Below are 52,922 nucleotides of genomic sequence, written 5' to 3'. Positions count from 1 at the left end.
CAACTCTGAGGGTTTCAATGCTAAATGCTGGGATTAATGGAGAATTGATAGCAATTAAAGATGAGTAATGACACAACTCTTCACCTGCTTCCCCATTAATGCTGAAGGTTACAAAAACCTATATAAATACCTCAGCTTCCTAGGATCAAAGGTACACTTACTGATTCTCTACTTTTGTGCTTACAGTTTATTCTCAGAAATATTACTGACTTTGGCATCGGAGTGTCCCCGGCCGATCCCAACGGCGCCTCACAGGGAAGTGCTCCGATCAAGGATTTTTCCACAAGTTATCAATTGGTGCGGTGAGCGTGGATCTCTAACAAACAGAAGATCACAAAATCTTGATTGTATAGAGTTTCACAAAGAACAAAACAATGGAGTCAACGGAATAGAAATCACAATCTCAAACTTTGGCTCAATCAGTACAACAAATCTATCCAAATATACAGTTCTCCATATATTAGTGGGAAAGAGTTTTCTACATTGAATCTGGAATTTTATGATGAAAAAGATAAGTTTCCTCCCCTTTCTTATTCCATTTTTAATTAAAGAAAATTGAGATCCCTCACTCTTATAAAGCGCTATGAATATCATTACATGTTATTATGATAAATCTAATAAACTGTGAAAGATGAAGTCATAGACACAAATCTTTCATTAAATCTTGCATGCTTACTATGCCCTCATATTTTTATGCATGACAAGTGTAATATGATATTATCATTGAATTAGTACAAACGCATATATAAGACCCGTAATCTTGGGATTTACAAAAAAAAAATCATCCATTCAATGTGATTTTATCATTTGATATTAAAATATCATAAAAGGGCTCATGTAATTACAAATGATTTAGATCTGGTCGGTCTTTTGGATGAACATGCATATAACTATTAGAAGAAATTACAAAAAAATCATATTTGGTTTTTCCTTGTACAATTCACCATCTATATATGGCTTTTCTCCTATATAGTACTTTTAATATCAAAAATTCTTATTTTTGAATATTGTTTTGTCAAATAGTTATTTCATTCCCTTTTTTACAAGGATGTGTCTATTCATATAAAAACTGTTTATTTGACATTGTTAGAATTTCTGTTACCAACACAAGAGACTTGAAAATATTGAGTCTATTTGTAATTATCCTGTAATTGTCCCTAACTATTAAGGCCATTATGGGCTGATAAATTACCAAATTGGATAAACAAAACTTTCATGTCCTGAGCTAACTACAAAATAGTGCAAGTGTCGGTTTCGGATCAGAACATTAATTTATGCAAAATTCTTAGGATATACATGAGAATTCCTTAAAGATTGGAGGAGAATCATGGTACATGTATTTTTCTTCTAAAATTACCCTTTCTCTTCTATTTTATTCGTACAAATGAAATGATATAAGAGTAATTTTATATATAACTATATTATTAAATCATCACTTACCTTTCTTTAATTACACCTCATTCAAATGAGGCTTTAATGACCTCTGAATGCCATTAATGTATGGATGCACAATATTAATTGCAAGTAAATAGCAACTATCTAAGATATCTTACCCAATATAGAATGCCATAACTTTTATGACGTTTAAAATAAATATGCTATCTTGGATATTAATGCACATTGAAATACAAAAGGACATTATTCTTAAACCATTCTCATTATGGTTATTTATTAAGAATTCATTATGATATTCATGTGCAGTAGCAATCTTTATGGTTATGACCATTATACGTGATATTATTATTAAAACAAGCACGATTAAAATTCTATTATGAATTTGTTTGACATATAATATTTACTCGGTTTTATCCTTTGACTAAGCTCATTCTAGAGTCAGGGACTAACGTGAAGGAATTATTAAGTTGATTCCAATATGAACTAAAAATTCCATAAAGAGACATTGCATCATACATGATATTTGCCAACAAGGCAAATGCAAACATTCTTTTGCTATGAAGTATGTTCCATGGATCAAGCCATTGATCCCCAAGGTAAGTGAATATAGCTTTTATGACTTACCACAATCTTTTAATAATGGACATAGCATGCCCCACTTCTGGAGTTCTTTCAGTGCTAACCCACAGGTACAAGGGAGTTGCTAATACTACAACCAGTGCAAACACTGATATGAAAAATAAAGCTCAATCCAAAGAAGTGTATATGCAGAGTCACTTCAGAAAAATTCCTTGACTATGTCATTGGCCAAAAAGGAGTTAGAGCAAATCCAGATAAAATAAAAACCTTGCGAGGAAAAAGGTGAAAAGAGCGCCTAAATAAAAGCCATGCGAGGAAAAAGCTGAAAAGAGCGCCTAAATGAAAACCCCACAATGGGTGAGAAAGATCCAGAGGTTGAACGGGCGGATCATCATACTAGAAAGATTGTCAACAAGCATATCAAGGTATAAAACAATTCCTAGCAGAACCACCCTTGATGAGCAGACCAATCTGAAGGGGAGACCTGCATTTGTATCAATCTGTCATGGATAAAGATATGTGCACCGTGGTTATTTAAGAAGAAGAAGGTCAGCAGTTCTCCATCTATTATGTTAGCAAAATGTTGAAGGATGCGGAGACAAGATATCAGAAGTTAGATGAAATGGCTCCCACGGTTGTGACAACATCCATCCGCGTTAAACCATATCTCCAAGCATAACCTCAATATGATCGAGATCAAGATCAAGAACCGGCTTCACCATCATGATTCAACATTGAACACACGAATGATGAGATTGAAAGGCGAGTGCATGCCGCTCTATATAGACAAGAGAACAATGCAGAAAGGTACGCCATCAAGTTAATATGAATTCGCCATTCACAGCACGGATCCTGGGGTACGAAGCGGACAGAATGTTTAAAGCTTCCAACTTGCCACAATATAAAAGAAAAGATTCAATATAAGCGGGACATTACATATCCCGAACCCAAAGGAGGAGAGCATGTAACCGTTGGAAGAAACGCCAAAGCGTACTACAGGTTGGCCACCACATTGGTTGGCCACCACACTGAAGCTTGCTGGGAGCTGGCAAACTAGATAGCTTTGTCCAGAATAACAAATAACAAGATGACAAGCAGAAAACAGATCCCAAAAATAAATTCAAAAGTGTCATTAATGTCATAGCAGATGGACCAGTGTATCAGCCACCCGTGGAAAAAGCAAAAATATCCGCTCTGGATAAAACATCCCTCCATTGCTCCTTTTGCAGAAACAGGTCCGGTAATCTCTCCACATGCAGATGCATTGGTAGTAACAATGGCGATTCAAGGATGGGAGATAAAATAAAGCAAGTAAAGACACGGGAAGTTCTCGCAATGTCATCACCAAAGGTGCATTCGCCAAACTAAAGGTTGATCCGATCCAAATAGAAACAACCATTGTTGACATCATTGGAGTGACAGGTCACACTATCCAGACCAAGGGCCAGAGGTTGCAGCCCTAATTTCCATCTGTCGTTTGACAATGTACATTCTCACCAGCAAATGAGGAGTAATGATTAGCGGGAACCAAAAGGTGGCTAAAGAGACTTATACTCGGCGTCATTATCAATCCGCCCACAATCCAAAGAGGACGAAGGTGAGAAATATTAACTTGTCACTACAGCTTTGGGCGACACAGAAACGCTCCTTATTGCTGATGGAAAGCGGGTGCGGATCGCCAAAGGATTAAAACTTGAGATCAAAGAGGATGTTAAAAAAGTTCTCATTGAGTCTGAAAGCGTATTTACATAGGAGAATGAGATCCCCACAGGAGTAAGCCCAGATGTGATTACTCATAAGTTAAACATCATTGAGGATGCGGTTCTAGTTGCTTAGAAAAGACGGAACCATGTGCCTAAAAATCAGTATTTTTACATATTCTTATATGTGCATTAAACTGTTATAGTATCCTATATTTTATAATTTATTCTTTCTCGCCATACTTCTTATATTCATTTGCCTAGCTTTTAGTGCTCATATACGCCCAGTGGCTGGCGAATGAAAAGTTCCACAGGCAGATCAATTACCTCAAAGATAGGACAATTGATCCCATCACGGGCGGATCCCCTTTCCACAAAGATAAGAAGCACAGACCCTCAGGAGCTTTCAAATGAGCTCAACTCTCTCCTCAAAGACAGGAAAAGGATTGACCACCATCAAAAGCGGGTTAAAATCGTCTCAAACATGAGATCATTACACCCTCAACTTTCTCCTCAAAGATAGGAGAACACTCTCATGGGCGGATCCATCTTTAGATGATCACCATTCGAGAAAGAGTTAAAACATTCCTTGGACGCAAGGACTTTACACTCTCTCACTCCCTTCCCAAAGAAGGGTTCATAAGTCCTACGGGCGGATCGCTTCACCTCAAAGATAGGTAGCAAGTTGATCCCCTAGGCAGCTTTACTTCCTCTAGAAGGAATAGAACAGCTTCTAAACCTTCACAAAGGTTCACACAGGGTACGGCTGGCCACCTACCCTAAAAAATCGGAGAAATCCTAAACCAGATTCTAGAAAATTACTTGCTAAAAGATATAATGCATTAGTAAAAATAGTTCTGGAAAGCAAAGGGTTCATCCAAATAATGAAGCCTCGTCTTCATCTCCAAGTAATGGAGCCTCGTCTTCATCTCCAAACAATGAAGCCTCGTCTTCATCTAATTAATGAAGCCTCGTCTTCATCCAATTAATGAAGCCTCGTCTTCATCCAATCAATGAAGCCTCATCTTCATCCAATCAATGAAGCCTCGTCTTCATCCAATTAATGAAGCCTCGTCTTCATCAAAGTAATGAATCCTCATCTTCATCATAGAAATAACAAAGTCTCGCCTCCACAAAATGCACAAAAGTCCCTAAATGGCTGATCATTCTTACTGATCCCTAAGGGCAGGTCATTCTCCTCAATATGGCAGAACTGAAGAAAAGAAGTCCCTAAAGGCGAATCATAATCCTATGTCATAGGAACAAATGATCCCATAAAGGGCGGGTTATTCCCTTTCTAAAGGAAATATAACTCTCAAGAAGCCCCTAGAGGATAACAATGGATACGGTTGGCCACCTATCCACCAGGAAGCAAAAGCCCCTAAAAGTGCATCATATCCATATATGATCCCACATAGGGCGAACCTTGTTCATAAGATCCCGCATAAGGAAGCCCCAAAAGGCGCATCATTTTCATATATAATCCCCCATCTAGGGCGGGTCCACTTTCCTCCAAGATAGAAAAATAAAACACCATTTAGACAGCCCTAAAGAGCTTTTTATACCTTTAGGGGGGGCTTCTGATAACAACCCAAATTATTCTTGAATAAGGAATAAGGGAAAATAAATAGAAATAATGGCAATTAATAGCTATTAAAGGGGAATAAAGACTTGACTGTTCGAATACCTCAACTCTGAGGGTTTCAATGCTAAATGCTGGGATTAATGAAAAATTGATAGCAATTAAAGATGAGTAATGACACAACTCTTCACCTGCTTCCCCATTAATGCTGAAGGTTACAAAAACCTATATAAATACCTCAGCTTCCTAGGATTAAAGGTACACTTACTGATTCTCTACTTTTGTGCTTACAGTTTATTCTCAGAAATATTACTGACTTTGGCATCGGAGTGTCCCCGACCGATCCCAACGGCGCCTCACAGGGAAGTGCTCCGATCAAGGATTTTCCACAAGTTATCAAAAATAATATTAAATATTACTAAATAGACTTTGGACACTTGAACCCTCAAGGTCTGGATCTCTTTTCATCATGTTACTTTATCTACTCCTGCTACCACCTCCTTGTTCCTGTTGTCCTCCGCGTTTCTCCCTATTATCCACCAGTCCTTCGGGTCTCTATCAGCTGTTTCGTCTTTTCTCTTAGATCTGCACAAAAAAAAAACCTTTTTAGTCCTTATTTTATGCAATTACATTCCTTAATTCGCCCCATTTAAATCATACATGGTATGTTTATTAGGATCAAATATGAGCTTATCACCTCAAAACTAAGAAATTGAAGAATTAAAGTTGCTTAGAATATATACAATTCTTGGAATTTTCTATTTTAAGCTTCATCAACGGTCAAATTGACAATGTCAACCTAAAGGTCTTTGATTTGTAAATGGAAAAAAAAAACCAGTCCTCTATCACAAAAAAAAAAAACAAGTGCACATGCAAATTAACGAAAACCCATTTTTCTAAATCAACCCTTATTAAAATACGAAGACCCAACAATATTTTAGGTAAAAATATAGATACTAATACCCAAACTTAATTAAGGTACAAGTTCTTTTTAATAGTTTGTCTAATTTCTCGGTTTGAAACTCGTTTGACACCTTTTAGATGGGTTTTCTCCCAATTAAAACTTTCTGCATACGATATAACTCAAACTCGATCTAGTTTAAGCGACTTGAGGCCCTAATCAAGGTTGAAGTTGATAAGATATAATTGTGCTATTTCAGACATCATATATATGATAATTAACTATAATTAACTAATTAAATCATACAAGCATATATTTCTCATCACCATATAATTAGGAGGTTAATTATAACTCATTCCATTATTGGTTAAATATCTCAAAATAGAGAGAGATAGAGGGGATCTGATAATCATGAATTAATTAGTTAATTAGCGAAAAGAAAGCAAAGTTTATTGGATAAACTTATAAATAAAAGAGAGATTAGGGGGCAACCGTCAATAACAAAATTTAATTAAAATAGTTAAATTAGTTCTGATAATTAACATTTTATGTTACACAATTCTGCATCTCTTTCTACCAGTAAAAAAGTAAGAAAAATATTATGGTAAGAAAGGGTGCAGAAAAGGGTGATCAAAGTGTTGCTATTGCTATTGACAAAGATAAAGGTAGTCAACATGCTCTTAAATGGGCTGTTGATCAATTTCTCAGCAGAGGCCAGTCTGTTACTTTTCTCCATGTTAAACAAATTTCCTCAAAAGGTATTCTCTCTCTCTCTAACTTTTATATCGGGGTGTCAGAACGGGTTGTCGTGTCATAATCGTGTTGTGTTATAATTGGGTTTTCATTTGATCATATGTGATCTATGTTGCATGAACACTCCTCTTTCGCATCGTTTATTTGTTCTGTGTCCATGTTCGTATACGTTTCAATGACCATATGAAAGCTATGTTATCTTGGGGTGTCAGAACGTGTTGTCGTGTCATAATCTTGTTGTGTTATAATTGGGTTTTCATGTGATCATATGTGATCTATCTATGTTGCATGAACACTCCTCTTTTGTACGTAATTGTGTTATGTTATAATTGGGTTTTCATGTGATCATATGTGAGCTATGTTGCATGAACACTCCTCTTTCGTAGTGTTTCTGTGTTTGTGTCCATCTCATTCATTCAAAATGAGTTGTCGTGTGATAATTGTGTTATGTCAATAATTGGGTTTTCATGTGATGATATGTGGCATGAACACTTCTCTCTTCGTAGTGTTTCTGTGTTTTGTGTCTATACCCGTATCCAGGATTCATTGACATGAGGTGCTTGTGTGTCGCGTGATAATCGTGTTATGTGATAATTGGGTGTTCATGTGATCATATATGATTTATGTTGCATGGACACTCTTCTTTCGTAGTGTTTCTGTGTTTTGTGTCTGTACCCGTACCCAGGATTCACTAACAGGGATGCTTGTGTGTCATGTCATAATTGTGTTATGTGATAATTGGGTTTTCATGTGATGATATGTGATCTATGTTGCATAAACACCCCCCCCCCCCCCCTTCATAGTGTTTATGTGTTTTGTGTCCATGCCTGTATCCAGTCATAATGGACTGTCGAGTGATAATCGTGTTATGTTATAATTGGGTTTTCATGTGATCATATATGATCTATGTTGCATGAACATTCCTCTTTCGTATTGTTTCTGTGTTTTGTGTCCGTACCCCGTATCTAGGATTCATTGATAGAGGGTGCTTATGTATCGTGTGACAATCGTGTTATGTGATCATTGGGTTTTCATGTGATCATATAAGATCTATCTATCTTGCATGAACATTCCTCTTCTAGTTCGTAGTGTTTCTATGTTTGCGTCTATGCATGTATCCATTCAAAATAAGTTATCATGTGATAATCGTGTCATGTCAATAATTGGGTTTTTATGTGATGATACGTGGCATGAACACTCCTATTTTCGTAGTGATTCTACGTCTTGTGTCCATGCTGGTATCCATTCAAAACGAGTTGTCATATGATAATCGTGTTATGTCATAATTTAGTTTTCATGTCGTCATATATGATCAATGTTGCATGAACACTCCTCTTCCGTAGTATTTCTGTGTTTTGTATCCATGCTCGCATCCATCCAAAATGAGTTGTCGTTTAATAATCGTGTTATGTCATAATTGGGGATTCATGTGATCATATATGATCTATGGTGCATAAACACTCCTTTTTCGTAATGTTTATGTGTTTTGTGTCCATGCCCGTATCCATTCAAAATGAGTTATTGTGTGATAATCATGTTATGTCACAATTGGATTTTCATGTGATCATATATGATCTATGTTGCGTTAACACTCCTCTTTCGTAGTGTTTCTGTGTTTTGCATCCGTGCGAGTATCTAGTGACAGATCTAGGATTTCAGGGAGTGCTTGTGTGTCGTATGATAACCGTGTTATGTGATAATTGGGTTTTCATATGATCATATATGATCTATGTTGCATTAACACTCCTTTTTCATAGTGTTTCTCTGTTTTGTGTATGTGCCCGTATCTAATGACTGATCCGACATTCACTGACAGGAGGTGTTTTGGGTGTCGTGTGATAATCATGTTATTGATAATTGAGTTTTCATGTGATCACATATGATTTATGTTGCATGAAAACTCATCTTTCATAGCGTTTCTATTGGATCTGTTTCAGTTTCCATTTGAAAACTTGTTATAAAGCTATGTTTCGGAAATAATGTTTCATGGTATCCCTGTAACATAGTATATGATGTGAATGCATAAAAAATTATAATCGTGTCGAAAATATTATTTATGTAGATGTCTTGTTATATTATAATTGGGTTTTTATATGATCATATATATGATCTATGCTGCATAAACACTCCTCTTTCATAGCATTTCTATGTTTTGTGTCCATGCCTGTATCTAGTGTCAGATCCATGATTCAGTGGGGATACTTATAGTGATGTGTCATGATTTATAAGTGCTTGCTAAATTGATATTTTTTTTTGGTGTTTTTACATAAAAAAAAAAATTATACCCATGCATAATTTCCATAGAATTTTTAGCCTATTTCGACAACTAGTGGATGCTCAAGCCCCTTGTGACCGTATTGGTTTTCAGTGACCATTTGAAAGCTATGTTATGAAGGCTATGTTTCAGAAATTGTAGCATCCCATAGAAAAACTATTAGGTGATGTGCCACCTGGAAGCATCTGTTCCAGGTGGGGTTTTGGTGGCATGGGTGAAGGGGAGGATGTAGGGAGTCAAAGGGGCATTTTCATCCCATTAAAAAAAAATAGTCCAAAAATAAGGAATAAAGTGTAAATATACTTCTAATGTTTTGGGTCAGGAGTAATTTTATCCCTAATGTTCGATGTCAAGAGCAATTTTACCCCTAACGTTGATAAATTGGGTTAATTTGAGAAATAATTCATCAAATTGTCTTCTCGTTCATGAATAATGGTGTCTGAAATTGATCCAATTTATCAACCTTAGGGGTAAAATTGGTGCAAAATTACAAAATTGATATGCAATTGGTGCAAAATGAAGAAAAAAATGATTGTATTTTATAATAGTTCTGAAATTGATCCAATTTATCAATGTTAGGGATAAAATTACTCCAGATGTTAGGGGTAAATTGCACCATTTTAGATGTTAGGGGTAAAATGCACCTGACCCAAAACGTTAGGGATATTTGATACGTAACAATCCGAGAATCCCGGAAATGGATGATTACGAGTCGGATCATAATAATTTACGTTTTTTATCAAAAAAAATCATGAAAATAATGCATGACAATTGAACGATTTTATATTTTCGTCACCAAAAATTGAACAATTTTGCATTTTTTGTCTTAAAAAATTGAACAATTTTACATTTTTTGTCTAAAAATTTTTTACGTAGAATTTTGACCCCCTCCCTCAAATCCTGGATTCGCCACTGTATGGGTGCAATGGACTCCGAGTCACCTCTCTCTCCACCTTTGCAAATTATGGTCCCGGACCAAACAGATATGGGATCACTCTGATGGTGTCACGTTAGCTCAGATGCTGATGTGGCGACATTTGAGCAGTCCGAGACCAGTGCAGAATGTCTCCGGCCTTTGAGTTTAGGAACAAATACACATACGAATGATGATCATTTAGTACGTGTATACAAATATGAGCATCCTTGAACTTCCTAGATTAACTTTTTTGCATATTAAACTTGTTAACTCGAGACAAGTCACACTAAACAAGAAAAAGGACGGGCCATATGCTACACGTGGCGACACATGCGGTGGTTTTCACCTGGTCAGTGACTGACCAAGTGAATTTGGTCAATCACCAATAGATATCGGAGGTGTGAATCTAAGCTTCACGATGATTTTAATCTCCACCATAGGATTTTAATAAGTTTAAATCTAACGGTGAGTGACCAAATTCACTTGGTCAGTCACTGACCAAGTGAAAATTACTGGCGACACATGACATTTTTTTAATTGATTCAACGTGACTCATCTCGAGTCGACAAGTTCAATTTCTTAAAAGAAAGTTATTTTGACTCGATTTGTGCGGTTAAACGACTTATATAACAACCACTAGTTCATATATGTATCAAATATGACATTAATCAACATTTTCTTTTCATCATTCCATAGCCGATGCTAACGAGGAAATGTCGAAAAGAGTAGATGCCGAAGCTAGGGAGTTATTTCTCCCGTTTCGTTGTTTTTGCACACGAAAGGATGTGAGTTTCGACCAGTTTCACCTTCCTATAACATTTTTTCTCTCATAGAACAATTCTTTTATGTAGATACTTATCTCACCAAAAAAACATTAATGTTTGATGCAGATAAAATGCATTGAAGTTCAGGTGGAAGATGTGGATATAGCAAAAGGAATAGTAGAATTTGTGAATAAAAATTCAATAGAGAATTTGGTACTTGGTGCAGCATCAAAAGGAGGAATAATTCCTAGGTAATTAACCATGGAAAAAACATCATTAGGCCACTGGTTTTTCATTTTTTGGCTCATTAAGTTATTGATCTTTTATTTGAATACATTAGGCACCTGATTATTTATTTTTGGTCTTATCAAGCCATTGATGACCAAAAAAAGTAATTTTGAACATAAAATTCAGTTAACAAACTGTTCTTAAATGTATCTGCATTCGGAATTTGTGACTTTTCACTTTAAAAACAGTTTTGGATATGTAATGTAGAATAAGAAAACTGTAAAAACCTTGATTCAAACAGTATAAAATATATATTTTTTTAATAATTTCAAATACATGTGAAGTTAATAACGTTTTTTTAACAGAATTTGGTCATCAAGGGCTTAATAAGATCAAAAATAAAAGATCAGGGGGGCTAATATATCCAAATAAAAAATTAAGGACTTAATGAACCATAAAATAAAAGATCAGTGCTTTTTGTCATTAACCATTTATGAAGTGCATTTTCCCCGATTAAAGCGGGATATCGATATATTTGTGGTTAATCTGTAAACTATTTCTCTATTTATAGTAGATTTGAAACTATTTTCGGTTTTGTGTTGTTCTTAGTTCATTCCGCCAGTTACAACAATCACACCAAATGATGGTGAAGGAATTCTTCACCACTAGCCCCCCTTGTATTATAGGCGGACTAGCAAAGAGTATGGCTGCTTTGAATGTCTACGAAAAATGTTGGGCACGCTAGTAGGACTTGGCGAAGCGAACTAAAAACACTATAAAACCGAAAATAGTTTCGCAAATAGCAATTAAGTATGTTGAGGCATTTGAACTTTCTTATATTTTGGAGTAAATAATTTACTAGTTTCTATATTTATTTTTTATCTAACAGATTATTTAATCTTCATATTTTAATAATATATTGTCGGGTTAAGGTGTAAAAATACCCCTAACATTTTAGGTCAGGAGCAATTTTACCCCTAACGTTGATAAATTAGGTCAATTTGAGAAATAATTCATCAAAATATCTTCTCGGTCATGAATCTTATCATCTAAACTTCACACGTGTGTCATTATATCAGTAACAAATCACAAATATATGTCGGGATGTGAAAATAAAATATACTATCTTTTTGCACGAATTAGATAAAAAAAATTCAAAAAATTCACCGAATTTATAAATATTAATATCCAATTCTATTATTAAATTATAAAAAATATGAAATCTGTTTTTTAAACAAATTTTTACGCAATTGGTGAAGAATAAAGAACAAAAATATATGTGTTTTATAATAGTGTCTGAAAGTGATCTAATTTAGCAACGTTAAGGGTAAAATTGCTCTTAGCCTCCAACGTTAGGGGTAAAATTGCACCATTTTAGACGTTAGGGGTAAAATTGCTCCTGACCCAAAACGTTAGGGGTATTTTTGTACCTTAACCCTATATTGTTTAGTTCTTAACTTTTGTTCTATTCAAGAGTTCAGTCTCTCAAATATTTAAATTATTAAATAGTTTAACCCCTCTATTAGGACTAGACTAGAACAAAAGTCAAAGTCTAAGATATTATTAAAATACGAGTACTAAACAGTGTGTCATGTGAAATATATGGACTAATAAATTTATTTACCTTATCTTTTTACACATTGAGTCTCTAATCATTTATAAACCTACCAATTCAATCCTTAGAAAGGGTAACGGAGCCTATCAAAAGGCAATCTGCAAATTTATAAAAGATTAAACACTCAATGTGTAGGTTAGCGTGTCAAAATGGGTTATCATATTACCTGATCTATTTATTCCACATAATATAAATGTTAAAAAAAATGTTAACCGTTTTAAACGGGTGACGCCAAATGGATTGTGTCAGTACTCAAGATTGCTTTAATCATTGTATTCAATTTTTAAATTGTGCAAGTACGAGTTAATTACACTTATGGTCCTCCAACTATCATAAGTAGAACATAAAAGCCATAAAATTTAAATTCTTAATGAGAAAGTCATCGTTGTCTAACTTTGATTTCACCCATTGTCTTTTTATTTGGAAACCAACAAACACATCCACCAAAGATGCCATGTGGATGAAATGCCATTAAAATCTTGCCACGTGGAAATTTAAGGAATAAATACGATTTTTTCATCAAAAAATCGTTTTTTATCATTTTATTTTCCACATGGAAATGTTTGGATGACTATCATACGTGTAGCATCTCCGGTGAACGTGTTTACTAGTTTCCAAACAAAAAAGACCCCGAGTCAAACCAAATTAAGCTACGATAACTTTCTTGTTAAAAATTTAAAATTTATAGCATTTATGTTCATTTCTAATAGTTAGACGACCATAAATATAACTCGTGCAACACACTGACTTATTGATTCTTATATATGATATAAATGCAACAAAAACAATAATCGTGTGATGTCAAACGGATTGTGTCAGTAATCAAGATTGTTTTAATCATTGTATTCACTCTTCAATCTGTGCAAATACATATTAATTACACTTATGATCCTCCAACTATCAGAAATAGAACCTAAAAGCCCTAAACCTTAAATTCTTAACGAAAAAAATCATCGTCGTCCAACTTTAATTTCACCATGGTCTTTTTATCTGAAAACCAACAGATATATTCGTCAAAGAGCCACATGGATGACATGCCATCAAAATTTCACCACGTGGAAATTTAAGAAATAAAAATAAAAAATTTTATTTTTTATTTTTCACGTGTAATTTTTTTTTATGACCTATTATTCGTTTAGCATCTCCGGTAGTTTCAAACAAAAAGACCTTGAGCGAAACCAAAATTAAACAACAATAGTTATCTATCGTCTTAACATTTTAAGATTTATAACATTTCTGTTCTATTTCTAATAATCGGGACACGATAAATGTAATTAACTCGTGCGAAATACGTAATATTTTTATTTTTTGTGACAGAAAATTTAAGGGTACAGATGTTCCTACAACAGTAGTTAAAACTGCACCAGATTTTTGCACAGTATATGTAATAAACAAAACAAAGGTTTCTTCTGTAAAAACTGCTACTGCTTCTGCACCTATCAAACTGCAGCCTCAACCTCAACCTATACCTCAACAGTTACAAAGCTTAACAAGCACTGCTTCAGTTGATCTAGCTAGACCTTCCCCAACTTTTAGAGGTTTGCTTTTTCCTTTTTGCAACTAATTACGTTACAGTGACGGATCTAGAATTCACTGATAGGGGATAGGGGTGCGGCCTAAACCATATGCAGCCCCCTGAACTTGTCAATTTTGGTCATTTTTCCCCCTGAACTTACGGAACAACCTATTTACCCCATCAACTATTTAAAAGTGGTATTAGCAGCCCCCTATTTTCATTATAACGGAAACAAAATGAAATTACAATATTAATACAAGTGTTCATGGAAGTATTGGAACTAGTCTGCATATATATAACCTCATTTGGAGCTTGGTTTAGTAGTGCATAACCATATATGCAATTTTTACAAGAGAATTTGTGTATTGTCTATACTAACCTGATTTGCAGTTTATTTTAGCCATGCACAACCCTTTTTATTATGACATTGGTGCTTGCAATGAAAAATGTCATAATTGTTTCCGTTATAATGAAAATAAGGGGTTGCTAATACCATTTTTAAATAGTTGAAGGGGCAAATGGGTCGTCCCATAAGTTCAGGGGGCAAAATGACTAAAAGTGACAAGTTTAGAGGGCTGCGTATGATTTAGGCCTAGGGGTGCTTGCGGTGATGTCTCGTGATTTATGGGTGCTAAATTGATATTTTTTAGGCTTAACATATCATGTGAACTTTGAAAATGTTCTATTGATCCCCAGTACTTGCTTAAAGTGAACTGTTAACCCCTAAAATCCACATGGCCGAGTAAGGAGAGATTCTGGTACACTTTAAGCAAGTTCAGGGGTTAATAGACCACTTAAGAAAGTTCAGAGGCTAATATATACTTTTCAGAAAGTCAATTGTTCAATTTAAATAAGTTGAGGGGATACATATAACTTTTGCAAAGTACAGGGCAGTTGACTTTTTTGGACAAGTATAAGGCGCTAAGTATTTTCTGAGTGCCTTTATATAAAAAAAAAAAGCATAATACACATTTAGCTCCCGAAACTAAGGTTTCAAATTCAATTAGGACCTCAAACTATCAAAATCATCAATCAGGTCCTTGAACTAAGCAAAAATCATCAATTGACCTCATTTTAAACAAAAATCATCAATTAAACCTCAACGAAAATCATTCGGTTGAACAATTCCAAACCATCTTCCTCAAACCTATTTTGAACCAACACAGAGATTATTATAGTCTTTATTAAATAGTTACAGTTTCTAACTTTAAGATAGGATGAAGACTCAATTGATGATTTTTGCTTAGTTCAGGAACCTAATTGATGATTTTGATAGTTTAGGATCCTAATTGATTTTGAAACTTTAGTTTAGGGACTCAAATGGGTGTAGTGCCTAAAAAAATTAAAGCATTATATACAATTTTTATGGAACTTTCGACGTTTTCCAACGACCAGTGGATGCTCAACACCCTCTAGCTCCCCTGAAACCATTGCTGATACTAGGGTAAATGATTTATTAGTTCCTATATTGTTAACACAATGTTAATCCTCGTATTTTAATAATATACTGTTAAGTCTTAACTTTTGTTCTATTCAACAGAGGGACTAAACTATTGAATAGAATAAAAGTTAAAAATCAAACAGTGTAATATTAAAATACAAGGACTAAATAATGTATTAAGTAAAAATGTAAGGAATAATAAATTATTTATCCGTTATACTATGCTTATACCTACTTTTCTCGTGTGATGCACAGAAACGGATACAGGAAACGTAATTTCTAAGAAAAATTAGCTAGAAAACGGTAATAAAAACCGAAAAGAAAGGGAAACGGACACGAAAAGCGGAAACTCTAACGAAGCTCTAGTTGTTTCCATTGTTTAGTAACAAGTGTGTTTATGAATCTATGTTGCAGCATCAGATATTAGACCAAATTTTGCACAAAGTCTCCAACTTGAAGATTTAAATTCAATCAGGTAAACAATCTATTTATGGTTAATTACAAATAACTACCCTGTGGTTTGGTCGATTTGCGATGTGGTACCTGTGGTATTTTTTTTTTTGCAAACACAACTCTATGGTTGCAAAATTTTATATGTTTATTTTACTTTGCCAAATTTAGCCGATAACGACTTCGAAATGAAAATTTTCAAGAATTAAACTTGTTTGGTATCATATTTACTATGGAACCATATTCTTAATTTTTCAAAATCATCATTTTTTGGAGTTTTCTCTCTCTAAACATTTTCTTTCTCTCTCATAAAAAAACAACACCTAAATGACCTTTAAACATAAGAAGTTGAAGAATTAAAGTTGCTTAAAATATCATTTAGCTCTTGAAAATTTTTATTTCGACTTCGTTATCGGCCAAATTTGATAAAGTAAAAAAAATATGTAAAATTTTGCAACCATAGGGTTGTGTTTGCAAAAAAAAATACCACAGGTACCACATCGCAAATCGGCCAAACCACATGGTAGTTATTTGTAATTAACCCTTTATTTATTCTTAACTTACGAAAAGGTATAAATTTATCTTTAATATTTCTAAATAAGATCAATTTTTTTTTGTACTTAATGGAAAATTTTAACAAATTTCCTTAACTGTTATTTAACTCTCACGTTATGCGTTGCAATTATACGTTCCAAATATTAATTATATCAAGAATATTTGGCTTAATATATCCGTTGCTCCTGTACTTGGTCTAAAACTTCAACTGCTCCCTGAACTTTTAAAATTTCTAAAATGATCCCTATTCTTCTTATCCAATGCATATCAATTCATTAGAAAATAACCGGGTAAGGAGTAAAGTTCTACGATTGTCATCTTTTCATTAGTAAAGTCTATTGGACGAGGAACCCAGAATTTCTCGAGGGCTAGAGTCTGTTGACCTCAACTCATGGGAAATTACACGAATTATCGATATATATTATTTCCGTCCGTAATTTCACTCTATACAATAATACAAATTTGACATGTATACCGCGAAAGAAATATTTGTCGCTGATGCTTAGCCCCAACAAGAACAGAATTGACATCCGTCGCTGATGTTTAGTCCCAATAAAAACAAATTTGACATCCGTATGGAATCTGCGACAGAAATATCCGTCGCTGATGCTTAGTCCTAACAAAAGTTTATAGCCCTTTTATACTTGTTAAAAAAAAGTCAACTGTTCCTTTGTATTTTGAAAAAGTTCTATTTACTCCTGAATTTGTTTAAAGTGACCAATTGACTCTCTGAAAGGTACCTATTAGCCGTCTAAATTTTCTTAGTGTTCTGTTACACATTTCAACTTTTCTAAAATCTCTCCTTACTCCCCCATGTAGATTTTAGAAGGTTAATTGTTCACTTTAAATAAGTGTAAAGGATTAATTGAACATTCTTAAAGTTCAGGAGTCATGAGTTGGCGTTTTGGGACACATTCAGGGGCTCATGATGTATTAAGCCAAAATTTATACTTATATAAAGGATAAAAAAAAAAAAGGGCGGCCCGGTCGCATTACGCGTCCCCGCTGAGCGAGGGTCCGGGGAGGGGTCCCACCACAAGGGTGTATTGGGGGCAAGCCTTCCCTTGCCAATTTAATTGGCAAGAGGCCGCTCCTAAGACTCGAACCCGTGACCTCTGGTCACACGGCAACAACGTTTTACCGTTGCGCCAAGGCTCGCCCTCTTATACTTATAAAGGATAAAATGCAAAAATGCCTGTATAAGGAACAATTTTACCCGTAACGTCTAAAATGGTACAAATTTACCCCTAAATTTGCAAGTTAGGTCAATTTACATTATTATAAAAACACTTGATATTTTGTTGCTTATTCTGCACTAGTTGCATATCAGTTTGTTTAATTTTTTTTTTTACGTCTAATCATATGTTTATACTCTGTGACTAATATGACAAGATTCATGACCAATACTACACAATTTGATGAATTATTTCTGAAATTGACCTAACCTTCCAATTTAAGGGTTAAATGCGTCATTGGTCACTGAACTTACATGGTTGTCTCAAAATGGTCACTCAACTTCAATTTGTCTCAATAAAATCATTCAACTTTGAGCTTTGTCTCAATTAGGCCACTCTGTCGATTTTCAGTGATTGAAAAGCATCGGAATGATAAAATACGTGACACGTCTGCATGAGTAAACTCAAATGATGAGTTGACTCATGTTGACGTCTCACCTACGTCATCATTTCGATGCTTTTCAACTACTGAAAATCGTCAGAGTGGCCTAATTGAGACAAAACTCAAAGTCGAGTGATTTTATTAAGACAAATTAAAGTTGAGTGACCATTTTGAGACAATGATGTAAGTCCAGTGACCAATGGTGCATTTAACCCCAACTTTAGGGGTAAAATTGCTCTTGGCTGTTAATAAAATTGCACTGTAAAATTGCTCCTGACTATAAATTAGGGGTATTTTTGCACCTTATCCCTACTTATAATATGTTTTCGTCTAGTATTTTGTTCGTGCTCCGCCCCTTTTACGAGACTAACAACTCGAAAACAATGGGAATTACAGGTCTCCATTTTCTAGAAGAGGCAACAAATATGAACCACCTGCAACAGAATTGGACATATCATTTGTGAGCAGTGGGAGACCAAGTATGTTTGCATCTTTCCATGACTCAGAAAGTGGATTCATGACCCCTCCAAAAACAAGTTCAGTAGACTTTGATATGAGAAGCAGCTTTGCTTCAGCTTTCTCCCCTAGAATGTCAATAGATTCCTCACAATACAGTTTCCAAGACAGCGTGCACAGCGGCCAGACATCGAGATCTTCGGATATGGTAAGCGTAACTACAATCGAATTCACCGTAAATGTGACATTCTTGGTTAATTATCGAAAATTTTCGTTATTTATGAAACTATTGTTGAAAATGTTATGATTTGTGAGTCCAGTGTCATAGAAAGACCAATTTCAGCCCGCCCACGTGACAGGCGGATTGAAATTGCTTCATCTTTAGCCTTTATTTTTACAAAAAATGTTTTGAAAACGTTCTGTTTCTTCTTTAAAGTTGTTTAAAGTGATCTATTGACTTTCTGAATTTTCTTAAATTGAGCTTTACTTGCTTACAGTGATACATCCACCTGAATTCGCATAAAGTGATACGCACTGCACTTGAAAAATCTCTCATTATTTTTTCTCGTGGACGGGGAGAGCTAAATAGGCAAGTTTAAGCAAGTCAGAGCTAAATAGTTCTGACTGACCTCTTAAATTATGTAAATATTGGATTGGCTTCTTGAACTTGTTTAAAATAACATGATTATCCCCTGTAAGACCTAGATGGAAAAGTAACAGTCGTGCATCACTTTAAGCAAGTTGAAAGGGTCGATAGATCACTTTAGTGAAGTTCATGGCTAACGAGCTATATCCAAAATTATGGGCAATGCCCGCCTCTCTGACCGGAAGGGCGAGCGAAAACCTACTACCACATACATGGAAATAGTTTGAAATGTGCACCTGAATAAAGAAATTCTTCGTTAATTAACCACAATTGTATCAATTTTCCGGCTACCAACGAGTCGGAAGTGATATTTGTTGACGGAATACTAATGCATTTGCGTCGAAAATTTACAGGACGATGTGGAAGCTGAGATGAGGAGACTCAGATTAGAACTGAAGCAAACAATGGAAATGTATAATTCAGCTTGCAAAGAAGCAAGATCAGCAAAACAAAAGGTACTAATTGTTGTTGAAAGTTTATTTTTCGTTTTCATTTTCATTATTGAAGGGATTGAAGTTAAAGATCTGATACAATTTTTTAGCAGTCTAATGATTATCACCGTTGGAAGTACGAAGAACAGCAGAGATTCGAAGAATCGAGAGTGGCCGAGGAAGCAGCAATGGCGCTGGTAGAGAAAGAGAAAGCGAAGACGCGAGCAGCAATCGAGGCAGCTCAAGCAGCACAAAGGCTAGCTGAGCTAGAAGCACAGAAAAGGAAAAATGTAGAAATGAGATATTTGATGGAATCTAAGGAGGCAAATAAAGGAAGAGATTCTTGGATTCCGAGTGAACTTAGGTACCGAAGATACACGATTGAGGAGATCGAAGAAGCCACGAATTACTTCTCCGATCAACTCAAGATCGGAGAAGGCGGTTATGGACCAGTTTACAAGGCTTATCTTGATCACACTGAAGTTGCAATTAAAGTTCTTCGCCCCGACGCAGCTCAAGGGAAGTCGCAATTTCAGCAAGAGGTTCGAAACTTAACACATTCTGATATGCGGATTTTGAATTTGCAATTAAAAATCAGGTCTTTATCTCTAGGCCTGTTCTTCGTAACCGAACTGAATGCTATTGAACTGAGTTGAGATCACTGATACTGAAATTAAGAACAGGGTCTTGGTGTCTCTTAATTCATTTTTTATGGGTTAAGGTACAAAAATACCCCTAACGTCAGGAGCAATTTTACCCCTAACGTTTAAAATGGTGCAATTTTGCCTCTAAAGTTGGGAGTCAAGAGCAATTTTACCCCTAACGTTAATAAATTGGGTCAATTTCAGACACTATTATAAAACACAGATATTTTTGTTCATTATTCAGCATCAATTGCATAACAATTCGTTCTGAAAAAAAGGATTTCACATTTTTTATAATTTAATAATAGAATTTGAGATTAATATTTATAAATTTGGTGAATATTTTGAATTTATTTTGTCTAATTCGTACAAAAAGACAGTATATTTTTTTATTTTTTTTATTTTTTTCACATGCCAACATATATTTATAATTTGTTGCTGATAAAATGACACATGTATGAAGTGTAGATGACAAGATTCATGACCGAGAAGACAAATTTGATGAATTATTTCTCAAATTGACCCAATTTATTAACGTTAGGGGTAAAATTGCTCTTGACTTCCAACGTTAGGGGCAAAATTGCACCATTTTAGACATTAGGGGTAAAATTACTCCTGACCCAAAACGTTAGGGGTATTTTTGCACCTTAACCTTTTTTTATTAATAATTTTTCATTGATGAGTCTTTATTTTCACTATGGGTAAATATAACAACAATTAATAATTTTAATGATAAAATAATAAATAATGAGTGAATATGAAGAGTATTGTTGGAAATGATATGTCTTAGTCACTCTTAAATCACTTACCGTTTTTTGGAGATGCTCTAATAGTGTTAAAAATGCAGGTTGAAGTATTATCCTGCATACGACATCCGAACATGGTTCTCCTCCTCGGAGCCTGTCCCGAGTATGGTTGTTTAGTCTATGAACACATGGCTAATGGAAGTTTAGATGATTGTCTATTCGGACGAGGAAAGAGTCCACCGCTTCCTTGGCAAATAAGATTCAGAATTGCAGCGGAGATTGCTACCGGACTTCTGTTCCTTCACCAAACGAAGCCAGAAGCTCTGGTGCATCGTGACTTGAAACCGGGGAATATATTACTTGATAGAAATTTCGTGAGCAAAATTGGCGACGTTGGACTTGCAAGACTCGTCCCTCCGTCTATCGCTAATGCGGTAACTCAATACCGAATGACATCAACGGCAGGAACATTCTGTTACATTGATCCGGAATACCAACAAACCGGAATGTTAGGAACGAAATCCGATATATACTCATTTGGTATCTTGCTGCTCCAAATCATAACAGCAAAGTCACCAATGGGTTTAGCTCATTTGGTTGAAACTGCAATTGATGAAGGAACTTTTGCTTACATACTTGACCCTGCTGTTCCGGATTGGCCATACGACGAGACGTTGAAGTTCGCGAACATAGCTCTTCAATGTGCAGAGCTAAGAAAAAAAGACAGACCGGATCTCGGGAAGGTAGTATTGCCCGAGTTTAACAGGTTGAGAGATTTTGGAGAGCAAAGAATGCCTTTTGCCATGTATGGAGGTGTATTTGGCTCAAATATGCACCATGTATCCTCTATTCATGTAAGTTCTATTGCAACACTTTTCCATTCTCTTTTGAGGGTAAACTACACTAATGGTACTTGAACTTTATCTAGTTTACATTTTGGTATCCAGATTACATTTTGTTCCAAAAATATACCTGAAGTAATGATGACCGGATAATTTAGTATATTTTACCGGTTAATGACCGGTCAACGCGAGTTTCATGAGTTAATTACATCAATGGTACCTGAACTTTACCATAATTCATACTTCGGTACCTGGATTTTATTTTATCCTAAAAACATAAGACAAGTAAAGGTGACTAAAAAATTTAGTTCATTTGATCGATCAGTGACCGGGTAACGCGAACTAAATATTGAGACTCATCATACACTTAATTAACATAAAATTACAATATTGTCACATATATATGACAGTATTGTAATTTTATGTTAATTCAATGCATGATGAGTCTCAATTTTTAATTTAAATGACTGATCACTGATCGGTCAAATGTACTAAAATATTGAGTCATCTTTACTTGAGGTGTATTTTTGGACAAAATGAAATCTAGGTACCAAAGTGTGAATTAGGGTAAATTTTAGGTATCATCAGTGTAATTTATTCATCAAAATCGCATTGACGGCCATTGACCGGTAAAATATACTAAATTGTCGGGTCATCGTTACTTCAAGTATATTTTTGAGACAAAATTTAATCTAAGTACCAAAGTGTGAATTGAGGTAAACTTCAGGTACCATTGGTGTAATTTACTCTCTCTTTTGATGCATAACTTCATTCTAACAATGCAAAAATGTTCATAAAATTATTGAAGATAGAACTTTGCATATCGAGTCGGTCTCTCGATGAGGTCAAATCGATCCCCAAACGAACTTTGCATATCAAATTAGCCTTTCAATAGAGTCAAATCGGCTAAAAAATAACATCTAAATGCTTAATTTTGCCTTTTGACAAACGACAAACAAGGCCAAGTAGATTAAAGATGAATTTTGCGTCTCTAGTCGGTCTTTCGTTGGGTTCAAATCGATCCGAAACGAACTTTGCATATCAAATTAGTCTTTCAATATAGTCAAATCGGCTAAAAAATAACATCTAAATGCTCAATTTTTGCCTTTCTGCGAACGGCAAACAAGGCCAAGTAGATTGAAGATGAACTTAACATCTTTGAGTCGGTCTCCCGTTGGGGTCAAACTGATCAGAAATGAACTTTTCATATCAAATTAGTCTTTCAATAGAGTCAAATCGGCGAAAAATAAACATCAAAATGCTCAATTTTGCCTTTTAACATAGGACAAACCAAGCCAACTTAGCATCGAGTCAGTCTCTCGTTCGGGTCAAATTGATCCGAAACGAACTTTGCATATCAAATTAGTTTTTCAATAGAGTCAAATTGGTTAAAAAATAACATCTAAATGCTTAATTTTGCCTTTTGACAAACGACAAACAAGGCCAAGTAGATTAAAGATGAATTTTGCGGCTCTAGTCGGTCTTTCGTTGGGTTCAAATTGATCCGAAACGAACTTTGCATATCAAATTAGTCTTTCAATAGAGTCAAATCGGCTAAAAAAATAACATCTTAATGCTCAATTTTGCCTTTCAGCGAATGGCAAACAAGACCAAGTAGATTGAAGATGAACTTAACATCTTTGAGTCGGTCTCTCGTTGGGGTCAAACTGATCAGAAATGAACTTTGCATATCAAATTAGTCTTTCAATAGAGCCAAATTGGCGAAAAATAAACATCTAAATGCTCAATTTTGCCTATTAACGTAGGACAAACCAGGCCAACTTAGCATCGAGCCGGTCTCTCGTTCGGGTCAAATTGATCCGAAACGAACTTTGCATATCAAATTAGTCTTTCAATAGAGTCAAATCGGCTAAAAAATAACATTTAAATGCTTAATTTTGCCTTTTGACAAACGACAAACAAGGCCAAGTAGATTAAAGATGAATTTTGCGTCCCTAGTTGGTCTTTCGTTGGGTTCAAATTGATCCGAAACAAACTTTGCATATCAAATTAGTCTTTCAATAGAGTCAAATCGGCTAAAAAATAACATCTAAATGCTCAATTTTTCCGTTCAGCGAACGGCAAACAAGGCCAAGTAGATTGAAGATGAACTTCAAATCTTTGAATCGGTCTCCCGTTGGGGTCAAATTGATCAGAAATGAACTTTGCATATCAAATTAGTCTTTCAATAGAGTCAAATCGGCGAAAAATAAACATTTAAATGCTCAATTTTTCCTTTTAACGCAGGACAAACCAGGCCAACTTAGCATTGAGTCGGTCTCTCATTCGGGTCAAATTGATCCGAAACGAACTTTGCATATCAAATTAGTCTTTCAATAGAGTCGAATCGGCTAAAAAATAACATCTAAATGCTTAATTTTGTCTTTTGACAAACCACAAACAAGGCCAAGTAGATTAAAGATGAATTTTGCGGCTTTAGTCGGTCTTTCGTTGGGTTCAAATTGATCCGAAGTGAACTTTGCATATCAAATTAGTCTTTCAGTAGAGTCAAATCGGCTAAAAATGAACATATAAATGCTCAATTTTGCTTTTTAACGATAGACAAGGCCAGGTAGATTGAAGATGAACTTAGCAGCTCGAGTCGATCTCTCGTTCGGGTCAAATTGATCCAAATGAACATTACATATCAAATTAGTCTTTCACTAGAGTGAAATCGACTAAAAAGTAACATCCAATTGCTCAATTGCCTTTTAACAAACGACAAACAAGGTCAAGTAGATTAAAGATGAACTTAGCATCTCGAGTCGATGCTGAGTCGGTCTTTCATTGGGTTCAAATTGATCCGAAACAAACTTTGTATATCACATTAGTCTTTCAATAGAGTTAAATCAGCTAATAAATATCCAAATGCTCAATTTTGCCTTTCAACTAATGCCAAACAAGGCCAAGTAGATTGAATATGAACTTAACATCTTGAGTCGGTCTTTGGTTCGGGTAATTGATCCAAAACAAACTTCGCATATCAAATTAGTCCTTCTATAGAGTCAAATCGGCCAAAAAGTAACATCTAGATGCTCAATTTCGCCCTTTAATGACAAACAAGGCCAAATAGTTAAGTAAAACTTAGCATCTCGATTATGTCTTTTGTTCGGGTCAAATTGATCCAAAATGAACTCTGACATCATTGTTAGGACAAGCAATGGCTTCTACCCACTTGTTGATATATAGAGATGTAGCCGATCTTTGGTCTGCTCGAGCTCGAGCCGAGCTTCGAGCTTGGTTCGAGCTCAATTTGCTGTTCGAGCTTGACTCATTTAGCAGCTCGATTGTTAACGAGCTGCTCACGAGCCGAGCTCGTTTATGGAGCTCACGAGATTGCTCACAAACAACTCATTTTATTTGTTCGTGAGCAGCTCATTCATTGTGTTCGCGAGTTTTGCTCACGAGCAGCTCGTTTGTTTTTCTATAAAAAGCTTATTTCTTATGCTCTTGAGCTTTGATCACAAACAACTCATTTGTTTTGCTCATGAACGAGCTCGTTTATGGTGTTCACGAACAAAATAATATCAAATTCCGTACATCAAATAATATTAATTGGGTATACTTGTAATATAAATTTATACACATTACTAAACTTTATTTTTTTAAATATATAAATATTATAATTGAGTTAGCTCACGAGCTTTTATCGAGCTTGTTCTTGAACTTGTTCATGAGCCTCTAATCGAGCTTTCTCGCGAGCTTTCCAGCTGAGCTTTGGCCTGCTCAAACTCGACTCGTTTACAAACTGAGCCTGAAAATCATGCTCACAAGCGGTTCATTAAAAAATCGAGCCGAACCGAGTCGAGCCGAATGTCGAGCCGCTCGTGAGCGTCTCGGCTCATTTACATCCCTATTGATATAGTTAACATCAACTAATATATATGCTCCATAGATTAAAGATGAACTTAGCATCTCGAGTCGGTCTTTCATTGGGTTCAAATTGATCCGAAACGAACTTTGCATATCAAATTAGTCTTTCAATAGAGTCAAATCAGTTGATAAATATCGAAATGCTCAATTTTGCCTTTCAACGAATGGCAAACAAGGCCAAGTAGATTGAAGATGAACGTAACATCTTGAGTCGGTCTTTGGTTCGGGTAATTGATCCAAAACAAACTTTGCATGTCAAATTAGTCCTTCCATAGAGTTAAATCGGCCAAAAATAACATCTAAATGCTCAATTTCGCCTTTTAATGGCAAACAAGGCCAAATAATTTAGGTAAATAATTTATTAGTCCTCTAGTTTGATCTAACACACTGTTTAGTCCCTCTATTTTGAGAAACACATTTTAAGGTTCCTATCTTTTGCCAATATTAACCTTGTGGTCCTTTTATCTAATTTTTTAGATTTTTAACCGAACATATCTTAGCTTTTAGGACAACCATAGTACAATACAAGTTGACAATGTTATTCTGTTATTTTATATATATCTGTTTATGCTAAAATATAACAATTACAAGTCTAAAAAAACTAAACAAAATGACCAAAGGGTTAATATTAGTAAAAGCTATGGACCTTATAATGTGTTTTTCAAAATAGGAGGACTAAATAGTGTGTTAGGTAAAAAGTAAGGGACTAATAAATTATTTACCCAATAGTTTAAGTAAAACTTAGCATCACGATTCTGACTTTTGTTCGGGTCAAATTGATCCAAAATGAACTTTGCATATCAAATTAGTCCTTCCGTTTAGAAACCAACTAAAAAATAACAGCTAAATTCTCGATTTCTCCCTTCAACTTTGCTCGAACCTAATACGTTCCAAGTGAACTTTATGCATCAATTTCTTATAATTTGTACTCTCGGTCACTTCATTATATAGGTCATTCGGTACTGTCTATTATTATATTTATACGTTTCTCCCACATTTCAGTGTCTTATATTTTTTTGGGTTAATTTCAAATATAACTTTTATGGTTTTAAATTTTGGCAAATAAATATTCGTGGTTTGATTTCGAGCAAATAAATATATGTGGTATGTTCCGTTTTTCAAAAACGCGGAAATGGATGATGGCGCCGTCTATATGCTGATGTCGACGAGGGTAATTTAGTCAATAAGAGTTAATTTCAAATAATGTGGTTTGCGTGTTTTTGCAAATAGATACATGTGGTTTGGATATTTTTGCAAATAGATACTCGTGGTTTGGATGTTTTTACAAATAGGTATCCGTGGTATAACAAACCATAAACAAACGCTTAGTTTAGGCAAATAGGTACCCGTGGTATAACAAACCACAATATTTGCCTAAATTAAGCGTTTGTTTATGGTTTGTTATACCATGGGTACCTATTTGCCTAAATTAAGCGTTTGTTTATGGTTTGTTATACCATGGGTACCTATTTATAAAAACATCCAAACCACGGGTATCTATTTGCAAAAATATCCAAACGACAGGTACCTATTTTGCAAAAACATGCAAACCACAATAATTTATTTGAAATTAACTCTTATTGACTAAATTACCCTCCGCCACGTCAGCATATGTCTTCACCGTTCACAAGTATTTATTTGCTCGAAATCAAACCACATGTATTTATTTGCCAAAACTTGAAATCACGAGATTATATTTGAAATTAACCCTGTTTTTTCGGAGATAATGTTTCTCCTTTATCCTTGTCCGTTTCCGTTTCCGTGCAACATAGCACCTAATATTACTTATCTTTGTGTCAGGAAATGACCATGAGTGGCATTGCATCTGATGTATCAAGCGTGTCAAGTGCATAGTCTCAAGGAGGAAGAAGATGAAATGTGAATTGGACACATTATCAAGCTTGTAATTAATTTTTGTAAAATCTCCAAAATATCCTGCTCGCTATATTTTTGTTATCGGCAATGCATATATGTACAGTTAAACCTTCATAAATTAATACTCGATAAATTAATTATTAGACTATATATTTATTTGTTATTTATATGTATCATTCTGTTCTTTATCTCTAGCCTAGAATATAGGTTTAGTTGTTAACTATAGTTGTTCACCACAGAGTGAACTGTATTCTGTATTTATACTAAACTACACATCAATAACAATCACTGAGAATCATATTATTACATGGTATCAGAGACCTAACCATAAACCTAACCTTCTCTTTCTATCCCTACCTACACCGAAACACTTCGACCTCCCTCCCATTTACGGCCGCCGACTACGGCTTCCTCCCTACTCCGATCCAGAAAAACTGAACCACCACCCTGTTGGAAATAGGGCTAAGGTATAGCAGCGGAAATATAAAAATTTTAGCCTACTTCCTTTTAACCATAGGATCCGTTAATCGTTATTTCATATAAAGAGGAATAAGAAGAAATACCTTTCGTTGATCAATCTACCGTTGCAAACGAAGTGCCCACAACTTCAAAGGAGAGGTAAACTGTTTACCAATCTGCCCCTATTCGAAACAGACCTTCCAGACCACCGAACGACAATCCCTTCAGTGGAAACGTGGAAGAATATGTCTAGAAGCTACTGTCCAAAAATCGCGACGATCCGACGGTTCAATCTCCGGGAATCCTCGAAATAGTGAACTGACCTGATGTAGGTGAAGAAAAACGAATTTCTCCCTTTTGATTGTTTTTCTTCTTTCGTGAACACGGTGAGGTTAAATTAGAATCAACCCTTATGAGATGTAACCAAAATAGATTACCTCTAATTAACCAACACAAGATCAAGGAGAAAGAGGGATGAATTAGATTAATCAATCGATGGAATGCCGAATGAATTCTTGTCCACGAACTTGGGGATGGGAATTCTTTTCTCTCTCTAACTAAGCAATTTCGAAAATCACTTTAGGGGAGGGTAGAGGCTTAGGTCGAAATTCACATGTAGGAGGGGTATATATATTTGCTTGTATCTAAACCCTAGTTAGATAGGAATAGGTTACTTAATAGGAATCCAATTCAGAATAGGATTTCTAATTATTATCTTACTATATATCTAATATAATTAGGATAATAATAAATAACCTAGTTAGATAATAATAGGAGTATATTAATTTAATTAAAACTCCTAACTTGATTATCTCTTAATTAATTTAATTTCACAATCCTAATCAAATTAGGATGAATGGAATATATTAATTCCTTACTCAAATACATATAAATTTCGGCCCCTCCATGTAATTGGGCTTTACTGGGCTTAATTTTGGGCTTCCATCTATTAATCATATCCATCTCTCTTTTTGGTTTCAAGTCTTATGTGTGATCCATTAGGTCCTTACTACTTCTGGCCGTATGCAACCTATTAAATTAATTTCTTCAAGAATTATATTTAATCCCTTGCATAACGAAATGATGTACAGAGTATGTTATTGGCAAGTCCGTAATCATTCCCCCAGAGTCCGTTAAGAAGATAGGTTGATTCTGTCGTTAACCCTTCCGTATTAGTTACGGTATAATACGATCCTTTATCAACTACATCCTTAAACTGAATCTTATGACTATGGGTAATGTCAAGTCACATATAGCGAGACGTTCATTTTACTTGTTATTGGCCGAGTCAACTCAAAAGATAGGTTAAGTGAAATCTGAATTTCTACTCTTAAGCTATCACCTTGCAAGGGTTTAGAGTCGAGTCTTCCACAAGCGATCCTTGGATGTATCTCCCATTCATCGGGAGTGATAAATGCTCAATCCAATGTATAACTACCCTGACATTACCTCCTGTGACACCCAACCTTTGCAGTTCACACCCCAGAGTCATCTCTGTTAAGGATCGTGGGACCACGCGATCAAAGTCTCACATTCAGTAATTCAGGATGACCAATTAACATTCCTTTGAGTCTGAGGATTAGTTATACCTATTAATACCAATGAGATGAACAGGTGACAAGGATGAATCTACCCATCCTTTTATCTCAAGTCGGATCCCCAATCCTAATGAACAACGTTTCACCGGATCTATGTAACTGTCCAGATATCTATATATGTGAAGCTTGTGAGATCAGCTTTCTGTCGGACAGAAGACATTGTTACATACAAGTCTCAACAGTGATATATCAATCCTAAACATATCACTTGACTTGGGGTGGTTTTAAGTTTATTAGTTTATTATAAAGTTTTGTCTCACTTCATGCTTGTATGAACACTTTATAATCAATTTAAACAAACTTACGGATTTCCTTTTATTAGACTTTATTTAGTGCTTTAAAAAGGATTGCCTTTATATAGTTATAAAACATATATCTTATTAAAACAAATGATATAAAGAACAATTCATTTACAATAAGTTTGTATCCTGCAACAATTGTCTATAGGACACTAAACCCCAACATACTCCCACTTGGATTAAAGCCAATTGTTTCTAAAACTTATCCCAGTAGAAGTTAAATGACGATCATGTACTTTCTGGGCTAATGGCTTTGTCAACGGATCTGCACCGTTGTCCTCGGTAGGTACTCTTTCTATTCTCACATCTCCTCTAGCCACAATCTCTCTAATGATGTGGTATCGCTTTAGGTAGTGCTTGGATGCATTATGAGACCGTGGTTCCTTTGCTTGCGCAATGGCTCCATTGTTGTCACAGTACAGAGTAATGGGATTGACAATGTCAGGCACCACTCCTAGTTCTGTAATGAACTTTCTAATCCAAACTGCTTCCTTTGCTGCTTCCGCAGCAGCGATGTACTCTGACTCGGTCGTAGAGAAAGCTACGCTTCCCTGCTTGGAACTTTTCCAACTGACCGCGCCCCCATTCAAGATAAACAGGTATCCTGATTGGGATTTAAAATCATTCTCATCTGTGAGATGACTAGCGTCTGAAAATCCTTCAATTTTCAGATCTCCTTCTCCGTACACTAGGAACATATCTTTAGTCCTTCTCAAGTACTTAAGAATGTTCTTGACGGCAATCCAATGCTCGTCTCCCGGATTCCCTTGGTAGCGACTCGTTACAGATAACGCGAACGCTACGTCAGGTCTAGTGCATAGCATAGCATACATAATCGAACCGATCGCGCTGGCGTACGGGACAACATCCATACGTCGTTTGTCATCATCAGTTTTAGGACATTGATGATTGTTTAACTTTACTCCATGTACCATGGGTAAGTTACCTCGTTTCGATTCAAGCATGCTAAACCAATTTAGCACCTTTTCAATGTATGTAGCCTGTGAAAGACCAAGCAGTCTACGTGATCTATCTCTATAGATCTTTATACCAAGTATATAGGCTGCTTCACTAAGGTCTTTCATTGAGAAGTTACCGAATAACCATACTTTCACCGATTGTAATAGAGCAATGTCATTTCTCATTAACAGTATATCGTCCACATATAGTATGAGAAATGCTATAGAGCTCCCACTTGCTTTCTTGTAAATGCAAGCTTCTTCGCAATTTTGTTCGAAACCAAATTGTTTTAAGGTTTCGTCAAAACGCTTATTCCAGCTTCTAGATGCTTGCTTGAGTCCATAAATGGATCTCTGAAGTTTGCAAACTTTATTTGCATCCTTTGATATGAAACCTTCAGGTTGCATCATGTATACATCCTCAAGCAGGTTTCCGTTTAGGAAAGCTGTTTTCACATCCATTTGCCAAATCTCATAATCAAAATGAGCGGCAATTGCAAGCATGATTCTGATTGATTTGGATATAGCAACGGGAGAGAAGGTTTCGTCATAATCAACGCCTTGTTTTTGACGATATCCTTTCGCTACCAACCTAGCCTTGTAGGTGCTAACCTTTCCATCCATGTCAGTCTTCTTTTTGAAGATCCACCTGCACCCAATGGGTTTTATCCCCTCGGGTGGATCAACCAAAGTCCACACTTGGTTAGTATACATGGAATCCATTTCAGAATCCATGGCCTCAAGTCATGCTTTAGAATCTGGACTAGTAAGAGCCTCTTCGTAGTTTTCGGGTTCGTCGTCTAACACGAGAACCTCGTCATCATCTCCCACTAGAAAACCATATCTAACTGGGAGTTCACGAACTCTTCGTGATCTACGAATAGGTGCCACTGGAGTCTCATCTAATGGGACTTCTTCGGGTACCTCAACCGCTTCTGTTGTTTCATCCGGTGTCTCTTCCCCTTGAACTTCGTCGAGTTCAATCACGCTTCCCTTTTGCGTTTCTTCGAGAAACTCTTTCTCTAAGAAGGTTGCGTATCTGGATACTATTACTTTCTGATCATCTGGATGATAGAAGTAATACCCTATGGTCTCTTTAGGATATCCAATGAAGAAACATTTATCAGATTTAGAATGCAATTTGTCGGACGCAATGCGTTTGACATATGCTGAACAACCCCATACTCTCATAAATGAGAATACGGGTTTCCTACCAACGAACAATTCATATAGTGTGGAACTGGCGGATTTAGTTGGTACTCGATTCAGGGTGAAGAGGGCAGTTTCTAAGGCATAGCCCCAGAACATCTTTGGAAGTAAGGCCATGCTCATCATGGACCGTACCATATCTAATAGGGTACGGTTTCTCCTCTCGGATACACCATTGTGTTGTGGTGTATAGGGAGGTGTCCATTGCGAGCATATCCCACATTCAGTTAGATAATTCAGAAAATCATCTGAAAGATATTCGCCACCTCGATCGGATCGAAGCGTCTTTATTTTCTTTCCTAATTGATTTTCCACTTCATTCTTGAAGCATTTGAACTTGTCAAAAGCTTCTGATTTGTGCTTCATCAAGTAGATGTAACCATATCGAGTATGGTCATCTATGAAGCTAATAAAGTATCTGAATCCTCCTCTTGCTTGGACTGACATAGGACCGCATACATCTGAATGAATGAGTCCTAGAGTATCTGATACACGCTCACCTTTATTGCTAAAGGGTGTCTTTGTCATTTTACCTTTTAAACATGATTCGCATGTTTCCAATGATTCCGAATCAATTGAATCTATAAGCCCATCTGAATGAAGCTTTAGCATGCGTCTCTTGTTTATATGGCCTAAACGACAATGCCACAAGTAGGTTGAATTATCTAGTTTATGTCTTTTGGTATCAATTGCAAAAACAGGAGTTTTATCATCTAACACATAAACCCATTTTGTGATATTCCTGAAAAATAAAAGATCGAATCTTTATAAGAATTGCAACTATTGTTCTTTATCGAAATATAGAACATACCAGATGTTTGGAGTACCGGCTTTTCCCTTCTGGAGGGTAGCTCGGTACAAAGAACAATTTCTCTTCCAATGTCCCATGTCACCATAATAGTGGCACTCTCCTTTGGGCTTCTTAACTTCCTTTCCCTTGGACACATCTTTCTTACCTTTCTTGGGATGTTTAGGATCGGGAGAATTCCCTTTCCACTTCTTTGATCCCTATATGACAATAGCCGGTATGGCCTTGCCTTTCTGAATATTGGGCTCAACTGACTTGAGCATATTTGCAAGCTCTTCAAGAGAGGTTCGCATAGCATTCATCTGATAGTTCATGATGAACTATGAATAACTCTTTGGGAGGGATTGAAGAATTAAGTCTACACTTAGCGTTATCCATCGCAAATCCAATACTAGAAAGTTTGGTAATATAGCCAATCATCTTGACACAATGTGTCATGATTGATGTGCCCTCTTGCATCCTGCAACGATATAACCATTTGGATATCTCGTAGCGTTTGCACCTGGTTTGTTTCCCAAACAATTCCTTTAGGCGCATGATGATGGAACATGCATAGTTGTCTTTGTAATTTCGATGTCATTGATGCAAGTATGATGCATCCGGCATGATCGTCATCAGCCTTGTGCTTCTTGTAAGCATCGATTTCCTCGATTTGGAGCATCATTATTAGGGATAGGGAGTATCGATGTATCAAATACATACCCTATTTTATCGAACTTCAAAACGATTTTGAGGTTACGAAACCAGTCGGTGAAATTTGAACTATTCAACTTGTTATCGGTAAGTATATTTTGCAGATCGGTGTTTAGTCATGATTTTAAGAGTGTTTCATTAAACTAAGAGTGAGAAAGAGTAAACGTATGTTATTCATTTGCTTTAAAGTATAACAATCTAAAATTATAGGCCTTTTAATTTATTTCAGATTGCTCCCACTATTTTGCCAAATTAATAACCCTCCATATTAATTCGAAGAATTTCACAAATCCTTTAGTGAGCTAGGATCCTAACTCCTGAGATTTCGCCTTAACTTTAGCCAACAAACTAGTCTCATTCGTTAGGTAGATTCAATCAATCACATCTCGAATGCGATTCCTAGGTTATTGGGTTACTAACCACATTAGTAACTAATATGTCATTCATATTAATCCCAACCATTTTGCCCATTAGTGTATGACAACATGAGTTTGCCCATCCAATTATCATACTCTAATTTAAGTATTACCCCATATTCATGAAAGAACGATTTTCGATAATCCAGGTGTTACCATAAGACCCCGAGCTTGACTTTGGCCAACAACCCAAAGGCCCCCAGTACTGCCGGCTGAATTATAATATTAGGGAGGGGCAACCGATTTTAATAACTTATTTATTTACTTAACTTTTTAATGAGGGATTTTTATTTAAGTCTCATAATCTAACTTAGTCTTGATTTGCTTTAGCATACATCAGACACACATTCACACATACATTGGCGTTATGGACATATCATCTAAATTATTCCGTCGAGCCAGAGACGGAATAAAAGGCCAAACCTAAGGAAATACTAACTATTATATATTTCTCTTTAGGTCCTCCGTCTTCTCCTTGGCGCCTTGAAAATTACATATTAATTTTCTATACTACTAAAAGAAAACTTCAATTAAATTGAAGGGAATCAGATGAGAAGAGAAATTACAATAGATAGTAGAAAGGCAGGACGCGCATGCCCTATTACCAAAAGAATAAAAGAGGGTCCAAATATGTCCACAACTCCAAACATGCAAAGACTCAATTAAATAAATTTAATTGGTTGATTACATAACTGATTTATGTAATATTTATGTTAATCACATTAACTTATCAAATTAATTTCATCCAATTTTACTTCTAATCGTTTTGTATCTTTATATTAATTCTTAGATTAATATAACCATATAAAACGTTGATTATGCATGTCCCAATTATTTTTTATTTCAATTCATTTAACGCTTTGATTTACAACTTGGTAAAACAAACTTTTAAACGAATTTTCATTCGATAATCAAAACAGAAAACTATTAATTTCCGAAACATGTATATATATATATATTTTTTTTTTTTATATTCAAAACTAATTTTAAAGTACATATATATATCAGATTTTCAAAACGGTTGAAAAGCGATTTTCAGAAATAGGAAAAACTACAATAGATTTCCGTTTTATCTTTAGAATCAATAAAACTAATTTTATTAATCTAACCATAAAACTAATAGATTTTGTTATAATGATTATCAACCGAAATAATTAGGAACATAAGCATAATCAGTTTTAATTAACAATTAATCAAAACTTTATTTATCTTTAGAATTAATCAATCAATACTATTTGTCAATTAATCCTAACCATAAATATTTATTCAATCCTATTGAAAACTTCTATATTTTCATATATGAAATAACGGATTTAACGATGTCTCTGATACCACTGTTGGAAATAGGGCTAAGGTATAGCAGCGGAAATATAAAAATTTTAGCCTACTTCCTTTTAACCATAGGATCCGTTAATCGTTATTTCATATAAAGAGGAATAAGAAGAAATACCTTTCGTTGATCAATCTACCGTTGCAAACGAAGTGCCCACAATTTCAAAAGAGAGGTAAACTGTTTACCAATCTGCCCCTATTCGAAACAGACCTTCCAGACCTCCGAACGACAATCCCTTCGGTGGAAACGTGGAAGAATATGTCTAGAAGCTACTGTCCAAAAATTGCGACGATCCGACGGTTCAATCTCCGGGAATCCTCGAAATAGTGAACTGACCTGATGTAGGCGAAGAAAAACGAATTTCTCCCTTTTGATTGTTTTTCTTCTTTCGTGAACACGGTGAGGTTAAATTAGAATCAACCCTTATGAGATGTAACCAAAATAGATTACCTCTAATTAACCAACACAAGATCAAGGAGAAAGAGGGATGAATTAGATTAATCAATCGATGGAATGCCGAATGAATTCTTGTCCACGAACTTGGGGATGGGAATTCTTTTCTCTCTCTAACTAAGCAATTTCGAAAATCACTTTAGGGGAGGGTAGAGGCTTAGGTCGAAATTCACATGTAGGAGGGGTATATATATTTGCTTGTATCTAAACCCTAGTTAGATAGGAATAGGTTACTTAATATGAATCCGAATTGGAATAGGATTTCTAATTATTATCTTACTATATATCTAATATAATTAGGATAATAATAAATAACCTAGTTAGATAATAATAGGAGTATATTAATCTAATTAAAACTTCTAACTTGATTATCTCTTAATTAATTTAATTTCACAATCCTAATCAAATTAGGATGAATGGAATAAATTAATTCATTACTCAAATACATATAAATTTCGGCCCCTCCATGTAATTGGGCCTTACTGGGCTTAATTTTGGGCTTCCATCTATTAATCATATCCATCTCTCTTTTTGGTTCCAAGTCTTATGTGTGATCCATTAGGTCCTTACTACTTCTGGCCGTATGCAACCTATTAAATTAATTTCTTCAAGAATTATATTTAATCTCTTGCATAACGGAATGATGTACAGAGTATGTTATTGGCAAGTCCGTAATCATTCCCCCAGAGTCCGTTAAGAAGACAGATTGATTCTGTCGTTAACCGTTCCGTATTAATTACGGTATAATACGATCCTTTATCAACTACATCCTTGAACTGAATCTTATGACTATGGATAATGTCAAGTCACATATAGCGAGACGTTCATTTTACTTGTTATTGGCCGAGTCAACTCAAAAGATAGGTTAAGTGAAATCCGAATTTCTACTCTTAAGCTATCACCTTGCAAGGGTTTAGAGTCGAGTCTTCCACAAGCGATCCTTGGATGTATCTCCCATTCATCGGGAGTGATAAATGCTCAATCCAATGTATAACTACCCTGACATTACCTCCTATGACACCCAACCTTTGCAGTTCACACCCCAGAGTCATCTCTGTTAAGGATCGTGTGACCACGCGATCAAAGTCTCACATTCAGTAATTCAGGATGACCAATTAACATTCCTTTGAGTCTGAGGATTAGTTATACCTATTAATACCAATGAGATGAACAGGTGACAAGGATGAATCTACCCATCCTGTTATCTCAAGTCGGATCCCCAATCCTAATGAACAACGTTTCACCGGATCTATGTAACTGTCTAGATATCTATATATGTGAAGCTTGTGAGATCAGCTTTCTATCGGACAGAAGACATTGTTACATACAAGTCTCAACAGTGATATATCAATCCTAAACATATCACTTGACTTGGGGTGGTTTTAAGTTTATTAGTTTATTATAAAGTTTTGTCTCACTTCATGCTTGTATGAACACTTTATAATCACTTTAAACAAACTTACGGATTTCCTTTTATTAGACTTTATTTAGTGCTTTAAAAGGGATTGCCTTTATCTAGTTATAAAACATATATCTTATTAAAACAAATGATATAAAGAACAATTCATTTACAATAAGTTTGTATCCTGCAACAATTGTCTATAGGACACTAAACCCCAACACACCCTTCTCCTCCCGTCGCCGCTATGAGCACTAACACAGAAAATTCCACCACCGGAACACCGCCCAACTCCAATTCGAACATCAATACCACAGACACAGCCCTAATCACCATCCTTCCCTCACCGTATCCAATATATCTACCTTCATCAAAATAACCCTCGACATAGAAAAAGGGCATTACCCTACTTGGGCCGCTCTATTCAAGCTACATGCCAAGGCATTCCAAGTCCTTGACCATATCCTTCCTCCCTCGCCCACAAACCTTTCCACCAATGCTCTACAGCAATCAAACCCCGACCTCTGGTCTCGTATTGATGCAGTTGGCAAAAGTATATACGATACGAAATCGATACGGAATTTTAGTGTTTGGATTAGCTTAGTAGGTAATGTGTCATTTTTGGATTGACACGAAACTGACACGTAAATTTTTGGATTGGGTTGGGTTATGGTTGATATGCTAACGTGAAAACGACACGGGTATTTAAAATTATTGTTATATTCTCTCGTGTTTTTATGTCATTTTATTAATAAATATGATAAAATTATAATTATTACTTGCAAATATGAATCGAACCTCCTAAATTGTTATAAACACATTATATGACCATCTCACATGATATTAGTAGATTTTTCGATGATTAGTGTCAACATGTTAATCTAAAAATGAAATAAAGTATTTAAAAATAGTACCATATCTTCTTATATTTTTATAAGTTACACGATACGAAATTGATACTAACATGAACAAATTAACACGATTGTGATACGAACATAAAATGACACGATACGAACACGATAATTGTTAGGTCACTTAGAGATGGTGTCAATATGGGTCATGACCCGCTAACACGACCTGCATAACCCGCAACTTAAACGAATTAGGGTTGAGCTTTAATGGGTTTGAGTGATAAACGTGTCAAATGGATCGACTCACTTAACTCGTTTATGAAACGGGTCAGATTTTGGGTTGACCTGCGAATTAATTGCAACACGTGTAATTTTAAGCGTGTTGGTGGGTCATGTCGACCCAACCCAAAAACCCATTTAACTTGACCTATATAAGAGCATCTCCAACAGCCTCTTAAGTTGGCTCTTAAGTTAGAGTTTGAGGAGGATCTCCAACAGCCTCTTAGTGGCTCCTCAAATCACTAAGAGCCTCTCCATCCTCTCTATTAATAGAGAGCCTCTCTCCATCTCTTAGTGCCTCCTAACTTTATTTTTTATTAATAATTTATTATTGATGTGTCTCTCTCCTCACACTATTGCTAATGTAACAACAACAACAACAACAAAGCCTTAGTCCCGAAATGATTCGGGGTCGGCTAACATGAACCATCATATAAAACCGTGAAATCAAGTCATGTCAGCGACATAAATTCGCTCCCTCCACTCCGTCCTATCCACTACCATATTTTCCCCAGTAAACTCATATCACTCTCAATCACCCTCGTCCAAGTTTGCTTAGGTCTTCCCCTACCCCTCACCACTACATCCCGTTGCCACTCTTCGGTTCTCCTAACCGATGCATCAAGCGCTCTACGTCTCACATGGCCAAACCTCTTTAGTCGGTTTTCTCTCATTTTATTCTCAATAGATGTGACCCCTACTTTTGTCCTAATTATTTCATTACGCACTTGGTCCTTTCTCGTATGACCACACATCCATCTCAACATACGCATCTCCGCCACCGACATCTTATGGATGTGGCAGTGTTTCACTGCCCAACACTCCGTACCATATAACAATGCTGGTCTAATTGCCATCCGATAGAATTTTCCCTTCAATCTATTAGGCATGCCGGGATCACAAAGGAAGCCCGTAGCACTCTTCCACTTCGACCAACCAGCTTTAATCCTATGAGAAACATCTCCATCTTCTTCTCCATCCGTTTGGATAATAGATCCTAAATACCGAAAGCAATCCGAGGCCTGAACAACTCTCCCATCTAGGGTGATTGTCCCTGCCTCCCTACTCCTATGGCCGCTAAACTTACACTCCAAATATTCTGTCTTACTTCGACTCAACATAAAGCCTCTAGATTCTAGAGTTTGTCTCCATAGTTCCAACTTCCTCTCCACTTCTTTCGTCTCATCAACCAACACAATATCATCTGCAAACAGCATGCACCATGGTATACCATCTTGAAGTGAACTTGTTAGTTCATCCATAACGATGGCAAAAAGAAATGGGCTTAGTGTGGAACCTTGATGCACTCCAATCGTAATAGGAAACTCTTCAGTCTTCCCAACACTAGTACGTACACTCGTGCATACTCCCTCATACATGTCCTTTATGATGTCAATATATTTTCGCGAAATGCCTTTCCTTAACAAGGCCCGCCAAAGTACCTCCATTGGTACCTTATTATATGCTTTCTCCAAGTCAATGAAAACCATATGCAAGTCTTTCTTCTTATTTCGATAGTTCTCCATTAATTGTCTCATTAGATGGATGGCTTCCATAGTTGATCTTCCCGGCATAAAGCCAAACTGGTTTTCCGAGATCTTCACCGTCCTCTTTAGCCTTTGTTCGATCACTCGCTCCCAAAGTTTCATAGTATGACTCATTAATTTGATTCCCCGATAGTTGGCACAATCTTGGACATCGCCTTTGTTCTTATACAAAGGGATTAAGATACTTTTCCTCCATTCTGATGGCATCTTATTGTTTCTCCAAATTTTGTTGAAGAACGTCGTCAACCATTCGATTCCTCTTTCTCCCAAACATCTCCAAATCTCAATAGGAATGCCATCAGGTCCTACTGCTTTCTTCAATTTCATCTTACTTAATGCCATTTTGACTTCACCCTTTTGAATTCTCCGCATGCATTCATGATTTATCATATCGTGATGGATACTTATATCTCCAACATCTTGTTGGCGATCTCCATTAAATAAGTCATCAAAATAGGACCTCCATCGTTCCTTGATATCCTTATCTCCAACTAGGACTTTCTAGTCCACATCCTTCACACATTTAACTTTTCCGAGATCTCGCGTCTTCCTATCTCTCATCTGAGCAATTCTATATATGTCTTTTTCCCCTTCTTTCGTATCTAATCTTGTATACAGATCCCGATTCACCTTTGCTCTAGCATCTCGTATGACCTTCTTTACTTCCCTTTTAACCTCTTTGTATTTTTCATAGTTCTCATCACTCCTACATTTCCCCAATAGTTTATAGGATTCTCTCTTACTCTTTACTGCTTGTCTTACTTCTTCTGTCCACTAAGATGTGTCCTTACCCGGTGGCATGCTACCTTTAGATTCCCCTAGAACTTCCTTCGCTACTTCCCTTATACTATGTGTTGGTCCCTTGTAAGGTTGCAAATATAGTTCCAAGGGGGGGTTAGGAACTATTTGACCTTTTTAAATGATTAGGGCAAACTTCTTTTTCTTAAGAAAAAAGTGTATGACAGCGGCGCTAAGTAATCAGCAAGACACTGGCTTAGTCAACTAGTGACTAGGTCAGTTTCGTTGCCTAAGTCAGGAAATAGCACTTAGAGTCTATTCCTGAACTAAGTCGTTTGCAGCGCACAACTCAGCTTGACCTCTTTACTTGGTCAGTTTTTAGTTTATATTAAGCAAGCAATATATTAAGGAGTTAAGGGTTAGAAATACTTCACTCAGCGGAGTTATCCAGGTTCGGCTTCTTCTAAGCCTACGTCCTGTCCCCGGAACACGTTCTGAGATTTCCAATTCACTACTGAGCTCTTTAAAGGTAGAGACTCAAAAACCCTTTACAAATCAGAAGCTAAGTATAACAAGATTACCTTCCTTTATACCTCTACTCACTTCTATTCTAATTCACTAAGTACTAAAACCGAGTACTCAGCTTCTCCTTTCTAATTCTAGAAATGATTAAGATTTGTCCTAAACAACAATTGCTAGAACACCTTAGATGATTGAAGATCAATCACTCTAGACTTTTACACAGATATGAAATTGTGGTGTAAGATTTGCTTTGCTTTTGGATGCAGAACTTTTGTATACTTTTGGTCAGCGTAACGGCTTTTTGCTCAAAGTTCTGTATTGAATGAGGATTCTGAATGCTCTATTTATAGAGAGCTGTGAGAGCTTCTGGTTATTTCGAATTTCGAAATAACCGTTGGAGGGAAACGGCTTCATGTCGTTTTCACTCAGTCTGTTCAGCAGTTCTCTTAGCCAATCAGATTCCAGCATCTTCTGTTCTTCGGTCAGTGTGGCAGTATGTTCCTCCAATTCAGGTAATGTCAAACAGACAGCTTCCTGCGTCTTCTGCTCTTTACCGGAAGAGGAAATACTTGGTCTGGAAGTTGCTTTGTGGTCAGCGGCTGTCTTGTACGTTTTGTCGAGACAGCTCAGCAGCTTCTTACCGAAGTTGTCTACGTGGATCTTCTCGATCCTTCTTTGCTCAGCTGCGTTTCAACACTCAACGGCAGCGTTTTGTAATACGTGGGCTGAGTGGTCTTGGCCTTGTTTGACTTGGGCTTTGACTTTCATATAGGGCTTGGGCCTTATGATCTTTATGTTTTATACAATTATAAACTCAACATTGAACAAACACATTAGTAACAATAAATCAAAGCATTTAAACTTAGTGTGTTGTAGAATATTTAATTGTACTTAAATAATTTTGTCAAATCAAAATCCTGTGGAAAGGTGTTTCAACAAACTCCCCCGTTTTGATGTTGGCAAAACTATTCAGCAAGGAACTCAGCATTGAGCTCCCCCATGATAGTTGACCTATTTGACTAAGTAAACTCCCCCGTCAGGGCTGAGCTACTGACTTAGTTTTATTCTAAACATTTTAAGGTTTAATTGAATAAGTCTAAGGTCAGTTTTCAAGTATAGGTCACCTTATGGGATATATTCTATTTTACTCAGTCTTAGCGGAAGTGTAGTATAGTAAAAGAGCGCTGAGTAATTAATTTGTTCAATGGTTTATTTTAGACAAGTTCAAACATTAATTTTTATGCAGCATACATTCAGCAGGTATTTTACTCATTTACTGAGTTCAATTTGTACTTAGAAGATGCGTTCATAATACTTAGCATGGAAGGATAAATAACACAAGTTGAGTTGATAATGATAATGCAAGTATTGTATTAGATAATAGGATAGTTAGCATACATAATACATGTTACAAAAGAAGAAAACAAACTAAGTGTAGACTAAGTTAAATGAGCTATCTATTTCTTCTTCTTTTGCTGACTGCCTTCAGCTTGAGTTCTGCGCTGATCTTTCTTCTCCCCCGTTTTGCCAGCACCGGGTGGAGGCAACTTGAAGGAATCCAAGAGAACAGCTTTGGTGAGCTCAGCAGAGAAGGTCTTCAAGCGATCAGCACTTTCGTCTAACCCATCAAAGATAGGAGCACCGTTGCTGAGGACATCAGGATGAATGCCAATGTCAGCAGCGCTAAGCATACTGAGCACATAAGCTTGTCCTTTTCCCAGCTATGTGATGATTGTGTCTGTCAGCGCGGCAAAGGAGTTGTGGAAGGTTTTGAGAAGTGAAGTATCGTAGTGCTCACGCTGAAGATTGTTGTGTCTAACATGGTCAAAAATCTTCTGGGAATTGGTCAGTATTTGATCCTGTTTGAGCTGATCGGTGTCCATTTCTTCTTTATGAAGGTTGAGTAGACGAACTACCTTACTGAGTTGCTCCATTGAGCATTGAGATGTGTTTGCGAGCTGTGCATTGGTCTTGTTCTGTTCAGTATGAAGCTGAGCAAACAGCATCTTTAACTCAGAGGAAGTGGCGAGATTTGGGTTCGCAGCTGACAAGTTCTAGATCTGGGAAGATAGAGAAGTGAGGCACTGTACCGTAGTCAGCTGGATCTCAGCCAACTTAGCAATCGAGTCCTGCCTAGCATGCTGTGCTTGTGAAGATAGTAGAATACTCAGTAGGTCTTTGAGTTCCTTAACTTCATTGAGAAGTTGAGTTACTTGAGAAGGCTGAGTAGTTTCTATATTGGAAATGGCAGCAGCAGGAGGAGTTGAGTGATGAATATCTCGAATCAGAGCCTGCACTGAGTCAATGATTCTTTGACTGGACTCAGTGACATTTATTGTGGCCTGAGAGATAGCAGTTTGACCAGATAGAGAAGAGGTTGCTGGGTCAGGGACTGGAGTTATTGTTGGGTTCTGCCCAAGTGTTGATTGTATAGTTGTTTGGTTAGCAGGTTCAGCCTCAGTGGAACAGTCAGGTTGAATGGGTTCAGAACTGACTGGTGCTGTGTTTTCTTCGAGATTTTGCTCGGTTTGGATTGGTGGGTTTGCAGAGTTAAGTTGTTCGGCTTGTTCCTGTGTAGAAACAGAGGCTTGTTTTTCTGCTGCCTGTGAAGGCTGAGGAGATGGTGCAGAAGGGATTGGCTTCCGGAAGAAAGTCATCTTGACCTTGGAAGGATCATGCACTGGTGCGCTGACTGGTTGGTCTAAGATGCTGGCTTTTACCAGTCTTCTTCTGGTCTTTTGTACAGGAGGAGGGTCAGCTTGATTTACATCGGCTTGAGATGGAGAGTCGTCTACAGTCTGATCAGCAGTGTGCTAGTTAGTTGGCTCTTGGTGTTGTTCAACCCCATCAGCTGACTCAGTGTGAGCTTGGTCAGCTTGAACATTGTCACTAGCTGTCCTTTCAGAGTCAGCTTCCTCCTCTTGCTCCTGTGCGTTCCCTTCATCCTCAGTATCTTCATTCTCAAGCTCTTCCTCGAGCTGAGTGACGAAATGTTTGTCTAGGTCCACCTCATCTTCCTATTGCTCAGTTTCTTCAGCATGATGCTGAGCATAATGTGAGTCCGAAGTGACTACGAAGTCAAGTGGAAGGACGTTGATGGGTGAAAGAGCAGAAGTCTTCTGCTTCTTTTGAGGAGGATCAGTTGTATCCTCAGTTGCAGGCTCATCTTGCCTGCTGTGCTTTTCAGCTGACTGAGTGTTGTCTTGGTTTGACTCAGCAGCTGATTTGGATTTCTTGGACTTAGGCTCAGCATCCTTGGATGGGGTACCAGCAGGCTTCCTTTTTCTTGTAGCTGGAGCTTTTGTCCATTTTCCTTTCGTTGGAACAATCACCTCAGCAGGTAGCACTTCCTCAGCTTGCTCCTCTGGCTGCTCAATGAATTTTCCCTTCTTCAAGGGTTGGTTGAATTTGAGAGCACGCAATGATGCCGCTGTGATCTCAGATCCTTTCACACAGGTTTCTCCTTGTAAGTCAACCTTGTGGTCAACTAGAATCTTTGTGATCAGTGAGCCTAGCCTTAGATTGTTCGTGCTGCGTAGGAATCCAGCTATTAGAAACACTGGCATGTTGATCGGTTTGTAGGTCAGCATGTGCCAGATAAAGCACATCTCGAAGTGTGATGCTGAGCTGGTGCAGTTGACCTTCTGGTAGATCAGTTGGACCAGCAGGACATGGGCCATTTTCTGATGTTGACCCATGGACGAGCTGGATACTTCTCCAATGTACCCAGCAGGCTTACAGAAGGTTTCATTATAGTAGATGTCCTCCTGGTCACCATTTCTTCTTAACTCAGCACCCTCAGTCTTGAGGCTGAGTAGGGATCCCAAGTACGTTGGGTTGATGAAAATGGTCTTTCCCCTCACTTCAGTGACTAGGTAGTCATGGTCTTTTGCGTCAGCTTTGAGGTTATGGTAGAATTCCATAACTAAGTCAGGGTAGGTTGGGAATCGTATGGAGAACAGCTCAGTCCAGCCGTTGTTCTTTATCCAATCACAGAACGGTTGTTCTGAGTCAATGAAGGTCTGAGATACCCAGCGAGAAGGTTCCACTTTCCATTCTCGGACATTCTCGAATACGCGAATGTACTGTCTAGGTTTAGCTGGTTTTCCCTGAGCTTGAGTGGCTTTTTCTTTGCCATGTCCAGTAGCTTTGGAGGGTGAAAGCTGAGTGGAGGGATTGTTTGTTGTCTGTTCATCGGTGGTGGCCTTGGAACGACCGGCACCGGAGATGTTGAAGGAGGCTTTAGTCATTTTAGGAGTTCTGAAGTTCTTAAGTTCTTAAGGAAATTCTGAAGCTTTTGAAAGTTCAGTACGCGTAAAGAGAAGGTAGTGGGGGAAATACCCACTATTTATAGATTTTTAATTAAGGTTTCCGTTTGAATTTAGGTCGGTTTTGCCCTTGGGTTGTCCAATCGGCAGAAACCCTGACATTTATGACACTTTATGACATATTCGGCGCATGCGTTGTACAGGTGTCATTACGCGTGCGTTTGCATTGAATGCTAATGATTACCTTTACTCAGCATTTGTTGGTACAAACGTTCCATATTCTGAGTAGTCAGTTTTGTGCAACGGATAGTGAGAGTAATTAGTTACTCGGTCTGAGATAACTTACTCACTGTGCATTAGTTACTGTGCATGTGATTTTGACAGATACTCTTTAAAACACTCAGCATGTTAACATTCATTCAGCATGCATTATATCACATTTTTACTTAGGAATTTAAGACAGTGGATTAAACATACCAATGGCTTCTCTCAGTATGCTGAATTGCTCTCGTGCTAGGGGCTTTGTAAAAATATCAGCAAGCTGCTCATCTGTTGGCACATAGGTCAGCTTGATTTCTTCCTTGAGTACATGATCTCTGATGAAGTGATGTCTTATGCTGACATGCTTTATCCTGCTGTGCTGGATTTGGTTCTTTGAGAGGTCAATTGCACTTTTATTGTCGCATTTAACTTCAATTGTTTTTGTTTGAACACCATAATCTTCAAGTTATTGCTTAATCCATAGGACTTGAGCAACACAGCTTCCAGCAGCAATGTACTCAGCTTCAGTGGTGGACAGGGCTACTGACGCCTGCTTCTTGCTGAACCAAGATACAAGACAGCTTCCTAGGAAATGGCATCCTCCAGAGGTGCTTTTTCTTTCCAGCTTGTCTCGACCATAGTCAGCGTCAGTGTATCCGATGAGTGTAAAATCATGAGTATTTGGATACCACAAGCCTGCATTTACTGAGCTTTGCAAATATCTAAGGATCCTTTTTACAGCTATGTAATGGGATTCCTTAGGGTTAGCCTGATATCTAGCACAATAACATACTGAGAACTGAATGTCCGGCCTACTTGCTGTTAAGTAAAGTAGAGAGCCAATCATACCTCGGTACAACTTACTGTCTACTGACTTACCATTTTCGTCAGCGCAGAGGACAGTGTCAGTGCCCATAGGAGTGGATATTGGCTTACAATGTTCTAGTTCATATTTCTTCAATATCTCCTTGGCATATTTAGTTTGACTGATGAAGATGCCGTTCTTTCCTTGTTTGATTTGAAGTCCAAGGAAGAAGTTGAGTTCTCCCATCATTGACATTTCGAACTCAGTCTGCATTTGCTTACTAAATTCCTTGCACATAGATTCATTAGTAGCACCAAATATAATGTCATCTACATATATTTGAGCCAGCAGGGTATCTTTACCCTTTCTCTTAATGAATAAGGTTGTATCAGCTTGACCCCTGATATAGTTTCTAGTCAGTAAGAAGTTGGCCAGCCTCTCATACCAAGCACGTGGTGCTTGCTTGAGGCCATACAGAGCCTTTTTGAGTTTATAAACGTGGTTTGGGAACTTAGGATCCTCAAACCCTGGAGGCTGATTGACATAGACCTCCTCGTTTATTACTCCATTAAGAAATGCACTCTTAACATCCATTTGAAACAGTTTAAAATTCATATAAGATGCATATGCACATAAAATCCTAATTGCTTCTAGCCTTGCCACTGGGGCAAAGGTCTCACCGTAGTCAATACCTTCTTGCTGACTGTAGCCCTGAGCTACAAGTCTTGCCTTGTTTCTGACCACGTTTCCTTATTCATCCAGCTTGTTCCTGAAGACCCATCTTGTTCCAATGGTCTTTTGGCTCCTTGGATGTGGCACTAGCTCCCATACATTATTCCTTCTGAATTGGTCGAGTTCCTCTTGCATGGCATTCATCCAGAATTCGTCATGCTCAGCTTCAGCAAAGTTCTTCGGCTCCTGTACTGAGATAATGGCTACATTGCCGAGATACTTCCTGAGTTGATTCCTTGTCATCAGGGTATTTCCAGCTGAGTCAAGAATTGCATTTTCTGAATGCCCTCTTGGGACTCTTATCTCCTTGGGTAGATTCGTGTCTTGTTCTATTTGTGTTTCAACATTCTCTGCAGAAGTAGATTGGTCAGTGAAAATAATTTTAGGTTCACTCTTACTCTTGGTCAGCCGTTTTGTGAAGGACTCAGTAGCTGGTTCTTGATCAGCAGGTGCTGAGTTTGGTTCATCTTCTATCAGCGGCTGGTATCTTCCTGCAGGGTCAGTTTCATCGAATTCCACATGTATAGACTCTTCTAACACTTGGGTTCTCTTATTAAAAACTCTGTATGCTTTGCTGTTTGTTGAGTAGCCTAGAAAGATAGCCTCATCAGCTTTTGAATCAAATTTGGCTAATCTATCTTTGGTATTTAAAATGAAACATCTACAGCCAAAGGCACGAAAGTATCCAATATTGGGCTTTCGTCCTTTCCAAAGTTCATAAGGGGTTTTCTTAAGTATAGATCTAACTAGAGCCCTATTAAGAATATAGCATGCTGTGTTAACAGCTTCTCCCCAAAAATACTTTGGAAGCCTATGCTCATCCAGCATTGTCCTGGCTATTTCAACCAGAGTTCTGTTCTTCCTTTCTACAACCCCATTTTGCTGAGGTGTTCTAGGAGCAGAAAAATTATGGTCAATGCCGCTGGCTTCACAGAATTCAACAAACTTTTGGTTTTTGAATTCTCCACCATTATCACTACGGATATGAGCTAATTTTAGGTCTTTCTCATTTTCAATTTTTCTAACCAGATTTGAAAATGTCTCAAAGGTCTCATCCTTGCTGGTCAACAAGATAACCCACGTATACCGAGAGAAGTCATCTACAATGACCAAGGAAAATCTTCTTCCACCCAGACTCAGCGGCTGGACTGGACCAAAGAGATCCAAGTGTAGTAACTCTAACGGACGTTTAGTTGAGACAATGTTCTTACTATGAAAAGATTGTTTGGTTTGTTTTCCAGCTTGGCAAGCGTGGCATAGTTGATCTTTTTGAATTTAAGTTCAGGCAGTCCCTCAACCAATTGCTTTCTTGCTAATTTGGCCAGGAGGTCCATGCTTACATGACCAAGTCTCCTGTGCCATAGCCAGGAATTTTCTTCCTTTGTGACTAAGCATACAGTTTTTGAAAACTTCTTTTCTAAGTTCAGCATAAAGACGTTATCTATCTGAGGGGTAGTTAAAATTAACTCATTTGTTTTTCCCTCATATATTTTACATCCAGTATCATCAAATATAACTTTTCTCCCATTGTCACATAGCTAAGCTACGCTGAGTAAGTTATACTTGAGTCCGCTGACTAGGGAGACAGATTCAATAGTGGGATTACCTCCAACGGTGCCTGATCCTACTATCTTACCCTTTTTGTTGTCTCCAAAACTTACGCTTCCTCCTCGTTTACGTTCAAACGTGATGAACTGAGTTTCATCACCGGTCATATGCCTTGAGCATGCGCTGTCAATATACCACATTTTTTACTTCTCGGCACATCTCAGGCTTACCTGCATTGTGATCAGTTTCCTTTAGGTACCCAATTCTTTTTGGGTCCTGACTTGTTAGATTCAACAGGTAAAGCATCATATTTTATTTTGTGGCGACATATATTGATAGTATGGCCACTTTTTCCACAGAAGTCACAACTGACCTTCTGTTTAGGATTCTTTACTGACTTGTCAGCACCCCAGTGCTGAGCGTGCCAGCACACCTTAGTGGTGTGTCCTAACTTCCCACAAAAGTCACACTAGACTCTTCGCTGGGGATTTCGTCTCTGCTGAGTACCTTGATACTGAGTTCTCAGAGGAACATTGTTTTTGTTTGGAACCTTTAATTGGTTCGGAATGGTTGTGACGTCCTTCCTCAGTTTCTTTGAAACTGACTAGATTTCAGAGACCGACTCATGAATGGTTTTCATGTTTTCATGCAAAACTGAGTTGTCCTGAAGAAGGTATCTGAGGTCACTTAGTTTGACCTCTTCTACTTCATCACAGCGCCGGCTGAGTGCTTTAATCTTCTTGTTACACTTTTTGACAAGTGTATAAAGATCACTCAGGGCATTACCCATTTCATTTCTGAGTTGAGAGAGTGAGATTACCTCATTAGATTGCTCTTCATTATCTGATTCATCAGATTGGTCAGCATGCTCAGAAATGCATGGCTCAGCAAGTTCGTCAGCCATGAAGCATATCTTCGCTGACTCTGTGGCCTCAGCTTCAGTTGATGAAGAATCATCACTGTCACTCCATGTTGCCACCATTGCCTTCTTGCCATTCTTTTTGTCTTTCCTCAGCGTTGGGCAACTTGACTTGATGTGGCCAGTTTGATGGCACTCAAAGCATGTAATGGGCTTTGAGCTGTCCTTCTTGAATTTGCTGTCACTTGAGTCAACCTTATACTTATCAAATTTTCTATAAGGCTTTTTGGAGTATTTGTCATTTCTTTTGAACAACCTCTTCATTTTTCTTGTAAACATAGCCATCTCCTCATCGTCAGTTGAGCCATCATCAGTTGAGTCAGCTTTCATGACAAGTGACTTTTGCTTCTTGTCTTCGGATTTTTCCTTCACATCGAAATTCTTCATATATATCTCATGGGTCAGCAGTGAGCCGATGAGTTCATCATATTTGTAGGTGGTTAAATCCTGAGCTTCTTCAACGGCTGTCTTCTTGGCTTGCCAGTCTTTAGGAAGACTCCTCAGTATCTTTTTGACTTGTTCTTCCTCAGTGAAGATTTTTCCAAGTCTTTTGAGCTCATTTATGATGTTGGTGAATCTTGCATTCATTTCAGAAATCCCCTCATCATTGTTCATTTCGAACAGCTCATACAATCTCATTTGCTGGTTCACCTTGGACTCCTTCACCTTGTTGGTTCCTTCGTAGGTGACCTCCAGCTTCTTCCAGATCTCCTGTGCTGACTCACAACCTGATATTTTGTTGTATTCTGCAGCATCCAGCGCACAGTGAAGCATATTTATAGTCGAAGCATGATTTTGTAGGTTCTTGAGATCATCCTCTGTCCATTCAACCTCAGCTTTTACAACTGACTGGCCAGCAACAACTTTCACAGGTACAAACGGGCCTTGGACTATAGATAGCCAGGCACTCATGTTTGTAGCTTGAATGAAGTTCTTCATCCTATTCTTCAAAAAGGTATAGTTTGACCCGAAGAATATGGGAGGCCTAGTAATGGACAGCCCCTCAGGTAATATCTGAGTTGTCTGGTTTCCAGGGAGAAACCGAGTGCTGTTTTCGCCCATGGTATGGATCAACTCAAGGTTGTTAGACCTTTAGCAATGAGCTTTTAAGCTCTGATACCACTTGTTGGTCCCTTGTAAGGTTGCAAATATAGTTCCAAGGGGGGGTTAGGAACTATTTGACCTTTTTAAATGATTAGGGCAAACTTCTTTTTCTTAAGAAAAGAGTGTATGACAGCGGCGCTGAGTAATCAGCAAGACACTGGCTTAGTCAACTAGTGACTAGGTCAGTTTCGTTGCCTAAGTCAGGAAATAGCACTTAGAGTCTATTCCTGAACTAAGTCGTTTGCAGCGCACAACTCAGCTTGACCTCTTTACTTGGTCAGTTTTTAGTTTATATTAAGCAAGCAATATATTAAGGAGTTAAGGGTTAGAAATACTTCACTCAGCGGAGTTATCCAGGTTCGGCTTCTTCTAAGCCTACGTCCTGTCCCCGGAACACGTTCTGAGATTTCCAATTCACTACTGAGCTCTTTAAAGGTAGAGACTCAAAAACCCTTTACAAATCAGAAGGTGAGTATAACAAGAGTACCTTCCTCTATACCTCTACTCACTTCTATTCTAATTCACTAAGTACTAAAACCGAGTACCCAGCTTCTCCTTTCTAATCCTAGAAATGATTAAGATTTGTCCTAAACAACAATTGCTAGAACACCTTAGATGATTGAAGATCAATCACTCTAGACTTTTACACAGATATGAAATTGTCGTGTAAGATTTTCTTTGCTTTTGGATGCAGAACTTTTGTATACTTTTGGTCAGCGTAACGGCTTTTTGCTCAAAGTTCTGTATTGAATGAGGATTCTGAATGCTCTATTTATAGAGAGCTGTGAGAGCTTCTGGTTATTTCGAATTTCGAAATAACCGTTGGAGGGAAACAGCTTCATATCGTCAGTCTGTTCAGCAGTTCTCTTAGCCAATCAGATTCCAGCATCTTCTGTTCTTCGGTCAGTGTGGCAGTATGTTCCTCCAATTCAGGTAATGTCAAACAGACATCTTCCTGCGTTTTCTGTTCTTTACCGGAAGAGGAAATACTTGGTCTGGAAGTTGCTTTGTGGTCAGCGGCTGTCTTGTACGTTTTGTCGAGACAGCTCAGTAGCTTCTTACCGAAGTTGTCTACGTGGATCTTCTCGATCCTTCTTTGCTCAGCTGCGTTTCAACACTCAACGGCAGCGTTTTGTAATACGCGGGCTGAGTGGTCTTGGCCTTGTTTGACTTGGGCTTTGACTTTCATATAGGGCTTGGGCCTTATGATCTTTATGTTTTATACAATTATAAACTCAACATTGAACAAACACATTAGTAACAATAAATCAAAGCATTTAAACTTAGTGTGTTGTAGAATATTTAATTGTACTTAAATAATTTTGTCAAATCAAAATCCTGTGGAAAGGTGTTTCAACACTATGCTCCATCTTATTCCATATCGAATCTATATCTAAATCCATATTGCAAGTCCAAATATCTTTTTTGGTCATCTCATCCACAAATTTTTGTTGATTCTCCCCTTGCAATTTCCACCACTTAATCTTAGTCTCTACTTGTGGTGTTTGTTTTCTTATACATTTCCTACTTCAAAAATCTAGCACTACTACTCTATGTTGGGTTGTCGTACTCTCACCAGGGATCACCTTACAATCAATATAACTCTTTCTCCAAGCACTCCTTACTAAGAAGAAGTCAATTTGGCTCGCATTACCGCCACTCCGATAAGTCACTAAGTGGGATGTTCTCTTCATAAACCATGTGTTCATGATACTCAAGTCATAGGCTAATGCGAATTACAAAATATCATTTCCTGCTTCATTCTTATCTCCAAAACCATACCCTCCATGAACACTCTCAAACTCATCTCGCCTAGGACCCACATGTCCATTGAGATCACCCCCAGTACCATTTTTTCATCTCTAGGAACCTGTTACACCACTTTCTCTAAGTCATCCCAAAAAGCTTGTCTTATAGACACA

The 52,922-nt window shown here is 37.1% G+C and overlaps 1 protein-coding gene across 1 annotated transcript; it reads left to right on the top strand.

The window, feature by feature from the left end:
- Positions 1-6,758: 6,758 nt before the first annotated feature.
- Positions 6,759-27,861, top strand: LOC136227292 (U-box domain-containing protein 52-like). The gene is made up of 10 exons (XM_066015938.1): positions 6,759-6,915; positions 10,798-10,886; positions 10,992-11,116; positions 14,026-14,246; positions 16,080-16,140; positions 18,684-18,951; positions 19,743-19,844; positions 19,934-20,362; positions 21,312-22,064; positions 27,726-27,861. The coding sequence occupies exons 1-10, from the start codon at positions 6,759-6,761 to the stop codon at positions 27,777-27,779; spliced, it is 2,259 nt and encodes a 752-aa protein (XP_065872010.1). The 3' UTR covers positions 27,780-27,861.
- Positions 27,862-52,922: the final 25,061 nt, after the last annotated feature.

The sequence above is a fragment of the Euphorbia lathyris genome, chromosome 4 (assembly GCF_963576675.1).
Source record: "Euphorbia lathyris chromosome 4, ddEupLath1.1, whole genome shotgun sequence".
Classification (NCBI taxonomy): Eukaryota; Viridiplantae; Streptophyta; class Magnoliopsida; order Malpighiales; family Euphorbiaceae; genus Euphorbia; species Euphorbia lathyris.
Note: the sequence above shows the minus strand (reverse complement) of the source record. Positions and strands in the feature narration are given on the sequence as shown.

Coding starts and splice junctions, on each gene's coding strand:
- LOC136227292 (XM_066015938.1), top strand. CDS start 6,759: ATGGTAAGAAAGGGTGCAGAAAAGGGTGATCAAAGTGTTGCTATTGCT. Junction 19,845..19,933: donor CAAGATCAGCAAAACAAAAG/GTACTAATTGTT, acceptor ATTTTTTAGCAG/TCTAATGATTATCACCGTTG. Junction 20,363..21,311: donor AGTCGCAATTTCAGCAAGAG/GTTCGAAACTTA, acceptor TTAAAAATGCAG/GTTGAAGTATTATCCTGCAT.